Source organism: Solanum pennellii, chromosome 6 (assembly GCF_001406875.1).
Source record: "Solanum pennellii chromosome 6, SPENNV200".
Taxonomy (NCBI): Eukaryota; Viridiplantae; Streptophyta; class Magnoliopsida; order Solanales; family Solanaceae; genus Solanum; species Solanum pennellii.
In genome coordinates, this window is record NC_028642.1 from 1,718,164 (window position 1) to 1,790,252 (window position 72,089).

A 72,089-nucleotide genomic window follows, 5' to 3' on the forward strand; every position below is an offset into this window, starting at 1 on the left:
TATTTATTTAATTTTGATTTTTTATTTGTTATTTTTGATAAATAAAAAATAAGAAAATATTTTTTTATTTATTATACCTTCAATTTATTTAGAGAGTTAAATGTCGTTTGGTAGAATGTATTAACGAATATAATGCAAGCATTGACTTTGTGTATTGATAGTATTTTGTTAGGTAGACATTTTCGTGTTATGTATAACTAATGCAAACATTTTATACTCGATTGTATATTAAAGAGTGTATTATTAATATGAGGGATTTCTAGGTATTACTAATACACACATTAGCTTTACTAAAGACTCAATTACCTCGCGAACTTTTTTTACATTTTTTTAACCATAATTGTGGAGAATTTATTTGTAAAATATTTTTATATAATGCATGTTATTTTTAATACACGAAATCAAACAATGCATAAGAAATAATTTATGTATAACTAATACAATCTATGTAACATTATTTTTATACTCTCTACCAAACGACTCCTTAATGTTTTTTAAAAAGGCAGAACCTCTTTAACGAGTAAATTAATTTTGGAATTCTATCAATTCGTAAGGGTAAATGGTAAACTCACTATGTTAATTATTATTTCCTTAATAAGTATTCAAGTCAAATAGATAGATAAATAAATAGGGACAACGAAAATATTTAATTGACAATATAAATTAATTTGAGAATAAATTTTTATCATCTAATGATAAAATTTTATTTCATGCTTAATTCTAAAATATATATCACATCATATCTCACCCAATTTAAAAATCTCATCTTGGGATAAATTAATCTAGCCATTATAATCATAAGATAATTGACGATATAAGTTATTTTAGGATAAATTTATATCATCTATTAACTGAAATATAAATATCATTTCAATCATAATTCTAAGATATATATAATATCTCATCCAATTTAGAAATCTTATCTCATATATTTTAGGTGGGATAAATCAATGTAGTAATTATAATCTCATCATTATAATCGTAAGATAATTTAGATCACATACTATTAATAATGTACTATCATAACTAAATAATGTGGTGAGATTTTTCTATCTTGATCAAATTTCATATTCAAGCTCTTCAAAAATAAAAAAAAATAATCTGTCGAAAATATCATTTTTAATAACAACTCTACGATACGTGAATTCTAATTTAATCGTATCAATGAACTCTAATATAAGATCCTAAAACCAATGTCGACAATTGCCTGCTAAAAACAAGGCCACACCCACGCTTGAAGGGAATAGCCAACCAAATTGCATTTTCAGTCTTTCAAATTCATCAAGAAAATGAACAACTTGTCTGCCACAAACTTTGAGTGGGCAAATAATTAAAACTATAAAATGTTTTATGAATTAAAATATGGATTATCTATATATAAAAATTAATTAATTATTAATTATTTTTTAGTATTTTATTCCTTTGGTGGTCAATGTAGTGTATTTCTCAAACAAATGAATAGAAGAATCTTGCAAAAGACTTTAAATTAATTGGGAGGAATAACTTCTCTTGATGTTTTATTCTTCTTTTGATGGTAATTTGATGTATCGTATCTGTCTTTTTTTGTTATTAACTTTATATTAGTAGTAATAAAATATTATTTTTATTAGTTTTTTTTTGTCTTATAATTTCTATTATTACTATAAATTGTTTCTTATGTTTGGAGTTTTTATTTTTCAAATGTATGTAATTTAATTCTTACTATTTGTTATGTTCTTTATGAATTTTTTAAAAACTGTTTTAATATATATTACTTGAATCAAAAGTCTTTCGAAAGCAATATCTAATTATCTATATACCTTTATTTGACTCTCTTTATCTCTTTAATTTCCTTTCCGCTTTGAATGAGAATTTTTCTGGTCATGTAGATTGAAACAAACGAAAAATAGTTAGAAGCGTGGAAAATAAAAAACGTTTAGTAATAATTGAGTAATTTATGAGTTATCGTTCGCTATCTTATTTTTTATCAGAAAATTCTCTTCCCTCAAGTCCCAATAAACAAGATGAGATCATCACATCTCTTATTTTTTTAGTAACAAAATTGTTTGTTTTTTTTGCATTTATAGAGCATATACAAATAGATCATGTCTAACCATCAAAACTTGTGTATGGTGAAATCATAAGTTAATTTTACTATTACTAATTAAAGATTTTAAATTGAGCTCTGAATATAAAGTTATTTTAATTAAAAAAAATATATTTGAACTCTTGATAAGAAACCCTAAAACAAGGGGGAATATCATGTCTAGGTCTAGTCAAAATAATTAATTAGTGTGAAACTTCCTTGTGCAATGAATTGTCATCGTAGGAGATATGATTCTCTTCATAAAGATATGTGGGGTATATATGCTACACAAAAATAAATATAAGCTTTTTTTCAAAGAAAATATTATTGACACGAATTATTGAGGTTTTAACCAAACTAAGCCATTATATAAAGTCATTCACTAAAATAATATGTTTTTCTAAAATTTTATAAAACTAGTATAAACGTATTCCACAATAACGCTTTAGGATATATTTTATTTTTTAAAAGTTGATGGCGTCAGATTGATATACGTTACTCACAGTAACGTTTTAAAAGTAAAATGTTACTTACAGTAACGTATATCAACCTAATGCTGTTAGTTTTTAAAAAATAAAATATACTCTAAAACGTTACCGTGAAATACGTTTATACTGGTTTTGTAAAATTTTAGAAAAATGTATTACTTTGGTAAATTGTTTTATATAATGATTTAGTTTGGTTAAAAATTCTAAATTATTAGATGCATGTTTGAATTATCAATAAATTTTAGCTATTTTTCAGATAGTGAAATATACAAGAGTTATAATATTATTATCGTAAAGACAGATTTTGAATCTCACGTCGATTAAATGAGATGTTGATGTGGAGCTTATAAATCTTGAACTCTCATACTTCAATAATTAGCTTTTATGGTATGACTCTTAGAAAGGTATATAATTTTTTTTTTGTTCATGACACATTTTTTGAAATGTAAAAATTATTTCTCTTGCTCTTTTAAATTTCTAATTCTTTAAATTTTCTTTGTCAGGTCAAATAATTTTTAAAAAAAACTTGTCTCGAAGTTCATTTTATTTGGTGAAACAATTATCTAGACAAAAATAATGAAATTTCAGTCAATTATTTATAGATTTTGCTCGAAAAGAAAAAGTACATTAGTTAAAATTAATAATCGTTGCATCTAAATAAAATATAAAAGTCCCTCCGTCTCAATTTGGCAATTTATGTCTGACTTGTTAGAATTTAAGAGTCAAATAATTAAAATTTGATCATGAATTTGAGAGAGAAATTCTTAAGTTTTTTAAAAATAAAATTTACATATTTGAAAATCAAAATAAAAATAACTATAGGTCATACTAATTGATAATTCAAAATAATTAAAGGATATATAAAAGCATTTCGATAAAAAAAACTTATTTTTTGCTCTCTTCATTTTAAAAATAATTTTAGACCTAAGATGTTTGAAACTTCCTCTCCTAGTGATGACTTGTGTATCAATCAGTACTTCTCATTCGTATCTTGTGATGTGATATTAAACTTGCACGACATATACTTTAAGTCCTACTAATAATCTGAAGACTTTAGACTCAAGTTTGTCTTCAATCTGCAATTTATCGTTAACTTTATTGCGTGTTTTATCGATCGATATTATATCATCTACAAATAATATATACTATGGCACGCTTGAATATGTTGTGTCAATATATCTATCGATCACCGACAAATAAAAATAGACCAATCCCTAGTAGAACCCTAACTCAATTGGGAGTATTTCGAGTCTCCTTTCGCTGTCTTATTTGAGTCTTGTCTCAAATATACGTGTCATTACTCACTTTAATATAAATCACAAGTATTTCTCTTTTTATTTTTCGTTATTGCTCTAACAATCTCCTCAAAAGGGGAATAGTTTCTATTAATAATCTTCCCGATATGAATTCAAATAGATTCTTAAATTTAATCACATTCTTTCTCATCCTCATCTTAATCAACCTTCTTAACTATTTAATAGTATGACTTAGTACACTTTTGTTCTTGCACAACATGTTATTGCACTTCATCTCTATTCTTTAAGGATTTTAATCATCTTCAAAATGACATCAAACAATTCAGTTAATCATTTTAAATTCACTTTGATTATGCTCTTATAAAATTATGTAGGAATCTCTGTTTGACCTAGTTGCTCTTCTCATCTAATCTTATCAATTATCTCCAACCTTGCAATTATTTCAGGCAAGTATCACACCAAGCTTCTATACTTTTTTATTTTTTTATCGTAAAAATATAACTTTAATCGTAATGGTGTACTATTACAACTTAATTCTCTCTTCTTGCAATACCTCTACGAGAATGAGAGTTTAAACACAAATTTTTATATATTGATAAATTTTATGAGACATAATTTACATTCGATGATTGTCTGTGCGAACATCAAATATCAATAAAAAAAATATATATCTCTAACTTTTGAATTTTGTGCATAACTATATGTTAGAATACAATACAAGTATTTCTATTTCACCATGATTTACCATAAATATGTCTTTATTTATTTATTTTTATTATTGTGTCATTATATAAAAGAAAGTCACGTAATTTATGATCGACCGAATAGACTTAATATTATTGATTGAACCAATAATGATGCTATAAGAATGGTTGAATTTAGCATGAAAATATAATAATTAGATTGTCAATTAACTGCTTTTCATATCTAACATTTATACACTTTCAACTTTTTTATTAGTATGAAAAAAAAATATAGCAATATTTTTTGAATAAGTAATATCATAATCAGATTTCAATTTGTGTTTCTCTCTGTTATTGTATTATTTATTATTAAAAACGGAAAATGATCGAAAATACCCTTGAAGTATTGGAAATGATATAAAATTACCCTTCATCCACCTATTGACTCCAAAATGCCCTTTTCGTCCATCTATTGACTCCAAAATACCCTTCTCATCCACCTTTGGGTTCAAAATTGACCACTTATTTAACGGTTTTAATATTAATTGTTTATATATTTTTTAATATACTTGGCGTACATATTGTTATAATTTAATTTATTAATATAATTTTTAAATCAACCCACTACCCACTCATTACTAACTAAACCCCACCCAATTAATAAACCAATTATAATATTAAAATCGCCATAAACACTACTAAAACACGATGAAATTATAGATTCCTGAAAATGACATCCAAAATTATTCGAGTCCGAATCGAAGCCCGGTTAAATTTAAGTTGAGCCGTTTATTTAGGAGGATACTTTCAATAGGATCCTCTTTCAACTTTGAATACGAAATTTATGATTAAAGGTAAAGAAGTAGTATATCCCGAATTAATTCATGCACTTTTTTAAAATATAATTTTATAAATATTTATGATTTGTTTTAAAACCTTTTTAATATATTATTTTTAAAAAAGTTATCTATGAAGTAACATCACATAATTGAGATGAAAAAATAATTAAGATGAACATAGTTAGACTTTTATGTTTATCGGTAATTTTTATTTAGACACTTGAATGTATGATAATTTACTTCTATAGATACTTTCGCCTCAAATTTTTAAAAACACTCATTGACAGTAGCTTTCCTATTCTTGCATTAGTAATGTGACGTGTTTATTAATTTTGTGGAATTTAATTAGTAATGAGCGGGTAGTGGATTGATTTATAAATTATACTAATAAGTTAAATTTTAAAAAATAGTAGAGTATCACATATTTAAAAAAAATGTATAAATAGTTCAAATTTAAAAACCTTTAAATAAGATGTCAATTTTGATCCTAAAGGTGAATGACAAGGGTATATTGGAGTCAATAGGTGGGTGGAAAGGATATTTTTAAGCCAATAGATAGATGAAATGTAATTTTGTACCATTTCTAATACTTTAAAGGTATTTTATGCCCTTTTCCGTTTAAAAAATAGTAAAATTAATTATTTTAAAATATATTTAAATTTTTTTTGTATAATCGCGCGAAGCACAAATAAAAAATACTAATTTTAAATAAAATAAGTAATTTCAGATGTAATTCATTAAAACTTTAATATGACAACTTCAAAAACGTAAACATACCATCATGATTTAGATAGAGATTCCAAAAACATTATTATAAGTATAAAAACATACACTTGAATCGAAATTTTTTTAATTTCCAAAAACTCCAAACTTTTAAGAATCCCATTCATCAACCATATACACCAAGCCATACTGTGTATAATTTATTTAAGATCGGTTAGTAGCAATACTAATATTAGTAATACGTGAATTAATTATAAAAAATTATGTTAAATATAATTATTTGACGTATTATTTATTTATATATTGATTATTTCGCAAAATATATAAATTATACTTTTGAATTATAAATTTAAAAAATATGCATTATTATAGGTAGGATTTAGTTATTTGTTGTTATATATCTATTCATGTATGGATTATTTCATTTTATTCTCTTAGTTATGTTTTCAAATTATGAATTAAATATCGTAATTAGTTGTGTACATAGTTCTTATGACTAACTATCAAATATAATATTATTTATACAATTTAAACTTTAATTCATGTATTATGATATTTAAACTGACTAGCTACTAAACGATTTTATCGTCTGAAGAATAAGAATTTTTATTTTGATATGTTATAAATAGCAATAATAAAGAAAACAGACAGTTGTATTTGGACTTCCTAGAGTTGAACGGATCACACGATCCGTTCAAGCAACTCATTTTAATCCAAGCAATGTCTTTTATAGAAAGTAAATAAACTCAATTTATTTTAATCTATCTATTCACTCTAATTTCGTCCATTTAACACCCCTAAGTTCATCTACACAAGAGTCAATGTAATGTTAAAAACTAGTAAATCACCTAACCATATTATTTCGTCCATTTCTATTTATATGTCATAATTATAGATTTCACGTTCTTTAAGAAACCAAGTAAGTTTACTATTATACACTTGTGATATTCTTGAAGTAAAATTTTCACTTAAATTAATTTATTTTAATTAATTAAATTGACCAAAAGAACATAAATTAATCATTTAGTTTTTCTATACGAATTAAATTCAAACTTTCAATACTAATATTTTCTCTACCCCTAATTACTTGTCCATTTTTCTTTTTTTTGATTGTCCCTAATTATTGTTTATTTTGACAAATCAAGAAAAAACAAATTATTTTACCTATTATACCTACAATTAATTACTTTGAAAAAATAGAACTTCTTAAAAAATTTAAGTTTTAATCCGTTTACTTCATAATTAATAAAAAATAAAATGATAAATTCACTATGTCATTAATTTTTTATTAATAAGTGCATCAATTTTAAAGTGGAATAACTAGAGATATAGGGAGAAACTTTAAGAGTAAATAAAAAAATACTATCATTTATGTATTAATTCTATAAAATAATAAATTCTTAATTACTTGTCCATTTTTAAACCATCACATTCTTTTTCGACATAATAAATTTATCATTTTACCCTTATTAATTATAAAGTGGATGAAATAAAAATTTAAGATTTTTAAAAATTTTTACCACCTTCTTTAAGTAATTAATCGAGGATATAATATGTAATAATTTTTTATCTGTCAAAACAGACAAATAACTATAAAAAATAAACAAATAATTAAAGATTATCTATTTTTAATAACGACAACATCTTAGAGTATATAGTAGGGAAGTGTTGAACCTAAAAGATGAATGGTCAATTACACTTTGCTTATTTTTCTTCCGTATTAAGGGGGAGTTTTATGTGTATATAAATGCACATTCTCTGCCTCTTTTTATATCATCTTCTTTTCTCTTCATCTTAAAAAAGGAAATAAAATTCTTCAATATTTTTCCTTTCTAATAGATCTATATATATATATCTTCTTATATCACTTTCATTATTTTCTTCTTAGATAATATAACCAAAATCCCACTTCATTTTCACTTTTTTCCTTTTTTTTAAAAAAAAATTATCGTGGTGTTCGAATTAATTTACATATAGAAATTTTAGTATGGAAATAGATAGAAAGGAATCCCCTCTTTTTTAGTTCATCTCATGATTTTTCATTGGTCATGAGACCTTTAGGTCACACTCTTTCCTTTATGTATTTTTTAAAAATATAATTATGATGTTCGAATTAGTTTATATCCTTCGAATTTGATAAATTACATGATTTTTTGTTACAAGAATTTGGATTTTTTGTGGGGTTTTATTGATCATTAAGTCATATTTGTGTATTTATTTTTTTTCTTCATACTTTTTGTTAATTTCTTGTGATTTTTCATTGATTGTTAAGTTACTTTCTTTTGGATTTTTTTATCTTCTCTTCATTCTTCATAGTTTTAATTTTATTTTTTTTTTGATTTTGTGAGATTTGAATTCAGATCTTTAGTGATTTTTCATCGATTGTTAAGTCACACTCTTGAATGTTCTATCTTAATTTTATGCTTAGGTTTTTTTTTTTCATCCAAGAAAATTTTGTGTTTGTATTAGGGTTTGCAGGATGATCAAGATCAGGTAAATGTTACTTTTTAAGAAAAATTATTGTTTTTTTTATACACACATATATATATTCTCTGATGATGAAACCTTTTATTACTGTTTGATGTTTGACATAATTTGTGAAATTAAACGTTTTTTTTCCTATATAATTTTTTTTTTAAATTATTTTTTTTTATATGTATATAAATGCCTTTGCTTTACCTTAAAAGGGGGGAAAACGTCTGTCTTGTAACTGAATGATTATGCTTCTGTTTTTTTTTAAATATGTTTAATATGTTGTCATTAATATAGTGTTAATTATCTTCTTTGTTTTTGCAATTTTAGTTCTTTTTTTAATGTTGTTTTCCTCTTTTATCTTCCTTGTGTTATAATTTTTTTTGTATCGTCTCAATTTTATTGAATCTTCCTAAAGTGATGTTTACTTGTGTTAGGTAGGAATAAGGATTAGGTATCTCTTCAACTTCTTCGAATCGATTTTTGAGATTACACTGGTTATATAGTCATTTATTTTACTATGGTGAGAATTTTTCAGCTATTTGAATTAGGGTTCTTGCTAGCATATTATTTATAGTAGAACTAGGTAACACTATAATTTGATTTTTATTTGTAAATAACATTTGTTAAGAGGGACATAACATTTTGTCCTTTTAGGTTTTGATTCAAGATCTATTTGGACACAACATGATTTTTTTTTCTTCTAACTTTGTGTTTCAAACTTTATTTGGCTATACAATATTTGTAGTTAATTTTTCATTCCAAACTTAAAATTGAGTTTTTGAGATTTGGAAAAAAATGATTCTAAACTTTTTTTTCTCTCAAAATTCATACAAAAAGTAGGATTAGTAACATGAATTATAAAAATCTATGTTATGCATATCAAGTATCTATGAGTTGCCTTTTTTAAGATTCTAATTTTGTGATTTAGATGTAATGTGGAAGATGGTATAAGAGAGCTTCCTTTAGTCCACTCATAGGTAGACGAAGGATTTGAATTATCTCCCGACTCATTCATTCAAACGCAATAGAAAGTATGTAATCTTATACTATTGTGAATGTGTGAATGATGCGGGAGATAAATTCTCTCCTTTTTATCTGTGCTTGGACTGAAGGGAGCTCCCTTTTACCTTCTTTCTTCGGTTTCTTTTAGTCGAATCGATTTCTTATGAATTAGTTGTTTGGGGCAATTCTTGCAAGTATCTCAACTATTTTACGAGTACCTGCTATGTTCCAAATCTTTTTTTTTTAATGTTGTGATATAGTTTGGTGGTTATATATCCTAGGAAAGATTTGGTGGAAAAATTCAAGAAAAGCAATTTCTTTGGAATTTTTGAGTGGTTTCACCTTTTGTGCCCTAAAATTTCAAATTATTTTCTTTTTAGCAAATTCTTGAAGCCCAAATTTGATGTAAATGGTTAATTTTGTTGGAAAATTTGCTTGGCATAGTCTCATTTCACACTTTCTTTCTTTTTAGTTGCCACCATATGTGTGAATAATCTCCTTACTAGTAGTGTCTTTGTTATTTATTGTATATTTGTTATGTGTTATTGTGTTGAGGGGTCTATTAGAAATCAATACTTCTTTATTTCACTAGGGTATGGATAATGTGTGGATACATTTTATCTTTTTCAAAACTTTATTGTAAAATTAAACCAAGTATATAGTGTGATATGTGTTATCTACACTTAAAATATGTGTAGATGTGTTTTAATTTTCAAATTTCTTTGTGTTTACTCGTTTAGTTGCTATTGTTGAGAAGAAAATTGAGAGATATGATCAAACATCTCACATGTATTAGCACAGAGGCGAATCAAATATTTAAACTCGTTTGGTTCAATAATTATATTTTTGACATTAATCTCATTATTTTCATGAAGTTGTTGATCTTATATATGATGTACCACATTTTCCCTCCAATTATTCATTGTATGAGAAATTCTTGTCTTCTCTTCATGTTTTACTCATATAATGTAACACTTTGGGAGTTTGTTTCGAATAGAAGCGTATTCAGAATTTAGAGTCTGTTAATATTGTAATGAAAGTGATTTTGTTAAGCTATAAGTGTTTTTTTTGTGTAAGTGGCTGAAATGGCAGAAAAAAGTGTTAATTGAAATTTGTATAGTCTTAATTAAAGTATTTTATTTTCATTAAATTGAGGCAGATGCAATAATTCAATTGATTATATGGTAGATTTTCTCTTAATGTGTTAATCATCTTTGGAAAATGTTGATTAGCTAACTAGGGTTTAGGGTTTATCAAGTTGTAGTATTGCTATCGGAATTTTGTTCGTTCATTTTTACTTATTCACTATTATTATTTTTAATATATACACCAAGATCAATTATAGTTATCTGTTTTTTTATTAATTAATTACTTATTTTTCAAATTTATCAAGTTTTTCATAAATTAGTATGAATATTGTGATAAATATATATGTTATTATTGACAAGTGAAAGAGAATTATTTTTTTCTATTGTTAAATTTCTAAAAATTTATTTGAAAAAGTAATATATTTTGTATACAGCTGTTTATCGATTAATTAATTCAAGTTTGTTGATATTCGTGAAGCTTTGTTCACTGAATATAAACTGTGTAAGTGGTTTCTTTATTATTAAAATTATATTAATAGTTAATTTATGTGTGCCACCCATGCCTTTTTTTTAATTAAATAAATTAAACATAATCATCAGTATCAGTGTTTTATTAATCTGCCGCCTATCTAAACCAATTAGATTTCCCTTTTTCCCTTCAACCTCGAATTGTGTTCACTATTGTCTCCTTTTCCTATTTTAAACCCTACACTATGTTTTTTTTTTCCGGAAAAATCTTTTTGGTCAGAAAATTTAATCATAATGAAATTTTTTTATATAATTTTACTTTTTAAAAATATTTTTAATTTTTTTTATTTTTAATATCTTTTATTAAAAATTGAAAAAAGATTGATTTATTTTAAAATAAAAAAATTAGGTTAAAAAAAAATTCTAACTGAATTTTCTGATCATTTAGTACTTTTTTAGATAGTTTATTGTATTTTAATATATTGTATCATTTTAATATACGTATAACGTTTAGATTCTATTTTTTTATCGCTACTATTAATATGATGCATCGAAAAATTTATAAGATACGAGTGGGGGATGTTTAATATCGATTATTACAATATTATTCGGGGAGTCAATAAGCTAATTCATGTAGATATATATTTTACAGGTTGTTCACCTATTAGAATTATTATGAAATAATAAGTAAAAATTAAATGAGAAAAAAGTTTAAAATAACGATGAGATAATACTAAATCGATTATTAGGTAATAGTATGAGAAGAGAAAGAGATCATACCAAATTTGATTTTTACACAAAATAAGGTTTTTTATTGTTGTGGGACGATAAATTTAAAAATAGGCTGAAATAAAGTTTGGACAAGAATTAATTTAAATATTATATTTAAATTAATAAAACAATACAATCGAATATATACCAATCATCCTTTTTAAACCCTATGTGTTTGGATGGTTGATATGGTCTTATAATGTATCGTATTATATTACTATATCGTGTTGCTTTAATAAATATACCATTTGAATAGGTTATTAAGTATCGCTATTTTAATATGAGACATTTTGAAGAATGAACATAAAAAATATAAAATATGAGGTAAAACTATTATAAAAAAGTAAAGTAATATATAAAATAAGATTATTAAATAACACTATGAAAAGAAAAGAGAAGATAACAAGATCATACCAAATTAATAAAAACTTTCATGATTATGTGACGATAATTTTTTTAAAAACTCGATAATAAAATTTAAATAAAAATAGCAATGAACATTATATTTAATAATACAACATTAAATATAACAACTATCCAAACATTGCTTCACTTCTTTTTTGGAGCATGTTTCGAAATTCGACTTAAAATTTATTAAAAACAATTTTTTTCCTCCGAAAATAAGGTTAAATTACATTTTATTTTAAACAAAACATAAAGGAAAAAGTCCATATAGGGTAAATTCAAGATTAATAAATTTAATTGATCTTTAGCCAATTATTCTTAAATTAAATTGAATAAAAAAATTCTAAAATTTGTACTTGTGCTTGTGTGTAAAGTACCTGCATGTAGATTCTGATTAATGGTTTTATTTAAATAAAAACTATTAAAGAAAACAGTTCATTGTGTAATTCAAGAATTGGAAGTACAATTTTTGGTTATAATTTCGAGTAATTTGTATTATTTTAAGAACAAAAGCTTAAACCTAGTGCATTGATTTACTAATTCCCTGTTTTATTTTCTTGCTTTTGAGAAAAAGGTTTTTATTGTGCCAAATTGTGTTTCTTGCTTTTTTTATTTTTAGTTGGATTTTTAGTAATTAATTTTTTTTTTGTGTTGACGACATAATACGTGTCATTGACCTTTCTATGTTTGACACGTTTATAATTTGAATTTAATATATTAGTAAAGTTTAATTTAAGCTAATAAGATGTTAGTCACGTGCTTGTAATATGTATAATCTTACATTTGAAAATTTTGTGGTGTGAAGGTAAAAAGATTGTTTTGAATAATAATTTTTTAAATAATTAAAAGCATTAAGTAATAAATCAAAGGAAAAAATATATATTTTTAGATATTGATTGTAATTTATAACTATTTGACAGAATGGGTAACTTTCTAGTGTCAAGTAGTTGAAAAATGGTATCCTCAAGAGAATCGAAAATTCATTGTAATTTGATTTCAACTTTCTAGTTTAATATGGGTATGTACGAGTTTTCGATGAAAATCATTCTTAAATTATAACCCTAATTTAAAGTACATTTTTAAAGTATTATTCTTTACTAAAAATATCCTTCAAATATTGTAAAGCGAATAATTTCATCCTTTTATTTTAATTTATCAGAAAATATTTGATAATAAAAATATTATTAGTTAAATTTGTTTCTTTTCAATTGAATATGACAGAAGTGGCGTTTGTTGGAAACTTCCGCTTCTAATAATGTAGAAAAAAACTCAAATACGAGACATAATCTATATTTTGATCACTTCAATATCAGATTGATCCAAAAAATTTATTGATCTAAATATAGTTTGACTATGAAAAAGGTAAAGATAATTAAGCTCCAGCTTCTTTCCGTTACTAAATAAGAAAAATAGTACCTTCCAGACGCTTTTTTATTTTCGTAAGCAATAATGTCTAAGATTTTAAATATTTTTACCGGGAACTTCATATATAGCAAGTAATTAAATTATGCAGGAAAACTTTTATTTATAGTCACGTGACTGCTCATGTTTTTGTAGGATCCCTAAATTTTTTAATGAAATTTAACATAAGGATGAAAATTGCTCACTTTTAAATACTTAAAGGATGTTTTCTGCTAAGACTGATACTTGAAGGATGTAGTTTAAGTTTGTAGTATAGTTGAAAAATGTTTTTGGCCAACTAACGTTTGGTCATACAATTTTAATTTTTTTTTAAAAAAAAATTATGTGAAGTTTATCATGCATTTGTTCATTGATTTTGGAAGAAATATTTGATTTTTCTTTAAAAAAATATAAGATTTATATTCATAATTTATACGAATTATTTAAAATACTGCTTAAATTTATATTATCATTCTATAATAAAAATGTTTCACAAAAAGTTATGATAATGAGCATAATTAATATGAATTTTAAAAAAAAGAAGGAAAATACTATTGATTTGTATATGAAAGCTACTACTAGTACTTATAATTGAAATATTAACTCTGGAGAGTAAGCTTCGATAAAATTTGTATATAATATATATGTATATATCCATATTGTTTTTGTACGACAAACTATGAATGAAGTTTAGTCAAAAACTATGAAGAAGATTTTCATTCGATGACAACACTATTTTATGTTGAATCAGTTTCTTTCTTAATCGAAAATTTTAAATCCACCACAAATTAATTAGTTACCATACAATAAAACTAATTAATCACAATATGATGAAATTAATTAGTCACGATACGATGAAAGCTGTAAGCTATTTGTTCTAAAAAGAAGTTCGAAAATAAAGAACAAGGAAAATTAATTCTATACATTTTCAAATCTTGTTCCAATATTTAATTCCAATAATAGTAAAATTATTTATACTTGACAATTACTATAACCTAGAGACTCTTTCTTTCGATTCAACGGGACACAGAAGCACAATGTAGTATCGAGAAAAATACATTTACATAATAAAACTAGTCGAGTGTGAACTTCCTCGTTATGTCAATAATAACGAGATCTATACTCTTCAAGTCGATAAAATTTTCTAAAGTGAAATTCTGCATCCCAAAGGAAAGAACCAAAAGTAACAGCCTCCAACACAAACCTCTTTAGACTCACGAATGACGTTGAAACTTCCTCATGTTGATTCTCATCGCCAAAAAGAGCTGAGTAATGCTTCTCCATCAGAATCATCGTCACGTTGAATTTTGGTTTTCTACACATTTTCATCGTTTGATTATCAAATTTCTCAACATAAGACTTCAAATTGTCATACTTCTTCCCCTCGATGAGTGATCCTATGGGAACACTCTTTTGTTTCAAGTGACATGAAATTGAGAGGTTGTTAGAAGTTGTATCAAAACTCTTTTCCAAATGGTATCTCAACGAAGCGGACTTTAAGAAGTATCCATACAACATCGAAGAACCATACACATAACGAATATAGTCCTTTTTTATCTGAGTGACTCCCAAATTATCTTTCACATTCGACTTGTTCTTGTGTTCCCATCGTATTTCCTTAACCATTTCAAGTACTTCATCGCTATGAATCGACTCGAGTTCCAAGTTCTTGCATGGCGATATCTCGAGCCTTCCATTGTACATGCAATTCGAAAGCTTAGGAACCAAATGCACCCCAATTTCAGAGAACTTGTAGACTATGAACATGTACATAACATCCTCTACAACTTTTTGACATTCCACTTTTTTCATCTCATAGATTTTCCTGTCATTTCAAAATATGCGATTTAAGAAAGAGCGATACTAACCTATACCGACATTAGTTAATTGTCATTGGATCTAGTGTCACCATAGGCTTTAGGGACATTTACAAAGAGGATTAAATGTCGTTATGTAGTGGAATTAGCTTTTTTTTTTTACTACAACAAAAACAACTTTTAGCGATAATAAATAAACATATTAATAAAGAGGGCTAAAGTCTTTACAGTCATTAATTAGGTGTCATTAGATGGAATGTCGCTACAGGTTTTAGGGACATATACAAAGTGCGTTAATTGCCTCTAAAAGTATATATTTAGCGACAATTAAAAACTTATTGCCACTAACGTTTACATCATTAAACTATTAAAAAGTTTGCTTGAAGTCAATTTTACTTGAAAATTAACTCTTGTTAGAACCTCTAAGTTAAGGTTGAGTTGACCTACAGCGACATGTAATTCCACGTATTAAGTCGAACTCACTCTTATGATAATACATGGACACTACTTGTGCCTATGTTACTAGCACCTGATAGTGTAAAAAATTCTATTGAACGTTTACGATTTATAAGTTAAATCTGATAAAAGTAAGACTAAGGTGACCTACACAACAACAAACAATTATACATATATAGTGACGTTAGTGCATATAACTGAAACTCTTATTGAAATACGAACCTGTGAAGAATAACTTCATCGGTTTCAACGCTATAAACACATCGAAGTAATGCTTCTTTCCTCATACATTCCAATTTTTCCAATTCTTTCTCCATAAATTCGTAAAACAATGCTTTGTCATTCTGCAAATACTCACTCAACAATCTCCCTGTGTCTGTTGTTGGCATTAATGGAGGAGCCATTAATTCATTAAACACACTATTATTATTGTCATTACAACAACTAGATACTATCGACAATGGATTTGACGATGAATTTTTCTTTTTATTGCTATTAAAAAGAGTATTACTCTGTAAATTTCGTAAATTGAATGAAGAAAATCGTCGAAATTGAGGTAGTGAAATATTGGAATATGAACAAACACAATCCATTAACGAAATTTGATTATGAAAAAAAAGAGGAAAATATTAATAATGGTGAAATTGAAAGTAATATTATTATGTTTCGTACTAGTAAGTAGAAGAATCCTAATATGTTTCAAATTTATGAAAATTTAGTAGTAGAAAGAATTCTTAACCAACTCAAATTATGAAAATTTTAAAAATATTATACTAATACGTTTTTTCCTAATTTTACGTAGTAGTGTTGTTAAAATTTGGAAGTTTATTTATTTAATTTAATTATAAATTTTGGAGTAATTTTTTTCTCCTAAGAGTATCCTTATTATATCTTTTGGTTACCATTAACCTTTGTTATAATTGTCTCAATGCTATTTATTTTTATTTATTCATTAAACCTATATATTAATTACTTAATTAAATGGGAGAACTTGTATAAATTCAATAGTTTAGATGTTAATTGCTTCAGTCTAGTTTGCAATATTATAAATCTTATCAGTGCATTCAGATGCGTGTATTTCGAGATAAGCAATATATGCAATTTGTTCTACATACATTGTATTAAAGTGAATTTGCATATATTTGGATACATACCAAATCTCGTTCGTCACTCTCCTATCTTTCATACAAGATAAGGAGTAGTATCTAGTGTGATTCATATGTATCTGAGGTTCGATAGCCTCTCTCTTTATTTTATTGTATCTGACAGCAAAAATACATATATCTTCTTAAATATATGAAGTTAATTAATAGTGAAATACATAATTATTTAAAAGAATAGATAAAATTTGCATATATAGTATGAAGTATGCTTGATTATTATCGTCTTCTATGTTTTTCTTTGCACTAAAATAGTCGTTCACCTTTTACCTTTTAAAAATAGATGTCATGTTTAAAAAAAAAATTGTCACTTTAAGAAAAGACTCATTCATGTCATCCGTTAAAATTTTTACTCATTTCGTTTAAGAAAAGACTCATTCATGCCATTTTTTTAAACTCCAATTTTGCAAAACCTTCTTTACACTCCAAACAACTTTTAACATTTTTCAATCGAAATTTTGAATCAAATGTATTGTTTTAGATCAAGCCATTATACTTTTATTTAAGATTAGATAATAGCAAAATTCTTTTATACATCAAGAAAACTGCAGTAAACTTTTGACAACTACTATATACATACTATAACCTAGAAGCTCTTTGTTTCTGTGTCCCGTTAGATTAACGGGACACAGAAGCACAATGTATTACATGGTGAAACTAGTGGAGTGTGAACTTCCTCGTTATGTCAAATGTAAATGATATCAAAACTCTTCGAGTTGATAAAATTTCCTAACGTGATCTTCTGCGTCCCAAAGGAAAGTACCAAATGCAAGCGCCTCCAACACAAACCTCTTCAGACTCGCGAACGAGGTTGAGACTTCCTCACTACTCTCATTGCCAAAAAGTGCAGAACAATGCTTCTCAATCAGACTCTTTGCCTCTTTGAATTTTGGTTTTGAACACATTATCATTATTTCATCGTCAAGATTTGTAACATAAGACCTAAAATTGTCATACTTCTTCCCCTCGTTAAGTGACACTGGATCAACTGATGTTGATTCTGTGTCACTTAAGGGAACACCTTTTTGTTTTAAAAGCCATGACCTCGGAAATGAGATGTTGCTATAAGTTTTAACAAAACTCTGTTCCAAATGGTACCTTAACGAGGTTGACTTGAAGAAGTATCCATACAAAATTGAAGCACCATAGACATGACGGATTTGATCCTTTTGGACTTGAGTTAGACCCCAACTATCTTTCACATTCGACTTGCTCATGTCTTCCCATCCTATTTCCTTGACCATTTCGAGTACTTCAACACTATGAATAGACTTGAGTTCATAGTCCCTACGGGGAAATATCTCGAGCCTTCCATTGCATATACAATTGGAGAGCTTAGGAACCATATGCACTCCTATCTGAGAGAACTTGTTGACTATGAACATGTACATAATATCCTCTACAGTGTTACGACACTCCAACTTTATCTTCTCAGAAATTCTCCTGTTATTTCAAAATATTCAAATATTAGTAAACATTTCATTATATTCATATGCATAACATCCTACTATCATAATGCAGAAATAAACATTCATTTATCCACAATATGATATAATTAGTCACATAACTTAGTCATTTTAATTCACGATTAGCAATCTTTGTTACTGTCTCTAAAATATGGACATTAAATCTAATGACAATTAACTAATGTTGATAAAGACTTTCAACACTCTTTATTGACGTGCATATTTATTGTTGGTAAAAGCTGCTTTTGTTTTCTGTTTGTTATGTTTTGGAAGCTCTAGCAACTATACTCCAAATTTATCAGATGAATATTCTTTAGATACACCCAATAAAACAAAATATTTCGAGAACATAAACATAAAATTCAAGAGCAAGATAGTGGCGGAGCCACAATTTTTATTAAAGAATGTCAAATATAAAGTAAAAATATATATAAGGATAGAACACACAACCTCAAACAACTCCTTAACCACGTACACTAAACCTTCAACATGTATCAAGACGTGTCAATACTTATATATTATATTTATTAAACCAAATTTGACCTAAGAAAATTTTTAAACGGGTGTCTCTGCCCCTGGAGTAAATTTAAGTCACTACAAAAAAACCGTAAATTACATGGGTATTTACCTATGGATTAGTATGAAAATTCGTAGAAAACTTATTTTACTGCAAATTTTCATACTAATCCCTAGGTAAACGGGCGGCCCCTAGATTAAATTTAAGTAAACTACAAAAAAACTGTGAATTACATGGGGATTTTCCTATGAATTAGTATGAAAATTTGTAGGAAACTTATTTTACTGCAAATTTTTATACTAATCTCTAAAAAAATCCCAATATAATTAACAATTTTCTTGCAGTGAGTTAACCTACAACGACAACATATTAATCCTAAGCTAACAGACACAACAATGAAGGAAACACAATTAAATTTGACTTGTGACTACAAAAAGTCTACAACATAAGTTTCTAACCAAGAAACATTCCGTGCATATAACTTAAACTCTTATTGAATAACAATTTTTTTGCGGGGAGTTGACCTACAACGACAACATATTAATCCTAAGCTAACAGACACAACAATGAAGGAAACACAATTAAATTAGACTTGTGACTACAAAAAGTCTACAACATAAGTTTCTAACCAAGAAACGTTCCGTGCATATAACTTAAACTCTTATTGAATAACAATTTTTTTGCGGTGAGTTGACCTACAACGACAACATATTAATCCTAAGCTAACAGACACAACAATGAAGGAAACACAATTAAATTAGACTTGTGACTACAAAAAGTCTACAACATAAGTTTCTAACCAAGAAACGTTCCGTGCATATAACTTAAACTCTTATTGAATAACAATTTTTTTGCGGGGAGTTGACCTACAACGACAACATATTAATCCTAAGCTAACAGACACAACAATGAAGGAAACACAATTAAATTAGACTTGTGACTACAAAAAGTCTACAACATAAGTTTCTAACCAAGAAACGTTCCGTGCATATAACTTAAACTCTTATTGAATAACAATTTTTTTGCGGGGAGTTGACCTACAACGACAACATATTAATCCTAAGCTAACAGACACAACAATGAAGGAAACACAATTAAATTAGACTTGTGACTACAAAAAGTCTACAACATAAGTTTCTAACCAAGAAACGTTCCGTGCATATAACTTAAACTCTTATTGAATAACAATTTTTTTGCGGGGAGTTGACCTACAACGACAACATATTAATCCTAAGCTAACAGACACAACAATGAAGGAAACACAATTAAATTAGACTTGTGACTACAAAAAGTCTACAACATAAGTTTCTAACCAAGAAACGTTCCGTGCATATAACTTAAACTCTTATTGAATAACAATTTTTTTGCGGGGAGTTGACCTACAACGACAACATATTAATCCTAAGCTAACAGACACAACAATGAAGGAAACACAATTAAATTAGACTTGTGACTACAAAAAGTCTACAACATAAGTTTCTAACCAAGAAACGTTCCGTGCATATAACTTAAACTCTTATTGAATAACAATTTTTTTGCGGGGAGTTGACCTACAACGACAACATATTAATCCTAAGCTAACAGACACAACAATGAAGGAAACACAATTAAATTAGACTTGTGACTACAAAAAGTCTACAACATAAGTTTCTAACCAAGAAACGTTCCGTGCATATAACTTAAACTCTTATTGAATAACAATTTTTTTGCGGGGAGTTGACCTACAACGACAACATATTAATCCTAAGCTAACAGACACAACAATGAAGGAAACACAATTAAATTAGACTTGTGACTACAAAAAGTCTACAACATAAGTTTCTAACCAAGAAACGTTCCGTGCATATAACTTAAACTCTTATTGAATAACAATTTTTTTGCGGGGAGTTGACCTACAACGACAACATATTAATCCTAAGCTAACAGACACAACAATGAAGGAAACACAATTAAATTAGACTTGTGACTACAAAAAGTCTACAACATAAGTTTCTAACCAAGAAACGTTCCGTGCATATAACTTAAACTCTTATTGAATAACAATTTTTTTGCGGGGAGTTGACCTACAACGACAACATATTAATCCTAAGCTAACAGACACAACAATGAAGGAAACACAATTAAATTAGACTTGTGACTACAAAAAGTCTACAACATAAGTTTCTAACCAAGAAACGTTCCGTGCATATAACTTAAACTCTTATTGAATAACAATTTTTTTGCGGGGAGTTGACCTACAACGACAACATATTAATCCTAAGCTAACAGACACAACAATGAAGGAAACACAATTAAATTAGACTTGTGACTACAAAAAGTCTACAACATAAGTTTCTAACCAAGAAACGTTCCGTGCATATAACTTAAACTCTTATTGAATAACAATTTTTTTGCGGTGAGTTGACCTACAACGACAACATATTAATCCTAAGCTAACAGACACAACAATGAAGGAAACACAATTAAATTAGACTTGTGACTACAAAAAGTCTACAACATAAGTTTCTAACCAAGAAACGTTCCGTGCATATAACTTAAACTCTTATTGAATAACAATTTTTTTGCGGGGAGTTGACCTACAACGACAACATATTAATCCTAAGCTAACAGACACAACAATGAAGGAAACACAATTAAATTAGACTTGTGACTACAAAAAGTCTACAACATAAGTTTCTAACCAAGAAACGTTCCGTGCATATAACTTAAACTCTTATTGAATAACAATTTTTTTGCGGGGAGTTGACCTACAACGACAACATATTAATCCTAAGCTAACAGACACAACAATGAAGGAAACACAATTAAATTAGACTTGTGACTACAAAAAGTCTACAACATAAGTTTCTAACCAAGAAACGTTCCGTGCATATAACTTAAACTCTTATTGAATAACAATTTTTTTGCGGGGAGTTGACCTACAACGACAACATATTAATCCTAAGCTAACAGACACAACAATGAAGGAAACACAATTAAATTAGACTTGTGACTACAAAAAGTCTACAACATAAGTTTCTAACCAAGAAACGTTCCGTGCATATAACTTAAACTCTTATTGAATAACAATTTTTTTGCGGGGAGTTGACCTACAACGACAACATATTAATCCTAAGCTAACAGACACAACAATGAAGGAAACACAATTAAATTAGACTTGTGACTACAAAAAGTCTACAACATAAGTTTCTAACCAAGAAACGTTCCGTGCATATAACTTAAACTCTTATTGAATAACAATTTTTTTGCGGTGAGTTGACCTACAACGACAACATATTAATCCTAAACTAACAGACACAACAATGAAGGAAACACAATCAAATTAGACTTATGACTATAAAAAGTCTACAACATAAGTTTCTAACCAAGAAACGTCAGTGCATATAACTTAAAACTCTTATTAAATAAGAATTATCTTGCAGTGAGTTGACCTACAACGACAACATATTAATCCTAAGCTAACAGACACAACAATGAAGGAAACACAATTAAATTAAACTTATGACTACAAAAAATTCTACAACATAAAGTTTATAACCAAGAAGCGTCAGTGCATATAACTTAAAACTCTTATTGAAATTAAAAATACGAACCTATGAAGAATAGCTTCATCAGTGCCTACGCTAAAAACGCTTCTAAGTAATGCATCATTCTTCATACAATCCAATCTCTCTAATTCTTTATCCACAAATCCGTTAAACAATGCTTTGTCATTCTGCATAAACACACTCAACAATCTCCCTGTTTCTGTCGTTGGCACTAATGGAGCTGTTAATCCGTTAAACATGCATTTTTCATCGTTATTATTATGATTATTTCTACAAATAACCATTAATGGCAATGGATTTTTCTTAAACAGAGTACTACTCTGTAAATTGAACGAAGAAAATCGTCGAAATTGAGGCAGTGAAATTTTGGAGTATGAACAAACACAATCCATTGAAAATTTTAGTTATGAAAACAGGGGAAAATATTGAATTGTGTGAAAATTTGGTGAAATTTAAAGTAATTTTATTATGAGAGGATGAGAAGCTTAATTTTAATAGAACAAGAATACTAATTCGTTTCAAATTATGGAAATTTAGTTAGTAGAATCATTAACCAACTCAAATTTATGAAATTTTTTTTACAAATATTATAATTGATACTTTTTTCCTAATTTACGTAGTAGTGTGCAAATTTGGAAGCTTATTTATCTAGTTTTATTATAAATATTCATAAATATCCTTCTTTTACTTTCTTTTTGTTTTTTTGCTCGAGAATAAGTTTAACCAATTAGAAATAGTTTAGAAATATCTTTATTTTACCTTTTAGTCCAAAAATATATTAACCTTTTTTATATAATTGTCTCAATGCTAAGCATGTTTTATTTTTTTTATTTATTCATTAAACCTATATATTAATTGCTTATTTAAATAGAAAAAACTTATATTAATTCACTAGTTTAGGTGTTAATTACTTAATAAACTATAATTTATAATATTATGATTTTATCAAAAAATTTGGTGCGTCCAGATACATATACTCGGAATAAATGAGATCAAAATTAAGTGTAATTTGTTTTAGATACATTGAATCCAAGTAGATTCACGTGTATCTGGATACATAATTAATCGTGTTTGTCTTTCTCTGGTTTTTCTGAATACATGTGAATCACACTAGATACAAGTTTCTATAACAAACTAAGGTTTATATTGATCATAAAACAACTTACAAGCTCATCAAAAAATCAAAAAGAAAGATAGAAAAGGAAGATTCCAGACCGCTATTACAAAATAGCTAACTAAAAGAAATTAATATAACTCATAGGATAACCCTAATGAGATAATTCATCCTATATTTATAGACATCTTTAGTGCACATGCTCATTCCTTTAACTCTGGTCCCAAATGTAATTTAATAGTATATCAATTGAGTCCTGTATCGCGGCTAGATTCTTAACAATATCGTGTAATTCGCGTGTATATGTGATACATGGTTATCTCGCTCGACTTTTTCCCTATTTGAATGTATCTAGATATCAAAAAGTCATAGTGATTGAAATTTGGTACAATGAAGAGCTAAGCTATTTATTTTGGTTCCTTTTAATTCTCTTAAGTTATAACTAATTTCTTGCTTTATGATTCAATGCAAAAATCAAGTGTAGCCTCTTATATTTGATTTGACTCGTTGATGTCTTCTATATTTTTCTTTGCACTAAAACACATTAATCAAAATTATAGAAACCTTAACTAAATATTATTAGCCTTTTTAACCTTTTAAAATAGACCTAACGTTAAACAAAATTGTAATTATTTTTGTAATATTTAAAAGTTTAAAACTTCAATAAATCTTTCTTTACTTTGAACTATAAAGTCCTAAATTAAACATTTCAATATTTTCAAATTTTACCTTATTCAAATTATGGGTTTGTGCAAAATTCATGTGATCTAGAGAATCTTATTAATTGACTTTAAAGCCCAAGGCATTAGCAAGAAAAAAATAATATTGGTTTATGATTCATTATTGGCGTTGATTATTCAATTTAAATTGCACTTACAAATGATTTTTAAAAAATCAAATCATATTATCTTTTTTAAAAAAATTATATTACTTTGGAATCAACTAAAACTTATTTTACAAAATATGGATCATATTATAATTATAAATATTATATAACTAACAAAGCTAAAAAAAATTGTAGAATATACTCAATTACTTTAAATTCAACTATTGCTACAAATAGTTGTGTTATATTATTATGCTCATATGTAATGTACTTAAGTCATTTCTTTAGAGTGTATTTTTCTGTGTCAATATCAATATAATTTTGACTTATGAGATTAATTATGTTTTGTTCGATACATTTAATTTCACTGATAAATCGTTGTTATTAATATAATTTTATCTAAGATTTTATATTGCTTCTTAAAATTTTGTACTTAGTATAATGTTCACACAAAAAATTATATTATATACTTACTGTGTAAAACATTTACACTTAACTAGTATTATTTTAGAAGTATATAAAATTTCTTATAAATGTCTATTGAACTCTTTCCCGATTGTTGAAATATTTTACAATAAATAAAATTGTCATTTACAATATTTCTATCATATACACACGATGCATCATAAACGATAAAATATATCTTTTGTTTATTATAAAGTATTTCGATGTATATAATACAGAACATGATATATTTCTACCATATAAGATAGAAAGCAAAATAAAATCAAGTTAGGCAAAACTAGGAATTTTGCAATCATAACGTGACCTAACATTTGGCATAAAAATGCCAACATTTTATTTTTTTGATATCTAATAACTCAAATGTATTTTTAAGGAAATGTTGAGATAAAATAATAACCTACATTTATTTTTGTTATCTAATAGCTCAAATATATTATTTTCTAAATATTTGTCATTGTATTGCCAAACATTGAGATCCTTTATCTTCTTGTTACAACTAGAAAATTTAATTCATGACCTAGTAATTTTTATTAGTTTGTATTAATATTTTAAAATATGTGGTAAGAGAAAAAATATTTTAAATATGATACATCATAAAAGATTGAAAGTAAAACAAAATCACATTAGGAAAAATTAGAAATTTTGTCCACCATAATGTGGCCTAAAATTGGGTATAGTTTACCGAATTACATTCTATGGGTATAGTTTAGTTATTTTAGGTATCTTTAATTTTGTATATAATATTTTTTTTGTTTTTTATTTATACGATTTTATTTTTAAAAGTGATTTGTAATTGAAGCGTTAAATATGCTAACAATAAATTTAAATAATGCCACAATTTTAGGAAAACGTCCCTTTTTTAAGCTAAACGTTCAAATGCAAATTTTTTTTTTCAAAAAAAAAAAGGAATTATACAGAATTTGAAACAAAATATAATTTTATTTTTTGTGCTGTTTATGAAACTGAAGTTCAGCAATTTCTTTTATTATTTTTTTGCAATCGAATACAGGTAAGTTTTTCTTGGATGAAAATTCATGTTTATTATTGCAATAACTATACAATGTTCAATTGGATTTATAAATTTTGATTTATGTGTGTTCGTTATTGTGGTGTCGTTTTTTTTTTAAAAAAACTGATTTCAAAATATGATTTTTTTAAGCTGAAATTTCGTAATATACAATTAGATACTTTTTGTTGAAGCAGTATATATACAAAAAAAAGTCAATTTTAAAAGAAGTCATGTATAGATTAATTTCTGTATATATATACGAACTTACCTTTTTTGTATATTGATATGTGTACATGAATATATTAGTTAAACATGGCATTATATACAAGTGTCTAAATGATTTTTTATATACTCCAATAATATATAAACTTAATATATACTAACTTCAATAATTTGTATATAACTACTAAAATATACAAATTACAGTCACATATGAAATTTTCTCATCTATATAACTAAATCCAATTACTTTGTGTATATATGTATATAAAAAAAATAATGAGCCTTTAATATACAATCCGCTACTACCACTATTAAAAAAGTCATGGACAGATCAATTTTTGTATATGTATATAAACTTAATATATACTAATTTCAATAATTTGTATATAACTAATAAAATATACAAATTATAATCATATATGAAGTTTTTCCATCTGTTTAACTAAGTCCAATTACTTTTTGTATATATATACAAAAAACAAAAATAACAATGAGCCTTTAATATACAAAGCTGCTACAACCACTATTAAGACTTAATATATTATTCATTATACATAACTTAAAGTATGTATAAAGTAATCAAATCCACAAACACATATAATAATTAAACAAATATATAAATATATAACTAAACATGTGTGTACTAAACATGCAATATACTATATACAATACTTAAATAATAATTTTTTGTATATTGACATCTAAGTAACCAAAAAATTGTATCTAAATTTGTGTTTTAAGACACTACCTCATGATTATGATGTTCTTCAGATCCGTCAACTTCATATGCATTTTCCTCTGCATCAATGTTTACAGCTTTCCTCTTTCTTCCTCCTTGTACAATTTTAAGTCCTCTAGCTTTGGCATTGTTAATAACTTCTTGAACTGCCGTAGGGCCGTTTTTTTTCTTTGATCTCAACTCTTCCATTGTTTGTTCATGTTGAACTTGTTTTGATTTTCCCAAAGACCCTACATCAACCCCAAAATCTTGAGTTAACCCCATTGACAACTAAAATTAAGGAGTACTTACGAAATTGAATTCAACTTCGGGAGGAAGTAATTTAATTTTGGACAAATTTGAAATTCAAATCGGATAGAAATATTAAATGTAGGAGAAAAAGTTGGAATTGAATAGGAGAGAGAATATTGTTTTGTGTAAAATTATATACAAAATTTAAAAAAAAAGTTTTTATACTATTGGTTATATAATAGGTGGTGGACCCCATTAATTATAGCAAAAAAAAAAACTATAATTATATAAAGTAAATAAATTAAACTATACCCCTATTATATAATTACTTATCAATGTTTGTCATTCCATATAATTTTTCCAAAAGAAAAATCACATTTTATTTTTTGGTATCTAATAAGTCGAATATTTTTTAAAAGAATTTTGTAATGGCATTATAACATGTGTTTTATTAGTTTAAAATAATGAAGTAACTTTTAAAAAAAACTTAATTCAAAGTTTCAGTTCAATTCTTTCAACTTCGCAAAAATACTGATTTTGATACAGAAGTCGTCACTTAATTTGTTAAAGAAAAATAAGAGGACTTTGAGGCCTTAAGCACAAGATATTGTCTTTGTTTTCCTTCTTGACGATCTAGTGAATCAGACAGACTTGAATGTACCACACGAGCATTAAGGTTGTGGGTGCTCTGAAGTGAAACTATAAAAAATGTGTTAACAATGAGATTCGAACCTTGGTACAACAATATTAAAAGAGTCTTAAGTACCCATCCTAGAACCATTAGGCCAACTATATGATTTATTCATTGGGTGCTCTAGGTTAATTTTATACAAATACCTATCAATTTCTACATAGATATACATATTTCGTAACAAAGTTAATGGGTGCTCGAGCATCCGACGGACACCATGTGGGTCCCCCCTGTACACGAGCAATGATCAGATGAGAAAATGGTTTGAAATATTGTGTTCTAATGAGTTTAAGGATTTAGTTACTAAACTGCTAAGTATAAGGGTTCAATTAACAAACGAAATATAGGGTCTCCCGAGTCATTCCACTAGTTTTCTTAAAAAAATTTAGGATTAATTACCTGAATATACAACTTAAGTTTAGATATTCTCCATATTTCCCTTATTTTTTTAAAAAATACTAAAATCCTATTTTTTAATAAATCTAATCTAACAGACACATTATTAAATTAGAATCCTAATAAATCCTAACCAATTAAATCTTACCCCTAATTTTACTCTTTATTTTCCCCAAATAAAGAACCCATTTACACCACTCCCAAAATTAATGCATCAATTTCTCAACTGTTCATCTTCTCAATTTTGAAAATCAAAATTTGTGCTCTCCATCCGTCAGCCTTCGTCTAATCTGTCCGCCATTTTTGTCTACTCTGTCAGCCTTTGAAAATCAAAATTGTGCTCTCCGTCCGTCCGCCTTCGTCTAATCTGTCCGCCATTTTTGTCTACTCTGTCCGCCTTTGAAAATCAAAATCGCCAATTTCGTCTACTCTGTCCGCCTTTTTCGTCCAATATTCTTGAAAGGTATTGGGTTCTTCTTCGATTCTCTCTTTTCATTCTTCTATTTTTCTAATATTTCATGTATCATCCGTCATTTAGTATTGGGATTACTCAAATAATCACTTCAAACTCTAAACAAATCTATATTTTTGAAGACCCGAAATTGGTTGAAAACAAGTCTAAGAGCTTGCATAATCTTCAAACAATGGATAAGCAAAGTTCGAAGAAGCATAAAACACAAAAAGAGGCACATGCAAAGACACCCAAGAAGAGGGGTAGAAAGCTTGCAATGGCCATATCCAGACCTCCACTGCCATTGGTACGTATTTCGATTATTTTTTTTTTTGTAATTTTTTTTTGTCACATGCAATGACTTTCTGTATTATCAGAAAAAATATTTTTATATTTTTTAGATTATTTATTTGATACAGAAAATACTATTCTTTTTGTACATTTTGTTTATTAAGTATGACTAATGTATAAATAAGTTGAAAATCAAAAAAAATTTATGTAAATCAAAACCCAGTTGCCCCTCTTCTTGGTTGTCACCTCGTTTTGGGGTTTATGCTTATTAGATCTTTAATAAGCATATAATGTTAATTTCCTGTATCAATTATCACATATAGCATATAATGTTATTTTCCAATTTATCATATATAGTATATTTGATCATGTTGTTGTCTAAAGTGTATGTAAATTTAAATTTCAAATTATAGAGAATATGTAAACTTAAGTTTAAATTTCAAATTATAGAATTATATGTATGTTTGAATCAACATAATTATCATTTTGACTGGTTTGCATTGTGTTGTTACAATTATGTATCAAGCACAATTTATGTTTCATGTATCATGTTAAAGTTTGTCGTTTATATAAAGTATCAAGTAGACAGACTTATAAGTGTAGTTACCTTTATGTATCAAGTACAACTTTGCATTTTTTGTATCATGTAAGCTATAAAGTGTCTGTTAAGTATCATTTTGACTGACTTATGATATGTTGTTAGAACAGATTGGGCAGCATTGGATGCATATAAAGACAAGAAAACTGGAGAACTTTTGGGTCCACAACATTCGTTTAATGTGGAGTTTGCTCAAGACAACATGCAACAAATAAGTGATAGCCTGTGAGTATTGTTTATTATTTTGTTTTATTTTTTGTATCTAATTCATCCTTATAATTAATCTTATTGTTTTTGTAGTGATTGCGGACTGTTCGTAGCTGTATATGCAGAATTTCTGAGTGACAAAATCAACATGTCATGTAATAGTTTTGAGAGTAGCTATCTTCGCAAAAGATATGCGATACTTTTATTGAAGTATGGTCTCGACAAGGTGAATGTTGGATATGTTAGCAACAGTGATGACCCTCCAAGAATGAAGAATGTATTAAGCCCATTATCTGAAGATGAAATTGTTAATGTAGGCTAGTTAGTTTTCAATGTTTGATTTTTTTTTTGTTTTTTGGAGTTAAACAAGATGTTTGAAGTATTTATTAACATAACAACACATATTGTTAAATTATGAAAGTGTTTTGATTTTTAAAATTGTTTATTCTATTACTTTAATTTTATTTTTATTACCGTTATGAATTCAAGAATTATGTATACTGCTAGTGGGACATTAATGTCATTATTGTATCAAAACTATAATAATAATTACATTAATGTAATTATTATCATAAAAAAACACTTATTATATATACGCAAATATATTGCATGATACAAAAAAAGAAAATTATATACGGAATTATATTTTGTATATGATACATGAAATATCAAAATATATAATATCACAAACAGTGATACTAGTTATTACACTTGATACACGCCAATTTTCTTTTAAAAAAAAATTAATATCTTTTGTACAAATAAGATATATTCAGTACAATGATTTATATATATTACGAACAATTATTTGCCCTTCAAAATATGAATTTTTTTTAAGTATCTACACACATGATACTATATTACTAAATTAAATTAAATTAGAACTGACAATAATTTGGGTGAAATATCCGCAATTAATATTGATTAAAGTAAGTTTGAATAAGGATTATAAAATAAAGTATTTGATACATAAATATAATGTAAAATTTAAATAGAGTTTAACAAAAAAAAAAGAATTAGAGAACACATTGCCAAATGATCAAATAAATTTATTGAATCAGAATCTATGTGTAACAGAGGAACCAAATGCTACACTATTACATTTATTAAAGGAACTCCTGAAACATATTCATTATGAATCTTATGGAAAGAAAGTACATGTTCTTCTATTGTGACCTTCTTGTCCACATCGTCCATAACAATTTGTGTTCCCGCTTAGATTCATATATGAAATATTTTCCCCAACCACTATTGCTGAGATTAGATTCATATATGAAATATTTTCCCCAACCACTATCCCATCACTTTTGTATTGATTGTATGTAACCTCACTCTCTATTCATTACGAAAACGGATACAAAATTACCTTCAAGGAAATTTTGAATATCGTTTCTGCCAAAAAAAAGGGAAGATCACTAATGAAAAATTATAATTTAATTTAGAGTTTTATATTGGATAAAACTGATTTTGAAACACACAAGTTAATGCCTTTTTTTTATGGGATTAATAATTGTAGCATATTAAAAGTAGAAATTAATTCAAATTTCAGTTTTTAATCCCCCAAATCACTCAACAAACGGATAAAATGGCATAATATATAATGTATCCGACTGTTTTATTATGTATCAGAAACTTCTTAAAAATAAGGGATTTTTTGTAAATTGAAAAAGAGTAGGGATAGGAGGTAATTTATGTTTTACACTATGTGATTTACATAATTTTTACAAAAATTTAACAAACAAAAAACTAATTTTTTGGCCCAAAAACTATTTGGAGCCCAAAATTAGTTAAGGCCCAAATTGAAACTAGGGTTTTTAGTTATTTTCATCACTACAAGGAGGGGAGCAGAGTGAAGGGGAGTAAGGTCGGCTTAAGCTCTCAGCAATCATGGGTAATTATCTCAAAATTTTCTGCCATTTTTGCTGTTTCTGCAGATTTATTTGATATAATTATGTTTGTATATTTTCTTTTTTTTAACTATATGAAAAAAAATATGATGAATTTGATAATATTATGTGTTTTGTTTACGTATGTTGTAAAGGTATCTCAAGAGATTCTATGCACAAGAGACGTGCCACTGGTGGCAAGCAGAAAACTTGGAGGAAGAAGCGAAAGTCAGTTTTTCGTTTTTCTTTTGTTCAAAATTTATAATGTTAAATTTGCCCCCTATCTCGTTATATATTATGTGTATATATATATATATATGTGTATTCGAGGTCTATCGAAAACATTCTCTCTATCTCACATATTTAGTTAAGGTTTGCGTATATCCTAGCCTCCCGAGACTCACTTGTGGATTATGCGGTGTATGTTGTTGTTGTATAGGTTTGTGTTCCATTGAATATGCTGAAGTTACCTAGTTTTAGAATTGAGTCGTGGTTGATTGGTGCGATCCGAATTAGTCTAATGTTGGAACATAGTTGATTTGAGTGGTGTGTGTGTGTTTATTAGCTTGTCTTCTGTTAATGAAATGCCAAAATTTATAATGTTTCATTCATTACTGAACTTTTTTAATTGCCATGGAAAAGCAATGCAAAACAAAGACTTGCTTACTTGTGAATTGATGCTTTAGATAATAAACAACATAGCTAATGTAATCCCACTGTTGGGGTAAGGGAGGATAGAGTATACGTAGACCTTACCCCTACCTCGGGAGCTAGAGAGGTGGTTCCAGTAGGGAAAAAATATTCCCTTGTTAAATAATTAGTAGCAGTCTTGTCATTCACAAGTTTTAGTTTCATCTATGTCGTTCTGAGGCCATTTTCCTTTCCATTTTGAAAAAGATATTATATTAAGATGAATATTGTGCTTTTGTACTTTGCTTCTTGCTTAAAGCTCTTACCTTGTGGCTTTTGTGAGCTTTTTTTGTTTTTAGCAACACTATGTGTCGCTGTGAATTCATTTGATTGTGAGGCTGTTCAGTCTGTTGTCTTGAAGTGTGATAAATGACTGGTCAAGTTTCGTTGAGCTTCATAGATGTTCTCCTATTGAATCGATGACATTAAACTTAACAAGATTCTTGGGGTTGGTTAATTGCTCTCTTGTTTAAAAATGGAATTTGATTTTATTCTTTTCCTTTGTAACTAAAGAATACCTCTGGACAATTAGGCTATATCTTTGATGATTCGACTTAGTTACTAATATCAAATCAGAGTGGTACTAGTAGCTTACTGTGTTTTCCTTTCTGAGTGCAAGACAAAATGGCTTTTGTGGAGGTACAATGTGTGGAAAAGTAAATTTATTTAAGAAGATGATGTTGTTGTAAAAAAGTTTAAAAAAAAAAATGATGTTGTAAACCTATTACGTACACCAAGATTTGGGGCTGCACATGTTGAGTTTGTTCCAATTTCCTTATCTTCTTTTTATTCTGTAAAGGTACGAGCTTGGACGTCAACCAGCTAATACCAAGATTTCCAGTAACAAGACAGTCAGACGAATTCGTGTGCGTGGTGGTAATGTGAAGTGGAGGGCACTGAGGTTGGATACTGGAAACTATTCATGGGGTAGTGAGGCAGTCACACGCAAGACTCGTATCCTTGATGTGGTTTACAATGCCTCGAACAATGAGCTTGTCCGTACACAAACTCTTGTGAAGAGTGCAATTGTTCAAGTTGATGCAGCACCATTTAAACAGTGGTACCTCCAGCACTATGGTATTGACATTGGTAGGAAAAAGAAGGGGGCCGCTAAGAAGGAAACTACAACCGAGGTACCTCAAAATAGTCACACCGTTCTACACTTCTACATAAAGTTATTTATTGCAAGGATCTGTAGATTGCTAACGAGTGTCACTCTAAATTTGTTTTTTCTCCTCTTTTTCTCTGTATGTGAATATTAGCTAGTGACTCCATTCAATGATTTGTTAAGTGATGCGCGAGAAGTGTGTGATATATTTACTAGTGTATATACTGATACTTTTCTTATGTCAACATTCAAGGAGGGAGATGCTGCTGAGGAAGCTAAGAAGAGCAACCATGTAGTCCGGAAAATTGAGAAACGTCAGAAGGATCGTACACTTGATAGTCACCTTGAAGAGCAATTCAGCTCTGGTAGGCTATATGCCTGCATCTCATCCCGCCCTGGTCAATGTGGCCGAGCTGATGGGTAAGTTTAGGTTCAGTAATCCCTCTCCCCGCCCCAAATCTAATTTTGGATTTCGCTACAATAAGCTGATTTGGCTCAACTGAAACCGACAGGTACATTTTGGAAGGGAAAGAGTTGGAATTCTATATGAAGAAACTTCAAAAGAAGAAAGGCAAGGCATCTGGTGCTTCTGCTTAAGTGATTCTTTCGGTATGTCCAGACTAGTTTGTGTTAATCAAGCTTCAATTTTTGAGAGTTTGTATACACTACCTTTTACCATAAGTTCAGAGTGATGACTGGTCTTCATTATTAGCATTTTTTTGTAGTTTGAAATTTTACTGCAGTTTTGTCCTACATTTCAGCGTGTAGTCATATATAATCACAGGCAGAAAATACTATATTATATGGATTTTAAATTTACCATTTTGAAGAAGCTTGGCCAGTTAACAAGTAGATTTGAATGGCAAAAACCTTTGGGCAGAAAGGAAATTGCTTACAACGATAGAAGAGTTCGTATGATCGTTTGATTTGTGGATAAAGTTATTTTTGAGATTGTATGTCCGGGACCATGCTAAAATATTCTTATCCTTAAAAATGAAAAATATAAATTCCGTATTAAGGTCCTTAAATTTGTCTATTCGGATTATCTTAATAGCTTAATTGAATAATGGCGTTAAACTATTAAAATGTAATAAAAAATGATTTAATAAATAGTATTTTTCTAGCTTTTCAAAATGTAAAGAATAACTTAGTTCTAATCAATATCTTCTTAATATATAATCAATTCGTATTATCTTTCTCTATAACGTAGTTTTCAACTTTTTCTAATAATTATTTCTTTTATATTAAAAGTTTATCTTTTGTATAATTAGTATTCATTCAACTTTTCCAACCCAAAATAAACACATTTATAACCTATTATTGCATTAGAAAATGTAAGCCCTTCAAATTTGGGAGTTTAAACACCTCTACGCTAATTAATTGACTATCTAAATTTTTATTTTATTAATTAAAATTTGATTCTTCACCTCGTAATCTTTTTTCGTGAATCCACCTAATAATGGGTGGAATTTCTAGATAGGAGAAACGTGTAAAAAATGTTTGTGAACCCACAAATGCCAGCAAACTTTCTTCTAACACAAGGAAAGACATAACACAATAACCATTCATTTAAATACATCCAAAAATTTCTACATCATTTCATCTGTCAGTTTTTTATAGGTCACTCCAAAACTCTACATCATCTCATCTACCAAGTGTTCTAAATAAGGCCAAAATCGAATCGAAACCGATAAGTCAAATCGATAAAAAAATTATTAGTTTATAGTATTGGGTTATTGGTTTAGTAGTTTTAATAACAGTTTTGATTTTTTTTGTTATCGGGTTATCGGTTCTTAACGGTTTAAAGTTTTTTCTTAACGGATTAACCGATAACCTGATAGTAAATTAAATATTTATATTTATACCATTTTGTATATAAAGTCCTCGACTTAGAGTTTAATTTCCTACTTTTATTTTTTATTGTCTCAAACACTTGATTATTCTACGATGTAAAAGTATTTGCTTTTAAGCAAGATGTAACTTGTGAACTCAAGTGCATAGTTTATTTGGTTTGTCACCTTGTTTCTAAGTGATTTTCAATATTCTTTTTTTTGGGTCAAATCTTAACGGTTAAACCGATAACGGTCAAAAACCGATAAACCAATAACCGATAAGTCAATATCTTAATAGTTCTATAACGGTTTAGCATCACTATAAACCGATAACCAATAAGCCAACCCGATAAACTTCAAAACTGAACCGAACCGACCGATACACAGCCCTAGTTCTAAAGATAACACGTAATTTTATTAATTTTTTTTACGATTTAATCGAATTTAATAATTTAAAGAAAAAATAATTTTGCTTTTAAGCATTCTTTTTAATTGGATGGTCATTACATATATTTTATAACATATTAATATTATATATTAATATTATATTAATAAATATAATATTTAGATTGATTGGATTATCTTTTGTCGTAGTATAATGTTGCACAAATAACGTAATTAATTTCTTTTTAAGGCAAATGATTGAATATCAAAGATCTAAATAAAATATAAATTAATGTATATATAATTTAAACTAGTTCTATTTTTCATGTTGAGACATACGATGAGTCTTATATTATTTTAATCTATTTTATAAAAAGAAAATATCATTAATTTTTTATATTCTTCAAATTATGATAAATTAAAATAAAATACACACAGAAAAAGAAGAAGGAAGAATAGAGTATTTTTTTTTAAAGTTTATACACACTTGTATCTTCTTCTCTTTTTTTGTTTTAATTAAATATTTCATATTTGCATTAGGAGTCTAATTAAAACTAATTTTGTGCCAAAAAGTTTCAATATTAGAAAGCAAAGTGTTTCTAAACTGAGAGGCAAGGTTAAAATTTGATATTTATAGGTTCACATTTCTATTTCTTTTAAGGTTGTGTCTAAAAGTCCAAAGTAATTATCATTTTTAAAAAATCATGACATAATTAGACTTATTTTGCTCTTAATAATTTTTTTTTTTTGGAAGTAATAAGCATTGACTATTAATATAGAAAATCTAAGCGAAAAATATACGTACATACTCCAATATTGAGATTCATTAGATTAACTTTTTTATTTATTTATTGCAAAGAGATCAACCTTCCTTTTATCTTTTTCATATGAGACGTTATAGTTTTTCAGCCTTTTCCTGAGTAGAGAGATTAATATTTTTAAACGATAAAAGATAGTCAAAGAACATATTCTTTCTTAAAATATGAAAACGAAAAATGTGACAAGTAAAATAATTTTGAAAAAATATAAAAATTTTAATCAAAGTTATTAAATTCAACTAAATACATATTCTATAATATAACTCCGCCCTTATTATTCTTTATAAAGATTACTTTCTATAACTATGATTTAAACATCAGCTTATCAATTAATTTATGAAGATATACTTATCATTCTAAATATAATTTTCAAATACGTTATAACGTAACAACTAATATGATTCGGAGGAAGTATTATCAATTTTACTCTTTCCCTTAACTTCCCATTTTCCAAAGGGTCAACCTATTAATAGTCTTGTCCATGAACTTTAATAAAACCAAAAAATGAGTACAAATTAAATCCCTTTTCAACTTCTTTTGTCCTCACGTGACAATCACGTGCATGACAAATGCTTCACATGGCTTAATTATACGTGGACCAATAAGGGAACACCACGTCTCAGGTATGTACGACAAGAATAATCTTATCGGCACTTTTGGATATGCCCCCTACAACTTTAAATATTACCAATTTTACCCCTACCCTTTACTGGCATACAACTCAGTATATCCTTTTTCAGGTGTCAGTTCACTTCCCCTTTTTAATTTATACTTATCTGATAAAATAATGCTCCCTTCGTTTAAAAATGACTGGTCTAACTACGATATATATGTATCTCGTAGTTTTAATTCGATTTGACATATTGATAAATTTATCTTTTAATCACGTGATCTTAAGTATAACAAGTGAAAAAATGTTATCAAAAAAGAAAAGAAGCATTTTATTTTAAAGAAACAGACTAAAAAAAAAGTAAGTCATTCTTTTTAAACAGAGGGAGTATAATATTTAGTTATATGTAAATCTATAATATTAAATATCTTATGAATTTTTGATCCATCTGAATATATTCACCTACATGTATCTCGAAATAAATGATCAAAATTAAGAGTAATTTATTTTAGATTTTGATCCAAGTGATAGAATGTATCTATGTATATGTAAGCAAATTTTGCTTGACTCTATTTGATCTTGTTCGTCGTTCTCATGTCTCACTCGTATATTTGGTATTCTAGATAGATATATATAATGTGATTTTTATATATTTGAGATAAATAAACAACTCTCACTTGTGAATTGAATATTTCAAATATGAATCTCACTAGACATGTATATAACGTGTATCTAATGTGACTCACATAAATATTCGACTTGAATCTGATATAAATCATTAAATTGTGAGACGATATATAATTATTCCAAATTATTAAAAAAGTTTATAAATATAATAAAAATATTTATGTAATTAAATAATTCCTTTCAAAAAAAAAAAGATAAATCGAAACCAAGAAAATATCCCCCTAGATTAATACTCCATGAAAGTTATAATAAGGATAATGATAACAATATGTGAATTATTGCTAAACTAATGGAGTACTTTTGAATATTCGAGGTGGTGAGGCTTTGTTTCTTTAGAGTTATTTATGCAATAATGTAAAGATTATAGTGTAAAAATTATTATAAAATAGATAATTGTATCTGAATTGTTATTATTATAAAACCACACGTTTTATTTTTATAATCTAGGTGCTGATGATGGTTTGGTTTATGAATATTTATATTTATGCAACAACTATGATACACAATAATTACAAAATAGATAATGATACATAAATTATTATAAGACCATATTTGTTTTCTTAATATTCTATGTGCTTAGGTTGGTTTTTGTTCTTAAACTTATTTATGCAAAAATAAATGCTAGAATAAATAATTAATTGTACTTCTTTTATTGTCAAACACTAATATATTTACTTTATTTGTGTACTTATAAAAAAAGATAATCTCTCTATATTTTAAAATAAAAATAAAATTCGAATATCATACGCTTCATTTTTTTGTCCCTATTATACTATCGATTATACAATATCTTACCAACCAAAATGTCCTATTATGTATAATTAAATAATGCAAAGGATTTATTTTATGTAATAAAAGATCAAATCTTATACTAATTATGTAAATATTTATGTTTCCAATATTTATTCCAAAGTTTGTTCTTTATTCTATCAATATATGAAATAATATGAACTCTTATTGTCTCAAACATAAAATCATTGAGTATACTCTACTACTAAATTACACATCTAATTTTTTAATACAATTTCCATATTAGCTTCTTATTTTATTTTATTACATCTTTTTAGTTATAATTATTAGTATGAAAATATAACTCTTCCAAGAAAGCATATTCCTTATTCCAGCAATATACTCGGTATAATTTCACAAGTGAAATAAACTTTAATGCATAATTATATAAATATAAAAGAAGAGATTTGTAATAATATTAACCAACATAAAAATAGACAAATGACGTCATTATAAAAACTCGATTTAGATTTCTTTACGGATAAAAATAAAAATATTTTCATTTATTAAAAAGCAAAAATCTATTTGGTTCCATAGATAAAAATAGTAAAATCCTTTTTTTTTTTTTTAAGGCGTAGCTACTTTCGAATATTCGGTAATAAGTTATAACCCCACAAACTTCTCCACTCTATATATAACCAAACCTTCTATCATATTTTATCTTAAATTAAAAAGTTTTAAATAATTTTAATTAATATATTTTCTGAAGAAAAAAAAATGTCTGGAAATGGCAGAATGAAGAGAGTAACTGACCCGTTAAACGATAAAGTGAAGGCTCGAATCGTCGGCGCCGATCTCCGGGAACTTGGTTACATCAGCAGCGGCAGTGAACACAGCGCCGATGCTGATACCGACGTCGTTTCACCTAGCTTTTCAGGTCTCGTTTTTGGTTTCCCTGATGATTTGGATCAAAATCAGTCATCGGAGAATGATAACTCCGATACTGAGTTTGATGAGTCGTCAGTTGATAACGTACCGGAAATGATTTTTCAAAGCGATACAGATTTGTTTAGGAATGTGTTGTGTTCTCATGTATTTAAAGCGTTAGAAGTTTATTCGTGTTTGAAATTGAATAAATCGGTACTCAGAAGGAATGTGATGCTGTGTTTGAGAGATTTTGGTTATAATGCTGCTGTATGTAAAGCGAAATGGGAGAGTTCCGGTGGACTTACCGCCGGTAACTATGAGTTCATCGATGTTGTTCGATCGGACGCTGTTAACTGTCAAACTCGTTACTTCGTCGATTTAGATTTCGCCGCGGAATTTGAGATCGCGAGACCGACGAACTCCTACGAACGGTTATCGCAGTCGCTACCGAAAGTTTTCGTCGGAAAAAGCGAAGAATTAAAGCAGATGTTGAGAACAATGAGCGACGCCGCTAGACGATCGTTGAAAAGCAGAGATCTACACCTTCCTCCATGGAGGAAACACCGTTTCATGCAAAACAAATGGCTCGGTCCGTACAAACGGACGTCGAATATCACTCCATCGACGAACACTCCGGCGTTTTTATTACCTCCATCAAATCAGGCATACATCGTGAAGTGCCGATCTGTTGGTTTCGACACCGCCGTTCACGGCGGTCTCTGGTTACCGGCGGCAACCCGGACTAGATGACTTCTGATAATTATTATTTTTAATTTTTTTTAAAAAAGAGTTGTCGTTTTGTGTTTAACAAAAGCGTCGTCGTTTTGTGTACCATGTGAAAAAAGAGATAAAATGATTAATCCAAACATGGTGTAAAAAGTGTAACGCGGCAAATACCCATTGTGTGATTTTGTTTATTTTTATTAAGCAAAATATTCACGTGGCATATTAGGACCGTTGATGATCAAATTTGATTTAATCTAACGGTTATTATAATTTTTGATATAATCATTATGATAGTGATGTATATTAATGGACTAATGGGCCCAAAATGTACTATAAATTATCTTATCCATGGGATTAGATAAAAATAAACCCCACAAAGAAAATATTGATATGAGGTTGACGTGGCATATTTTTTTTGAGTATTTTGTTCTAATGCACGACTTCTAATGTGATCCTTCTAAATAATTAAAAAAAAAATAAATGAAGGTTTTAAAATAGACAAATTTGTATATAACAGGTGATTTCATAATTTTATACAGTAGAATACGACAATAAAAACAGGTATACTGTATTTAATATGAATTAGTTGTATTTGGTTTTTCAATAAATACCATAGGATGGATGAATACAAATTCAGAATTTTTATTATACGATTTAAAAAATTTAAAATATAGTATTTAAAATTTAAACTTGAAATCTGAGAGTGAATATTAAATCCGCCAAAACACGACTTTTACTACTCTATAAATACATTTAACATAACAAAATATCTTATATATATCGAGTAATTTCTTATCGAAGAAGCTCGAAATAACACTCTTATCCCACGTAGATTTCGTCCTTGCTTGCATAATTTCCAAAAATTAAATTCAAAAAGGATGAATAAATGCAAATCTTTTGCTACCTCAGGTAGATAAAAAAATTGTTTTCAAAAAATTATCAATTGTATTATATTGTACTGTTACTTAAAATGTATTGTATTGTATTGTTATATTTCGTTGTTATGTTACAATGAAAATTTCATTTTATGAAACAATCAATTTGGTCTTCTTATTGTTACTTAATTTTTTTTTCTAATTATATCCTTATTTAGTAGTTCATAATATTATTTTACCCTGTACCCCATATTATTTAATTCCAATCAAATCTTCTATCCTAGAATAGTTAAGGTAATTTTAATTACAATACGGTATGATACAGTCAAACCAAACAATAAAAATGTTATTAAACAATAATAAACAATACAATCAAGTCAAATATTTTACAATACAGTACAATATAATACCTTGTGAAACAATGAGTAATAATGATCCAGACATAGTGTAAGAAACAATAAATAGAAGGATAATTTTACTATATTACCCTTTGAATATAGTAAATACAATATCTTGAAAAATGTTATAGGAAAATGCCTATAATTAATGATAAGGATAAATTAGGAACTAAGTATAAAATTATCTACTTAATTTATAAATTAGACAAATATTATTGAACATCTATTTTTAATATAGTGAACACGTATTATTGAAACAGAAAAAGTAATAATACAAATTATTCTCGATTTTTAGTATAGTGAATAATTTGGGCCGGGCAATAGAAGTGATTATAGGCACACGTTTCATTTCTATTCAAATTGATTCTAAATATACATAAAATGAATTGGAGTTTAATTTTAACATATTTTTTAGTCATATGAATATTTTTCTTTTATTACGAACGTATCAAAAGAATATCCTTTGATATATAACGCTCCTATTTTAATTTTATTTTTCACTAATAGTGCCAAAAGCCAAATGATTAGAAAAGGTTCATATATATATAATCTAGGGAAAATGCACAAGTACCCCCTCAACCTATGTCCGAAATCCCAGAGACACACTTATATTATACTAAGGTCCTATTACCCCCTGAACTTATTTTATAAGTAATTTTCTACCCTTTTTTAGCCTACGTGGCACTAGTTTTTTTAAAAAAAGTCAATCATCGTTGGGCCCACAAGATAGTGCCACGTAGGCCGAAAAGAGTAAAAAATTATTAATAAAATAAGTTTAGGGGGGTAATAGGACCTTAGTATAGTATAAGTGTGTCTCTGAGATTTCAGGCATAGGTTGAGGGGATACTTGGGCATTATCCCTATAATCTATAATTATAGGTTAGACACTATTTAATTAGGTTACTAATTAATGTGTGTCATAGGAATATCTTTGATAATTGATAAAGGTTATTGTGTAAATAGTTATATATACTTTAACTGTATTTAAATGTAGAATTACAACCTTTGTGGATTTGGATGATCGAGTTATAGATTAGACAATTTTTATTGGTACGTAAAACGAAATAAGTAAGAGTATTTTATGAAATTTCGTAGAACTATTTCATCACATATTCTATATAAGATAATAATTCTATCATTAGTATAATTGATTGGATTAAAAAAAGTTGAAATTAATTCTTTACCAATAAATTAATGCAAAATATTTTGAAAAATCCTACACTAAATAAATACCAAATAATTTAAGGGAAAACACAAAATTTTCCAATTTAAGACAAAACCATACCCCCTCCATCTCAAAAATATTTTTCATATTTACTAAAACATCTTATTATTCAAAATACTCATCATAGAAATCAAGATAAAATCAACTACTTTTTCTTTTTTAATTTTACCTTTTATATTGATTATATACATACATTTAATAAGATGTACGTGATACAATATTTTAAGAGGATAAAATAATTAAAATATTTTCTTTATTAATGCTTTTTAAGAGGCATATGAATAAAAGAAGTCGATAATTATTTTGAGAAACAAGAAAGTATTTATTCTTTGTTTGAACCATTCCTTTTAGGAAAATTTTGGTTTTCCATCATTTGGTGTTCAGAGCCTACGTTGAAGCATCGACTCAACTCAAATCAAAGCATTCTAAGATCCATTCAGACTTTCAGAGTAACACTTCTAATAAATTTAAGGGGAAAAACACAAATATATCTCCAAACTATCGTAAATGGTATACAGATAACCTACATTATACTTGTGGGACAATGATACTCCTACCGTCCAAAACTAGAGTGTATATGCCCATTCTAACGGAAGATTAAATAGGGACATAGCACAATCTTATCAATCGATCTGAAGTCGGATAGGTGGATAATGAATAGGATTATGACACGTGTATGCCCGTTAGTATAAAGGGTACATATGCTCTAGTTTTTGGACAACAAAAACACTTATGTTCCCAAAAGTATGACGAAGGGTATCTGCTTATCGGTTACAATAGTTTGAGAATATGTTTATCCTTTTTTCCCAAATAAAATTTTATATTTCTAACTCAAATCTAAAATCTCTGATTAAGGATGGATATGTTGGCTACAATTACTAGTTAGGTTAATGTCATTTCAAAATGACAGCCAGATGGACATACTCCTAATTAATTTTATAAAAGAGTGGTACTGGTGAAGAATAATTGGATAATGTTTTTTAATCTTTTCAATAGAATAGATATCTTGATAAGGCTATGCCTACTTGTCCTTTGAGAGGAGTTGTTGGCTAAATTCATTTGGCTGACCTTTTCTTGTAGGGTTAAGCCTATTACATAGTAAGTCCAAGTCACCTTTTCATGGTCATATTCTAATGCTTTTTTTAAAAAATAATTATATCACTTCGATATTTACTGATCTGACTAATTCATATTCATGTTAAGTAACAAGTATTATTAGAGAATAAAGTATTGCTCTTAGTTAGTATTTAATAATCTATATCCAATGAGATAATCACAATATTTTCTTAATTCTCAGAATTTGAATCAAAACGAATCAAGACGTCTATTTAAGGATAAGCAAATCCCAAGACATTCGAAAAGTTTTGTGATCACATTTACCCTACTCTCACCTATAGGTGATTAGGAGCGGAGCTAGCCTTCTACCTATCATTTGATAAACTCCAATAGTTTTAATGTATATTTTATATTTGTCTTAATTATAAAGTTATCTTTTTTTCTAAATATTAAATTTCTAAATACAAAATCTTAGTTTCACTTATATATCAATGATAATGAATTTGTTTTATGATTAAGTGATTTTTTTAGTTTATTTAATTATTTGATTTTTAAAATTTATTAACTCAACTAATTCAGATTAATCCTAAATACTTCAACTAAAAATAATTTAATAAAATCTCTTCTAAAAAAAATTTCCCTATTACCAAAAGTCAATTTTCAGATCTCTAATTAAAAAGAATTAGTCATACCATCACACTCATTGATTAAATAAAATGATTTTTTCACTTTAAATATTTTAGTACAAGATTTTATGGAGATAAAGATGGAATAGGTTTCTCATGTGAGAAAAGTTTGTGGATAGGATCATACAAAAAGCTTGCATGTGCCAAAAGTATTATTTTTCACATTTCAATTTACGCGATGATATTTAATTAAATTCATAATTTTAAAAGGAAAAGCATTTTAAAATACAACATATAGTATATAATATATAATCTAAAACAAGTTATCAATAAATTTGCTGTTAAAACTTGTCTGATTAAAAAAATAAACTTAAATTATAATTGTATATAAAAATATTATTTTTTTGGGACGAACTATCAAATCATTGCTACTTAAATTTAGATTTTTTCTATGGATACGAATCCATATAATTAAATTATCCAATTTTATTATTTTAATATAGTTTGAACAGAAATCATTACATATATTTGTATTGGTTACTGATTCAAATCAAACAAACATACAGTGACCTAGTCAAAAAATAGTAAAGAAAATAAATTTTGTGCCAAAGAGATATTCTTTATGTATATCATACTGTCAAACCTTCGTTATAAGGGAAAAACGACTTACCGCGAACTATCGCAAATGATATGTAAAAATTCTTCGTTATATTTTTGGAATATTAGTGTCATGTCGTCAAAAACTAAAACATATATGTCCTTCACACTAACAGAAGACTAAATAGAAATACGTGAATAAATATCGAATCGGTGGATAAAATTATGACATGTGCATGTCCATTAGTATAAAAGACATATATGCTCTAATTTTTCGACGGCACGGATACCAATGTCGCAAAAATATGACGAATAATACATACGTAACAACTTACGATAGTTTTGAAAATGTAGTTGTCCTTTTTCCTACTTTAACAATCATGTTTTTCCGAAATCGATCACTTTAATTATGTTATATGATATAGTATATTTTCTATTGCAAGATATTGCTAGGATAGTTAAAACTATCGAAACAAACAATATTATATCATACATAATTAGAGGTGTCAAGTAGATGAATGGAGCAAATTTTTGGACACCCAAAGTATCATAGATATGAAGAAGAACAAAGATTGCTCATATACACTCACTAGAAGTTCACAAGCTAATTTACAACAAATGCAGCTCATTTCATCAGTCCTGCAGCAACTGAATCAGAAAACAAATGGAACAACAGGTCGAAAATACATCTCGTATGCTCATGTTTTCACAATAGTTTACAACAGAGGCAAATTCAAAATCTAGAGTCGGTGAATTCAGAATCAGTGATTGTTGCATGATATGTACACGTCTTTTCTTTTTTTGCATGTGTGTATGCATACCTCGATCTGAACGACAGAACATGTACATCCCTAGTTTACAATGAGACTTGATCCTTGCCCCTTACTATCTTCAATGTTGTTCGAAATTGATAAGTTTTCTCTAATACCATCTGCAAGTTTCTGAGCCTCGTCTGACTTCAGCGGACATCTACTTAAGGTCTGTAAAACAATCAACTTTATCAACTGCTATCAGAACAACCGTAAATGAGGAATGTAAAGGGAAATTAGCACCTCAGAAGTCCAGAGGCAATCGCTTGCTTTACGAGGAATTATATGAATATGGGTCTGAACTTGCCATGAAAAAATAAATCATCATAAGTATAAGCATTCTTAAGTAGAATACTAGCTATTAAAGCAAAAGCACACAAAAGAAGCTGTTTGGATCAATAATAGTATCAAACTATTGTTTGCAAGTTTTGGGATCATACGTGATATATAACCTGGCCAGCTGCTGCCCCGTTGTTAACTAACAAGTTGAATGAATCTGCAAATTTTAAACTTTCGTGAGTCAGACCGTGATTTTACATCAAAATTGGGGGAGAGGTGAGGGGAGAGAGCAAACATAATTGGCATCATTTGGATGCCTGCTTAAAGCGCAAAAAAGCTCTAAGGTCCGTTGGGGCAATAAACGCAAAGTGTAAACAAATAGTGGGCTAATAAGAAAGGTGTAAATGGAGAAAAAAAATATGAATACGTATGTATGGTCCAAGACTAATAATCATAAACATAAATAACAAATATTTGGACTAAGAAATTGAAAAAGATTGCAATAAAGTAAATATCAATGATTTAGTATCGCCTCTTCCGGTCTTAAGAGTCTTTAACGACATTAAAGCATATGCTAAGCAAAGTGAAGCATTCAACATGTTTTGCACCTTGTTTCAGGCTCAAACGAGCCTTTGACAACACCAATTACTGTTGCCATCCTTATTCATTTAATGATAAGTGGAGTTCCAGCAGCAAAGTTCTGCAGAATGTACTCCCACACCAACATCTCCGTCTTCAAATTTTCCACTATTCCTTCTGGCCATTTTTTGGGTTTTCCACCCCTAAAGCCAGAGGCGTAGCCAGAATTTTTAATAAGGGGTTCAAAATCTGTAGAAATAGATAGCCGAAAGGGGTTTGACATCCACTATATATACATATAAACTTATTTTAACCATATATAAATAATATAATTTTCCGCCGAAAGGCCCCTTCAAATAAGGTAGCTACACCCCTGCCTAAAGCTTAGTTTGGTAGCTATAGTTTTTGTTGACCTTTGTTCGTCTCAAAAATTAGAATGCGAAAGTGGAAAAGGAAAACAGACATTAAGGATATTGGAGATATGGGTTACAGTTTAATTAGGCTAAACACTGACTAATAGAAGTTTTCTTGCTTTGAAAAAACTAAACATCAAAATCTCTCAACAAATGTGATATACTGTCCAAGTGACCATTCTCAAAAAGGTTCTATAAGACACATTATAGTAAAGTATACCCGTGACAAATTGAAACTTGGTAAAGTTTGTGTAGGAATTCAAACAATTCGAATTCAAGAAGAAACCAACGAACTAAGTAATTCGTGGAATTTTTGGGACCACAGAAAAACATGTCATTTTAATCTCTTCTTCGAGTTCTTTGAATCCTCTTCTCCTATATTCCTTTCATTTCTTCCTCTCAAGATACTGAAGCCATCTTCTCCGATAAAGTCACAACATGTGTTAAATAAAAGCTTGGTGAAATACATATGCAGCTCACTAAAGTTGGCAACAATTTTCACTTGAATACCTCAAATGAGGTTTGTACCCATTAGATACTTCGGCTTCTGTTAATGTGTACCGATTAAACTATCCATGACCAGTCAGTAGAAAAAACACAATGTTTGAACTTCACGCACAAGGACAAGGCAAAAGTAGCGAATCAGACAACGCCACCCAACTTTTGGTGGCTTTTGACAACACAAAAGAACTATACTATACTATTATTATGTTTATTCAGAACTCCCACCGTCATAGGCCCCTATGAGGTCTTCCTGGAGAATCTTTTTGCCATCAATTTGGCCATCAAAGTGCAGTGATGGATTTTAACAAAAAATCCAATTTTTCAAATTTGGTTTTTTATTTGGTGCCGCATCAAAAAGTTCTCTTGAAGGTTATCAACTGAAAGTTTTAATGAAACCACCATATCTTTGGAGTCCTCTGTTGCCGATTACCTGTCCTCCCAATTCAGTGACTGACATAGTGCTAGCCATTAAATTATATTTGGTATGGTTTGACAGTTCGAATTAAAAAGTATAAGCTTTTGCAATTTGAAAATTCGTGCATGTGGCAGCAGTGGGAGAGAAGATGAAGAGGAATTGTGGATATAATGGTGTGCTGGGAAGAGAAGATGAATGAAAATGGTAGATACACGGTGGAGTGATGACAGTGAGAGAAAATAAAGTGGTGGAGGTGGTGGCAGGGAGAGGGAATATATTGGATATGGTGGTGGAGGAAGCTAGTAGAGAGAATGAGGAAGGACAAATGCTGGAACAATTCACGTGCTGTACTACGATTAAGATTCACCTCATGTGCAATATCAGCAAGTTGTGTCTAATAGGATAATTTGAATGGAGTTCAGGTGTTCTATAGGGACAAGCTTTAGTTGAGGTATCCAAGTGAAACTCGTCACCAAGTTTATGGAGCCACATATTTGTTTCACTTAAAAGCTTTAGGTTAGCCATCTGTCCTCTACCAAGGTGACAGTTAGACTATGGAGGGGAAGTTAACTTAACACTACCTGACAGTGCTTAGTGCCGAAGCACAAATTCAGTGTTGCTTGTGCTACAACCAGGACAGTCCCTACCCCTAACCATTTCAATCATCTATGTACTATTTTCTGCAAGACAGCCAAAAATAGGTGAATCGATACATATCCTCCACAGTTTAAAGCTTAAGAATTTTTTGTTAAGTTACTTGATGCTTAACTATTGATGTCGACAATCCGTAGCTGGGGGATTACCCAACAGGAAGAAAATCAATTTTCATGGTGAGCATTTTGTGAATGCCTTCTCTCCTCTGCTTCCACAACCATTACCTCAAGGTTCTCTACTTCGTGAATGCCTTCTCTCCTCTGCTTCCACAACCATTACCTCAAGGTTCTCTACTTCTCACACTTATTCAAACTCAAGATATTTTCCCACATAACACTAAGGGGGAAAAGAGCTTCTATGTTTTGTAATATTGCAGTATTACCCATCAGAAGCATATAGCTTATACACAAGGGTTCACTATCCAGCCTAATTGCACCATTTTAGAAAAAGAACCGCTCCTATTTTTGTTAATTGCCTGGTTACCATTATAAACAGCAAAACACAAAGGACTTGAGAGAGATGTCACAAGAACAGAATTACTAGCAGCACAATTAACACAGTTATAGAAACAAACATATGTTTCCCTGAAGGGAAATAAAGAGGAAAAAGAAAATCAATATACATATGGTATAAAGCAAAACAGTCATGATTTGTCATCAAGAAAAAAATTAACATACCACAACCAGTGGCTTTCATGACTGCACTGCTAATCAAGGGCAATTTTGAACTCATGGCAGCCACAACCTGCAATTAAATGCAAAAATAAATAAATTAAAATTCATCAGAAAACTTGTAGACTTCCGTATGTTTCTAAGGGATAAAGCAGAATCCTAACTATGTTGTGAAAGCAGGCGAGCAGCTGGGCCGTTTAATTAAAGCTACCCAAAAGGAAATAACATCTTTCATCAGAGTATGACAATGTAAAAATCTTATAACAAAAGAACATAACTCTGAATGGTTACTTTGGCCAATGACTAAAAGATTTTCAGAGAAAGCAGAAAAAATAAGACGCATGCTAGTTTTTAGGTATGAAATGGTAAGCACATCCAACTCATCAGGTATACTAATACAATGTGCTGTCCAAATTCAAGGGCAGAAAAAACTCAAATCAACAGTTAGGCTGCTACAGATATGTTATTTGAACTAATTTTTTCTTCATAACAGGTGAAAGGTAGCGGTCACGACGGCTATGACAACAGCTTCTGAGTACTTGTATGAAGAGCTCGAGAACAAAAGCAGGGATATGAAGTTGTTAAGGCTTGTCAGGCAAGAAAAGGAGTGTTCAAGACCTGGGCCAAGTGATATTCATCAAGGACGAGAATGGCAAAGTGTTGGTAGAAGAGACGCACATTAGACAGAGGTGACATACATATTTCCATAAATTATTGAACGAAGGGGGGATAAGGATATCGTATTGGGGGAGTGCAAACATTCCGAGAGTCCTAGAGTTTTGAGTGTTGTAGGTGAATAAAGGTTGCAGAGGTTGAGGGGGTTGTTCGTAAGATGAGAAGAGGAAAAGCAACTGGGCCAGATGAATCCTGGTGGATTTTTGGAAGTACACAGGCGATGCAGGTATAAAGTGGCTGACCGGGTTGTTTAATGTCATTTTTAGGACATTCTAAAATTCCAGAAGAGTGGAGGTGAAGTACAATGGTCCCATTGTACAAGAAAAAGGGTGATCGTCACAATTGCAACATTTAGAGAGGTATTAATCTACTAAGTTATACTATAGAAGTTTAGGGGAGGATGGTGGAGACAAGGATAAGGAGGGGAATGTCTATCTCCGAGAACTAATTTGGATTCATGTCGAGGCGGTCGACTGCAGAAATCATTCATCTTGTAAGGAAAATGTTAATGCAATATAGGGATAGAAGAAAGACCTACACATGGTGTTACCAAGAAAAGGCGTACAATAAAGTCCCTCGGGAGGTCCTTTAGAGATGTACGGAGTCTAGAGGTGTACCTATGACTTACATTAGGGTTATTAAGGATATGTACGATGAAGCCAAGACCTGAGCTAAAACAGTTGGAGAGGACTCAAACCACTTTCAGGATGTGAAGAGGTGGCACCAGGGATCAGCCCATAGGATGAGCAATTGACGTGACATATTCAAGGGTTAGTGTTGTGGTGTATGCTATTCACAGATAACATAGTATTGATTGACAAGACACGTAATGGAGCTAATGATAAGCTAGAAGTTTGGAGACAAAGCCTAGAGTCTAAAACTTTCATTAAGTAGGACTAATACAAAGTACCTAAAGTGTAAGTTCAATGATGTAATGCATGAGGCAGAGGTGGAAGTAAAGATCGATGCACAAGTCATATCCAAAAGAAGAAGTTTCAAGTAGACAGGGAGATTGATGAGGATGTCACAGATCATATTGAAGCGATGTGGCTGAAATATGCTCATTTTCAGGGTATTGTGCGCTAAGAATGTGTTAGCAAAGCTTAACAGTATGTTCCACAGAGCGATAGCCAGACCAACTTTGGTGATTGAGGTAGAGCGTCGGCCAATCAAGTACACTCACATCCAAAGCTAGCCTCCTCTACACTTCTCTGTACTAGTAGGATCATTTAGTATTCACATAGCTTCTTATTCTTTGTTGCACATTTGCTTTGTATCTTTCTATTTGTTTTCTCCTTGCTTCGAATTCTTTTTTTTCTTCTCTTTTGAGCCGAGGGTCTTTCGGAAACAGATTCTCTGCCACCACAAAGGTAGGGTGAGGTTTGTATACATCCTACCCTCCCCAAACCCTATTTGTAGCTCACATGTCACAATCCAAAAATGGATGCGATGACACTCATCTTATCCCACCAAGACAATTCAGCCTAAACCCAATAATTTTGATAAAGTGCGGACGTAAAACAAAAGTCCAATAACAATTACTAATACGAAAAACAAGTCAACTTAATTCAATCCCCAAAACTTGGTTGTCACGTGCACAAGCCTCTAATGTAAATACTAGAATTGAAATAATCTCAAATGACATTGTCACAAAATCATAAACAGGAGAAACAAGGTCTACTGAGATGACAACAGCTACCTTAAAATCTCCACAAAAAGCCTCAGCAATAAAGAAAATAAAAGGTATCATGAAGATTCGAGCTCATAACTTGCAAAAATTTGTAGAAGCAAGGGTGATTACCAAACCACACAATAACCAACAAGCAAACATCTAAACTCAAGTTAAGGGAACTCCTTACACCTTATCTGAACCTCTACAACCCGCATAAAACCATCCTACAACACTCTAACAGATTCCATATTGTCAGTAACAAATCAATATTAGCACTCACAAGATCAAGTTCATCAATGATGAAAATATGCAATGTCAAGTATAGTGATGCATGTCAGACCTAATGATACACACCCGTCGTCTCTCAGTCCGGGACCCATGGAGGACATATATATCCACGCATCTGTCGTGACGTGCGATACGACCCTCGATATATAGTATCCATTTCGGCGCACGATCCATTCCTTGAAATATAGTATCCATCGCTCGGCGCGTGATACGTCCCTCGAAATGGTACATCCTCTTATCACAACCATGTCTCAGAACCAATGCAAATGACATGTTCAAACAAATAATGAGGAGGTAACCATTTTAATAATAAGACACAATTCACAACCGTGATATAACATCAACAAATAAGCCTTCAAATCATTCTCAAACATCACACACCAACAATTAACCACATCACCTTTTTATTACCCTTTTTCCATCGTTAGAATTGTTCAACATGAACAAGTCAACTCACCACCAATTCTCATTACTCCCAAACACATATTACAAAAAGTACACGAATTCCATACACTTAACAAGGGTTTAGAAATCCACTTGCCTCAGATAACCGAACAATCACTCCGGGACTTGAGCCTTTGCTTTTCGTTGAGCTTCCAAATCGATGCAATATATTCAAATACATATTCACAATAAGATTTCGAAACTAACAACATCCATATTACTATAGGTTCAGCCTGAAATGAAGGATTAGGTTGGGGCCCCACAACCCCTTTAGGAAGTACTCTGTCGCAATAGGTGATCGGGATCTCCACAAGTATAGCAAAATCTCTAACCCGGGAACTGCGGTGCGGACCCTAAAAACCCACTATAATTATCTCGCCTTATAGGTCGCTAGTGGGAACCGGGACCCGCGCTATAAGAACCCCAAGGTATATGACCACCCTTGGATGTCCGCATAGATGCAGGAACAGGTCCCCGATGCTGAAAGAAACCACTCCCTTTGTGTAACCCCCTACCTCCAGATGAGGCACCATGAAACTGACCTTATGTACAGGCCCTTTTAGGGTCCCCAAACTCCTCTCTCTCCATCAATTCCACCTCTTTGACGACGCTCACAATGGAATGGAAAGAAGCCCCCTCTCGAGATGCCCCAAACACAGTCGATTTGATAGAGAAAGTCAGCCCCCTCACGAATCTACGGATCCTTTCTGTCTCTTCTGGAATAATAGCCAAAGCATACCTAGACAGCTGGCAAAAAGGGTCTCATATTCTATAACGAATAAGTTGTCTTGTCTCAGATTCTTAAACGACTGTCCTCTCTCACGCTCCAAGGGATAATACGGTCATGAAAGGCATGGGAAAACTTCTCCCAAGTCAATGGAGGAGATCCAAATGGCATAGCCCCCGAATAAGTTCTCCACCACTCTCTTGTTGGCCCACGGAACTGGAGTGTAGCATATCAAACACCATGTGACTCAACTAATCCAACAACCTCTAGCAACTCTCAACATGTAATCAGAAACTCATGAGCGTCCTCACTCTTCCCACCTTGAAACTGAGGACGCTCATGAGTTTCTGACTATATGCCAAGAGTTACTAGAGGTTGTTGGATTAGTTGAGTCACATGGGGTTCGATATGCTACACTCTAGCTTCGTGGGTCAGCAAGAGAATGGTGGAGACTTATTCGGGGGCTTTGCCAGTTGGATCTCCTCCAGTGACTTGGGAGAAGTTTTCTAGTGCCTTTCATGACCATTTTATCGCTTGGAGCGTAAGAGAGGAGAGTCGTTTGAGGTTTGAGAATTTGAGACAAGACAACTTATCTGTTATAGAATATGAGGCATGTTTTTGCCAGTTGTCTAGGCATGCTTTGGCTATTATTCCAGTCGAGAACTAGGCAAGCTTTGGCTATTATTCCATACGAGACAGAGAGGATCCGTAGATTCGTGAGGGGGATAACTCTCTATCAAATCAGCTGTGTTTCGAGCATCTCCAAAGGGGGCTTCTTTTCAGTCCATTGTGACCGCCGCCAAAGAGGCGGAATTGATGGAGAGAGAGGAGTTTGGGGACCTTAAAAGGGTCCGTACATCAGGTCAGTTTCATGGTGCCTCATCTGGAGGCAGGGAGTTACACAGAGGGAGTGGTTCCTTTCAACAACATTAGGGACCCGTTCACACATCTATGCCGACATTCGAGGGTGGTCAGATACCTCTGGGTTCTTATGGCGCGGGTCCCGGTTCAAAACAGCGACCTATAGGGCGAGGCAATTATAGTATGTTTTCAGGGTCCGCACAGCAGTTCCCGGGTCAGAGATTTTGTTATACTTGTGGAGACCCCGATCACCTGATGCGACAGTGTACTTCCCAAAGGGGTCGTGGAGGGCCCCAACCTAATTCTTCATTTCAGGCTAAACCTATAGTAATATGAATGTTGTTAGTTTAGAAATCTTATTGTGAATATGGACTTGAATAGATTGCATTGATTTGGAAGTTCAACGAAAAAAAATGGCTCAAGTCCCGAAGTGATTGTTCGATTATATGAGGTAAGTGGATTTCTAAACCCTTATTAAGTGTATGGGATTCGCGTACTTCCTTGTAATATGTGTTTGGGAGTAATAGGAATTGGTGATGGGTTGGCTTGTTCATGTTGAATAATTCTAATGATGGAAAAAGGATTATAAAAAGGTGATGTGATTAATTGTTGATGTGTGATGTTTGAGAATGATTTGCAGGCTTGTTACTTATTAGTTGATGTATCACAGTTTCATTATTGTGAATTGTGTCTTGTTATTAAAATGGTTACCTCCTCATTATTTGTTTGAACATGTAATTTGCATTGCATCTGAGACATGGTTGTGATAAGTATTATGTGATAAGAGAATATACCATTTCAAAGAACGCATCGCGCGCCGCGATGGATACTATATTTTAAGGGATGTATCGCGCGCCGCGATGGATACTATATATTGAGGATCATATCACACGCCACGACAGATGTATGGATAGATATGTCCCTATGGGTCCTAGACTGAGAGACAGCGAGTGTGTATCATTAGGTCAGACATGTATCACTATACTTGACATTGTATTGCACAATTTTATCATTGATGAACTTGATCTTGTGTTTTGCTGATGTTGTGAATGTTTTTCTCTGAAACTTGTGACTATTGAATATTGAGTTGTTATTGAGAATATGTAATCTATTAGAGTGTGTTTGTTGAGTTGTGTGCTTTGTAAACTGTGAATTGTTAGGTTGCGATGGTTTTATGCAGGTTGTAGTGTAGAGGTTCGGATAGGGTGTAAGGAGTTCCCGTATTTTGTTCCCTTAGCTTGTGCTTAGAGGTTTGCTTGTTGGGTACCGTGTGGTTTGGTACTCACCCTTGCTTCTACAAATTTTGTAGGTTACAAGCCCGGATCTTCGTGATACCTTCTATTCTGAGGCTTTTTGTGGAGATTTTGAGGTAGTTTTTGTTATCTCAGCAGACCTTCTTACTCTTGTTTATGATTTTGTTTTTACTTGAAAGACAATGTCAATTGAGACTTGCCTATATTATTTCAATTCTAGTATTTTAATTAGAGGCTTGTGCACGTGACAACCAGATTTTGGGGATTGAATTAAGTTAACTTGTTTTTCGTATTAGTAATTGTTATTGGACTTTTGTTTTTACTTCCACACTTTATCAAAATTATTGGTTTTAGGCTGTGTCATCACATCCATTTTTGGGTTGTGACATCATACTAGGTATGATTGTTGTTGTACTAGGACTTATTAATATACCCGTGAAAGCGTGAAGAAGTCCAGTCAACATGACAAGATGGTTGTATTTCAAAAGACTTCTCACATATGAAACATTATTAAGAATGTATTGCTCAATGATGCAGCAGATTGTAGTGGAACAATGGAAGCATCTCAACATGGACAATGAAGGGGAAAAGATTCGTATCAATTTGGCTCATGCATTGAGCAGGGTACATGATGAAAAATGCCCTTTCAAATCAGTCCATCCATTTATTGTTTCAGCTTCAGATCTTGATCCTGGTTAATTGGTTCTTTGTTAACTCAAAGAATCACATCAGTACATGGGCTAAAGGAAAAGAAAAATTTGGGTATGCAGGAGAAAGGGAAGACGTAACAACAGTCTGCACAATCCAATTAAGCAAAACATTAAGGTATATGACTTTTGAAGAGAGCAACTTACTGATGATGGAGTTTCTTGCAAAGAAGTAAAATGAGACTTTGGGATGACAAGCGAGTGCCTGCAAAAGTTATGGACATTATTGGACTAGATATATTGATAAAAAAGATAACAAGGCTAATCACATTTTTTCAGCTATATTAATTTGGTAAAACTAAGATGAATAACAAACTATAGATTTCAATATATTAGCTCCAGGAACATGAAACTTGCTTCTCAGTGGAAGTTCCTTAGATAACTCGACTTAGCTGTTGTTTGACCCATGTGAGTAAATTATCTTTAATTAGGATACGAGCAAAACTAGAAATCCGCACACCTATGGTCGAATTTATGTAGTTCAAACTTGGTTGTTGTAAATTCTTCTCTCTTTTTCCTTTCATATTTGAGCAAAATAGACTGAACTCTTCCATTTATCAGGAAAAAAGAGTAAAATGGTTCAAGAATGTGCAACATATTCCCTTTTTGTTCATAAACTGAATGCATAAGGAATTTTCCTTGAATTACCATTCTATTACTAATTTCCTATCATGGTCCAAATGTGGCAGGTTAGGTTTTCAGCAAACACACCAAAAAGAATCAACTCAGATGACATAATGCATATGCTGGGCTAAACGGATCTTCCAATGTCAAGATAGCAAGAAATACATTCAAAAGATGCCAAAATAGATAATGGTCGGAAGAAGATACCTTACCCAAAACACAATGGGTTTGCATCCAAAATGCAGAGGCATACATCATCCTCATAGACCTGTAGTTAAATCAAACTGCACCAAGAATTACAAAAATAGCACAAAGCAGAGGCATTGTTCCACATCATTTACCCCTTCTATCTCCACCCTTTGAATATCACAAGAGTATAGAAAATTTTCTCTTCAGGCAAAGAAAAATAAACAGAGGAAAATGCATTGTAAAAAGGACACGATAGAAATATCTTTGTAGTAAATAGCTTTTCATTTCATCTATCTTTCGACAACTTGTTTGCAAGTACACAATGTATAAGAAGCAAGACTGAGAAGAGCATGTAACAATTTCAACTCCTTTTAAGGATATTACGGTATCTGGGCCAGCTTGCACACTCCTGAGCTAAAGAGCGGGTTACACATTCCTCAACCAACCTAAGGGTACCTGATACATAACTGTGCTAGATGGGAAAAAGTCACCTAATATAACCTTTACTGGAACTCGAATCTTGGTTCCAAGGTCGTCACTCCAACTCTTTTGATTGTTTGGTCATCCCACTGGGGTATCCAATTAAATTATTTCTCATGAGTCAATCAGTAGCTATCGTTGTAATTACTTATCTCACAAAAAGTCTGCAACTTTTTATCACAATAAATTTTGTCCTTAGACTCAGTCTATATCAAGCTTTCATTATCACAATCAACAAGTTGGGAGCTTATGAACATTTTGTGCTTTACAATTGTTGATACTTAAAGTAATACAAGATTTCAAAACCAGAGTTAGTAACTCTGCAGAATATCTAGTTTGTGAAACTTGGCTTTGCCTATCAAGTTGCTTCCTTTAAATGATACCTCTTGCTGCAGTAAAAATGACCCTTGAAAGCAACAAATCCTAAAACTAAAGTAATAAAAAGAGGACTATCCAAGATCATATAAGGAGACAACAACTTGTGCCATTCACCAACATGGATACTCCAAGAACACCTCTCCCCCCACCCCCCCACCCCTGCCCCATGCTCAGGAAGATGAACATCTCCATTGTAAATAACATAGCATGGTGCACAACTTGGTAAATACAACAATAGGACAGGTTCAACATGAATGCCATATAAAGAAAGCAGATACTTGGCTTAGCATAATCCTAAAAGCTAGCTTAGGAAGTGAAAGATTGTCCAAAACCATATAAAGCCATAACAACTCATTCCATCAACCAATGTAGGTTACTCTATCACTTGCCCGCACCTACGGGGTAGATAACTCCAACAACTCTGAAACTTGAAGCATAGCTTATTCATTAACTAATAAGTTCCACTTATTCTTTTATAAACCTGTTCTTTGTTTTCTCTCAAATAATCGCGGTGTCCGGGCCAACTTGCACATAACTCAACTAATTCCACGAGTTACCTGCTACTTCCCACCAATTCAGGTACAGGGTAAACTCTGCTCACTAAGGCTTGTACAGCTTATATAAACCTGTTCTTTTGGCATCTCATACTAATTTAGTTAAGACATCCATCAGTAGAATGCCTAATTTAGAAACAATCATGTTAGTAATATACCTAAAATGAGTGTACTGTACCCAAAAGGGGATCATCATGTACCAGTGTTTACAGACCATTCAAATATACTCTTCCAAACCCATAAGTTAAATACGAATCACATACCAAAATCACCTCAAACCAAACATTCTACTTTCTAATTGGTGTAGTAGTCATTAAGAATTCACAGAATTGAAGGTGGAATTTGTTTCAAAGACTGTTCTTTTACTCAAAAGGGTTCCATTAAAACAGCTGAAAAACTATAAAAATCGACCCAATTCGATTATAGAAACTAATTGAAAACAAATACAAATTGACCCAAGTGAGTAAACCGGATGTTTAACAAATGTGATAATAAGGACTGTACCTTTAAAGCAGGTGCTTCACCTCGAACAATCATACAGAAAACACACCCATTTTCATGATTTTCACCATCGGTGGAGCTGCAATTGAATGCCGAGACTTGAAGAGACGAGCAATGAGTACGAAAATGGGAAGAGATAAGAGAAAGACGACGAAGCGCAGTTGCAGTTGAAGTTGCCTCCATTAAATTAATTTGAAGAGAAAAAACAAGAATATTTGGTAGAAATGGAACTGTATAGCCATTGATTTTTCTCTCTAGTTAGGGGAAAATCGAGGAAGAAGACAAACAAAGGAAGGCCACAAGAGGGGCCCTACTAGTGGTTGGTTCCGCCTTATCCACGCTTTCTAAGGTTGGGATGTACACACTCTTGTCCATTCCTAACGGAGACGGAGCCAGAATTTTATGTTAATGAGTTCTAATTTTAAAAATAAAAATAAAAACAAACAATGATCTTAATATAAACTAAGAATTGTCGAGTTAACTAATAAATATAAAATTTAATTCAGTAAAAACAAAAAAGAAGAAAAATAAAAAGGTAAAGATAAAAATATACTTCGAAGACTAGATGTTGAACAACAGCAATTAGATCAACCATAAAAATTAGAACCCTAACTTTTGGAGGAAAAAAAGTTGAATTAAACTTTTTGAATGTAAACTAAAATCAATAGTAAGAGATTGTAGTTTCATAGTATGATACAAATACTATTTTCCTTCTCTTTTTTTTTTCCATTTAACATTTTTTGCTTTTTAAAAAAATTATAGAAATCCACCTAGGTTTTTAATTAATTCTTACCGATTGTTTATTTTTTAAAAAAAAATTAATAATTTTTGCTTTTTAAAAGAAAATTATATAAACCCACGTTTTTAATTAATTCTTATCGATTTTTTATTTTTTATAAAAAATTAATTGCAACACAAATATTATTTCCTTACTGATATTCTATTTTTATGCACTTTTATACAAATACACGTTTAGAAATTAATCCAAAAATCTATATGCGCCTATCGAGAATCAAACCTACGCCCTGCAGGAGGCGAATGACATAGTTGGGTGCCCAGCGACATGGGCCAAACGCTTCAATGTGTATGGGTTTGGAGGGAATATATATATTGTATTTCATATTTTAATACAAATATAGGATCTACAGAAAAGCTGGTGGATTTCGTCAAACCCACTTCCGCTACAGTAGCTCCGCCTCTGATTTCCTAACTACAATTTTTCCTTATGAAAATGGTTGCGATAAAGGGATAAGTACTCATATGTTCTTAATAAAAAGAGATTTTACGTTCGAGTTACTTTTGGAGTCGTTTTTGTTAGGGAGCAATTTACCCTATACCAGGGTGAATTTAAATTTAGTCGAGCTCTAATATAGGTATTGAACACCAAATGGGAAATCAAGAAAAAAAATACAATTTCGTTAACCGATGGGTTCCGCTCAGTCCTAGATTTTGAAGTTAAAACTTAAAATTGTATCTTTTGCAATTGGATATTGTGGTTGTAGGGATGTTCGTGGTTCGGTTTGGATCGATTATTGATTAAAACCAAAACAAAATCAATTTAGTCGGATTTTAAATTTCTAATACTAAACCTAATGAAAAAAATAACTATTCGTTTGGTTGTTGTCGGTTTGATTCGAATTTTTTTTGATATTTTCATTTTAGAAGTATAAAATTATTTTTTTTAAGAGCATATGCATCTCGATAGACACATACACTTAATACATGAACAATCTACGAAAAAGTTATTGTGGATTCAATTAAAGAATGTTAGAGTTATTATTGCATAAATAAAGTAATTCAATTAAGAGAAAGTTTGACTATCTAATATGACATAAGGTAAGTAAAGATGAAAGTAATAGATTTTTCATGGACTTGGTCTTATGATTTTAATAGTTGGGCCAAAATCTAAGTATTGGGTTTGAGAAAATGGTAAAGTTTAATATATAAATACAGAAATGACAGAAATTCTACCATTAAGATCTCTTATTACCATTATCCTCTATTAATTTTACAAATCCCCAAAATTTCTCATTTTCACTCATCAGATTAATGTATCAACGCATCAAATTAATGTATCTCGCGCATCAGATTAGTGTATCATGTATAAAATGTACATCAAATTAGAGTATCATATATAAAATATAATGTATCTTACTTAACGATTAATATATCCGCGCATCAGATTAATGTATCAATGCTTATATTATTGTAACAGTTTGAGGGTTTTTGTAATTATAAACTTATAAGGGACAAATGATAATTTTACCTTAAAAGTATTGTGATTTCTGTCTTTTGTCCTATAAATAATTGTAAAATTTGTATATATAATTTCTCCATTCTGTTTGGTGTTTTTACGGTTTTTTCTTAGTAAAATCAAAATCAAATTAAATAGTATTGGTTTTCAAAATTTAAAACTGAACATAATCAAATCACATCAGTTATCAATTTTTTAAAATCAAATTAATTAAAATTGCAGTTCGATTTGATTTTTTAACCATAACCATGAACAACCCTGGTGATTAGATTGACATGATTTTTTTTCTTTAAAACAAAAGAAAATATTTGTAGATTGATTATTAAAATTTAATTAATTTTCATAATTAAATAGATATTTAAAGATTCAATTAAAAAAAATATTTGAAGATAAATTTTTAAAATCTTATTCAAAACTTATAGTCAATTGCTAGCTTAGATTGATTTATTATGTATGATCAAATTACACAATTCTAATCGTTTCAAACATTTTAATCTTTTTCTATTTTAATATTAATTATTTATTTTAACTTTTATTTTATTAGTGATAATTCAATTCAGCGCCTTTTTAGTATTCTCCATCTACTTTTCCAAGCTACAAAAAGTCATTCAATAAAGTAAATACTTGAGTGGGTTGCATAGTTACTTTTGCCATAAATAATTAGATTATTTTATTAAAATAAAAACATATTAAGACATCTTATAAACACATGAACATCATTTAGCTTTAATTGACTATATTCAAACACTACTCTAGACATTAACAATTGATATTTATTCCTAGTTGTCATAGTGTCAAATGTTCCATCATATCAATACACAACCGCCAGAGATTACACAATGCATAGTTTTTAGAGGATCAAACACACATCTGCAGACACGAAGTTGACTAAGTGATCGAGGAGTTCAAAATTTATCATGAGATTTCAATATTAAATCTTTGACACTATTTTTTTTTCGAATTCTTTAATAGAAATCCTAAATCCGCTATTACTTGCGGGGTTTTCGAAGAATCTGAATAACACAGGATATTCCATAAACATGTAAGCTAGCGTTTGGCCATAAATATTCAAATATTTTTGGCAAATATTATTTGGATGAAAATTTACGTGAAATTTCACCATGTGTTTGGCCATAGAATTTGTGAAACATATTTCATTTTTTTAAGAAATATGATTTATACCTATAAGTTTTTAAAACTATCAAAACTAACCATAAATTTGTCTTACATAGCAAAATAGAAATCTCGATTTCCAATTTTCTCAAAAAACTCATTCCTAACTTCTATTAATCGTGGACCACTGATGGCATAACCTTTAAATCAGGACATCCTCGCATCATCATGCAAGACACTTATAAGGATTGATGTTTCTTCATCAGTCCATTTATCAACCGCTGAACCACGTGACTTATTCATTTTTTTACGTTTCTACAATACAACATCAACATGACAACACAACATATGCATCACTTTATTTTTTTTGGAGTGCACAAAATCTGAAAGCATGTCTTTACTAAAAATAAAAGACGTACGAACACGATTGAAAGTATATTACCCTGTTAACCGGAAAAGGTGAAATCATAGAGTTCTCGTCGGAAATCTCAAAACCAACTTTAGGAATAATGGGCATTACAAAACTTAACAAACAAGACCGAAAAATTAGTTGTGCCAGTCTAATGAAAAAATAAAACACAAGGAGAAAAGATTCTTATCATTCGTAACTCTTAAACCTAGACAAGAGAACATATTCATACAAATCAATTCAAGCAAGTTCAATGTAAACGAAATTCACTATAAGAAAAAATATGTAGATTTTTACAAATAACCTTCAACTTGTTTCTCTACAGAGGACTGCCACAGAGCTTATACTATGATTGTTCAACTAATTTTTTGGATATAAAGGTCCATATACGTATATGCTCTATATAATAGAAAAGTGTATTAATTGAGTTAGTTGGCAGATGGGGAGCTAATTGAATTGGTTGGTGTTAATAAATCGGTTATTTTTGTAAAATATATAAGTTAGGTGTAAAAATTGAATTTGTAAAACTTTCCAAATAATGAAATTTTCCCAAATACTAGAAAAAACTAGTATTTGGGAATTTGAAATATTTGCCAAAAAAATTTGCCAAATAATGAAAAAGTGTATGGACAAACAAAATTTGCCAAGTTCTTTCCCAAGTTTTACTTGTAAAATCTATGGCCAAACGGGCAAATAGTTAAAATGTTGTTATCAAGTCACTCTAAAGACTAAAATATTGCTGTTTTGATAAATTTTTCCATTTAAAAAATTAACAAATTTTTTTATGTAAAATAAAAGATGGAATAAGTAAAATATGAATAACTACAACAAAATTTCAAAAGCTCTAAAATTTTTTTTATGTAAAATAAAAGATAAAATAATTAAAACATAAATACGAAATACATTTACCTAATATGAAATGTCAAAAGCTCTAAATGAGAAGAAATAAAAATAGAAATTAACAAATATTGTTGCCTAGGCTCGAACCCCAGACCATATATTTATATGGCAGACCTAATATTTGTTTTTTTTTTTGTAATAATAAGATAATATTAACAATCGAACACTATTATTCGAAAGGGAAAAGGGACTAAAAATATTTCAACTTTGACCGAATTGCTGTTACGATATCAAACTCTATGGAAGACCTTTTACGCCCTGAACTGTTTAATAGTGTATTTTAAAGGTATATATATGCCCGCATGAACATATCACTATTTATAATATATGCAATATTTTTTATGTCCACGTGTGCACAAAATGAAAATATGTATAAATATGGGTCAAACTATTTTTAATCCAATCCATTGGTTATCTAGTTCATTTTTCAAAATATATTTTTTGGGGTAAGAAAGATGAAATGGGGGAGAGTATTACATTGTGGAGATTTAATCTACACACGGTGAAAATTTATATGAAAAATCAATTAAGCTACTAAGATTCTCTTATACGAATATTGGACAAAGGATGAGAAATCAAAAGAGAAAGAAAAACATAGTTCTTGGAATTAAAGGTATTATTATTATCGTATATATTCACAAACTACAATATTACTACTCCAAGCATTTGTATTTTTTGCTTTTCTGAGTAAAAGATTATTCAAATTTAAGAAGCAAAAAGATTTTGGGTGTGTTTTGTATGAACAAAATATTTTCGTGAAAATATTTTCTAATTTTATCATGTTTGGTTGAGTCAAATGTTTTCCAAATCAACTCATTTTCCTCAAATTTAAAGAAAATGACTTTCCTTCTAAACTTAAGGAAATGATTTTCCAAAAATCTCTTCCAACCTCCGCCCAACCCACCCCACCCTAGCAGCCCCAACCCACCCCCTACCAACACTCCACACACCCTACCAGCCCCCAACTAAAAAATTATTTTTTACTCTAATAAAAAATAAAAGATATCAAAAACATATTTCACTTAAAAATCAAACACTAAAATATATTTCCGGAAAATATTGTCTACTCACCAACCAAACATTAAAAAGTAATCAAATATATACTTATTTCAAGTTAAACATTTTCTACGAACATTTTCCATGAAAAACATTTTCCTTCATACCAAACACAACCTTAAAGTGAGTTTCTATTGCTATAAGTTACTATCTACAAAAAGATGATTAACTTTTTTTTATGTTGGATTCATGCAACAAAAACAACTCTTAAAATGAGATAATCCTAAACCTAGATATAACATTATTCACAGGATTTTTTTTTTTGGCCAAGAAATTTCACCTAAGAAAGCAAACTTTAAAATAAATCTCCTTGACCCATATATAATAAAAGGATAGGAGAGGTTGTACCATTATTTCTAAAGAATATTTATAAATTTTATGATTCTGTAAATTGTGTTGATATGTGTACATTAAATTCATTAATAAACTATGATATTTCAAAGAAAGACCATATTGGAAAGAAAGGTTGTCCTTAAAAAGGATTTTTTTTTTGGAATTTTGATTATTTTTGCATGATTGAGATGTTTCATCACAAAGGAAGGTTCATTCATAAATATAATCAAACACATAAAAAACACATTTAGATTTAAAGAGAGTCTGTGGCGTAATTCCTTAATTATTTATTCTTCTTAGTCAATTCCCGTAGTGAGATCAACATCCATCTTAGTTATGACTTATTTCCTCTGAATTCTTCACAACTCTCTTCCCTTTTGTAGAGGTGAATCCAGAATCTTCAATTTATGGTGTTATGAAATTCTAAAAAGGTAAATCGTTTGATTTTGAATAGGTAACCTTTTGTAGAATCCAAATCTATAAACTCTAGATTTGGGATCTGCCTCTTTATAAACATAATCTTTCATTGCAGGGAAGAAAGTTGTGAAGTCTTAAGAAGAAATAACTAAGATGGATGTTGATGTTGCTATGGGAATTCACATGGAAGAAGAAATAATTACATAAATCCTCAACAAGCTCTCTTTCGATACAAATGTGTTATGAAGTTCTTGATGACACTGATCAATGAACCTAAATTTATAATGAAGCATCTCAATCATGCCAAGAATAATAAAAAGTCTCAAAAAAAATGTTTTCTTAATGACAACCTTTCCTTCCAATATGGTCTTTTAGAATTGCTTTCAAAAATTCATGCACACATCACTGAAAATAAAATAAAAATAGTTCAAGTTAAACAAAATAATTGAACTTCGTGATAAAAATATGAAGAGTGTATAGTCTTAAGCTTAGGATTAGCGTTTAAACATTGATGTTGCATAATATTAATTACATTACTATACGCTTGGATTGTAAAGTCTAGTATCAATTTAACTAATGAAATCATGACCATATAAGTGAAAAAACCATCTCAAGTAGAAAAAGCAAAAGGAGTAAACAAAAAGAATTGTATGATTATTATACGTAATATTATTTTTTAATCTTTTCATGATACTCCCTATATTCCTAAGAAGTGTAATCTGTGAGTCAATGCATACCTATTAAGAAAATGTTTAAGAACATAATATAAATCATAATTTCCATTAGTATCCTTGTGACTAAATTTGCCAAGTTCTTTCCCAAGTTTTACTTGTAAAATCTATGGCCAAACGGGCCCTAAATACTGTAGAAGAATAAAATAGCAAAAAGAAGATTGCCAAAAATTGGATAGAAATAGTAACATATGGATATTTGCAGTCAAGTTAACACAAGCATTGATAACAAACAAGATACTCTCAGTACTAAAAACTTGAGTGTAGCTGCAGGAGTACTTCTTGACTATATGTCTCTATTTACAAAGCCATTCCCAAGTAAAGAGAAAAAGATATTTACAATTACATAGTTGTCATATATTTTCTTTTGGTATTTACCAAATTGAAACTTTACAGAGCAAGTAAGCAAGATCTAGTTCAAGTAACTTCTTTAAAAAGCAGAATCTTGATCTTGAGTTTTTTCTTTTTCTTGTTTGTCCATCTCTTGGCTCTCTAACTAAGACTCATTTGTCCAAATTCTGCAGAAATTGGTTGGATTAGTACACTAGAAGTTGCAGCAGCAGCAGCATGAACAAGAGCAGCCCTACCGAATCTCGATAGTTTAGGCTTTCCATGAACATTCCCCTTGCTAGAATTTCTTACTCCGCCACTTTGTGAAGACGTGACCAGTTTTAAGGCATTCAAGTTTTTGGTGCCTTTGACGCCATTTATGTGATGAGCAGACGATGAAACTGCAAAAAAAAGGAAGGAAAAGAAAACACATGGTTTGTGAGAACACGAAAAATTGAACCTTTTTTCTTTTTTTTTTCACAAACCATTTTTTCGTAGCAGAAGTACTTTCCAGTGTGAGATGAAGTGGTGGCTCGGTGAAGGCGACACTTGAATGAGCCAGGGTGGGTGGCGGGTGCACATAAGCAAATCATCTTTGACGTTGATGACGAAACTGATAAGAAGAACAAAACACATGGTTTGTGAGAACACGAAATTACTATCCTTTATTCTTCATACATAGCAGAAGTATTTACCGGTTCTCGGGTGAGCTGAAGCGGTGGCTCGGTGAAGACGACATTTGAATGAGTCAGGGTGGGTTGGGGGTGCACATACACAAAACTTCATTGATGCTGCAGCACTACTAGTAGCTTTAGAGCTGATTCTTTCTTTTTTCTTGTTCGTCTCTTTAACTAGTATGAGACTTGATTTCAATCCCTTCTCCATCATATTATGACTGGCAAATGCACCAACAATGTGAAACAGATTCAATTCTTGATGTTTATCATCTAACATTAAAAATAAAAACAAATGGCATAGTACATTCTCAAGAAGAGGTGAATTCAAGATCTTAAATCACTTGCACTTAAGAATGACACTTCTCAGATGAACTTCTCATTTTGTGTTTAATGACATGCTCTTACAGGCATTTAGACAAGTCTAATTTACTTCCCGTATGTGCCTACAGTTCTTTTTCTTTCTTTTAAAGCTTCGTATCAAGTCAAATACTGTCATACATTAAATGTAACAGAATGAGTAGAATTTGGTGACACTGAATGCAAAAAACAAGATAAATATACATTCTTAGAAAATATTCAACTTAAATAGTTCAAACATAGATCAATTCAAATACCACAGCCACTAATCACAAAACCAGGTTCTGGTTAAAAACAGGGACTAATAATCTAATATTCAAATTTACAAACAAATGGAAAGTTTACGACACTAGTCCCTTTTCAAGTTGTTCCAAAAAGATTGACTAATTCGCAAAAAACTTTTCAGTTTAAACTTCTCATTTTGCGCATAATGACATTGCTCTTATAGGCATATAAATATCAAATTTAAGAGTACAAGTCTAATGGGGCTTAAATGTTCTCTTTCTTTCTTTTAGACTACATGTCAAATCAAATTCCGCCATATAAAATGAAACAGAATGAGTAGTAGTGATGTAGACACAAACTTAAATAAAAAGGAGAACAAAAACAAGAAGAAGTAGTGATGTAGACACAAACTTCCAACAATTAAAGCAGAGCACAAAGAAGAAGCCAAAAATGAGCCAACAAAAACACAAATGCTACTCAAATAGTAATCCACTCTCATCTTCAAGGAAGAAATACAATCAATACACAAAAAGACAGATTTTTTAGGGGAAAAGAAACGACTGAACCAACAACATATCTAATATAATTCCACAAGTGAGTTTTGTGGAAGGTGGTGCGCACATAATCTTACTCCTACCCTATACTGTGAAGGTAGATACTATTTCGGTAATGTTTGGATTGAAGTGATAATAATAACAACAACAACAACAAACCCCGCATAATCCCACAAGTTGATCAAGCGAGGGTGTTTCTACAATGTGAAGGTAGAGAGGATGTTTCTAATAATGATTAGATTGAAGCTATAACAACAAAAGCAACATGACGTGAACATAGTCTTATTCCTACCCTAAATTGCGTAGGTCGAGAGTGTTTCCGAAAATGTTTGTATTGAAGCAACAACAAAGACAACAAACCCCGTGTAATCCCACGAGTTGATCAAACGAGGGTGGTGTTTAAGCAGCCTTACCCCTACCCTATGAAAGGTCTGAGGTTGTTTTCTATAACCCGTCACATCAAATTTGGCCCATCAAGAGAACTTTTAATAAAACAGATAAATGAAAAGAAAATGTTACCAAGATTTTGAAGAGGGTGATGAAGGAGGATGTGGGTCATCGAGAATCGGAATCACAGTGAAATCGAACACTCCCATTTTGCAAATCAGCTTAAACTCATCCAAAACCTCAACACTTGAACTTTTTTTCAAATTAAAAGGAACCCAAATCAGCTTCTTCTTCTCAGCGATTCTGAATACAGAGAGAGATAGAAACATAAGGGGAAGATATATACAACTTAGGAAAACAAATTATGGTAAGCAAACTAAAAAAGGAAAAATCGTAATTAGCCACAGAAAATGGTAACTCAAATATAAGAGAAGCCAAAATGAACCGACTAAAACAAAACAACACAAAATTCAAGAACATAGGGACTGAACCGTCACTGATCCATAGAGAGAACTTTAATCAAACAGATAACAGGCAATCACAGTGAAATTGAACACTCCCATTTTAGCAAATCAACTAATTAAACTCATCAGAAACTTCACCACTTGAAAGTCTTTGAAATTAAAAAGGAACCCCAAACAGCAGTTTCGTTTCTACGATTCCGAATACAGAGAGAGGGAGCAGATAAACACATACACACCCAAATTTCCTATCAATAAAACGAAGCAGAGAAGAAGACAAACTTCTAGAACAGAGTGACTGAACCGTTACTGATAAAAGTAGGATGAAACACGTGGGTCGTCATCTACAATCAAAATTACCAAATAAACTCATCAGAAACTAAACCCAAATCACCTTCGTCTCTACGTTTCTGAATACAGAGAGCGATAGGGTTACTGAACCGTCACTGATCAATTCTCCTCATGAACAAAACTTTAACCAAAGAGAAAATTACCAAGATTTTGAAGAGGATGATGAAGGAAAATGCCAGTCGTCATCTACAATCAAATTAAACACTCCCATTACAGCAAATCAACCAATAAAACTCATCAGAAACTTCAACACTTTGATCTTTTTTTTTTCTTCAAATCTTCGAAACCCAAATCTAACAACTTCGTCTCTGCAATTGTAAAAATTCAGATAAATGGGAAGAAAAGGAAACGCTAAGTATATATTGCATTATCGGATCTTATGTAACTAACTCTTGTCACCATTGCATTTCATTTTTTTGGCTTTTGACAAAGGATGGCGTGTATACCATTTTATTGTTATTGATATACTCTCGATTTAAGTTTTAAAAAGAAACTTTTATAAATATTTATTATAATAAATTTAATTATGTCAATAGCTATAGTTTATATATTTACAATTTGTAATTATGACTTAAGTTGTCTCGTCTAATATAATTTATGGATTCATATAATTTGGAGGTTTATATATTTAGCGAGTATATTTGTATAACTTAGTTATTATCAAAATAATAAATTTATAAAATTACAAATATCAGTAAACACTTATACAAATTATAATATACAATTTTGAATTATGCGCTTGTGAATATACAAATAGAGTAAGTATATACGGAATCTGTATTTATAGATTTAGAAATTTTTTAAAATATCATTTGTATACCTTGTTTGCTAATTACTATCATCTAGTTAAATTTATGCTATTAGAATCGAATTAAACAAATTCTAGATTTAATCAAATCAGATCAATTATACACGCAAATATGAAGAATTGAGAAAACTATAAATGTGAATTATAATTTTCTTAAATTAAAGTTATAATACCTAATATATGTTAAATGTCTGGTATTCTGCATAATATTCCTATTAAGAACCTCTAGTCTAATAACTATCATCTAGTTGTTTCACTATAAGGAGTCGTTTGATCGGGCTCATTAATAATGCATAATTACTTATATATTGTGTGATTTGGTGAATTAAAAATTGAATTTATTATACTAAAACATTCATGTATAAAGATATTCATCACAACTATAAAAAAAAATGTAAAATTTTTCTAAAGAGTAATGAAGTTTTTACCTATACTAATATATGCATTAAATCTCTTATATTACTAATATCTAAAATTTCATCATACTAATAATATACATCTTGATACACAATCAAATATCTAATTAATAAGAAAGATATATCAAACAAAACATTAAAATACACTACGCATTATTTTTATTAATACGCACTATCAAAAAACACATAATATCCAAAATATTTAATTTTCTGACCCACAAGTATCCTCGTAAAGTATCCGCAAAAAAGGTATTTATTCGTATACTTTATTGGACGCGTGTCCACGTAGATGTAAAGCATCAATTTTACACACTTTTCCTTCAAACATTAACCATTTTTAAATTTCATCAATAACATTTTCGATTTTATATTGTTTTAATCTACACGCGTTTTAAATAGGGAAAAAAATAAATTTAAATTTCACTGCATCAGTCTTCTATTAATTAGGAATAGTTCAAATAAGAGAATAACGGTTTTTGCTAAAATAGTTGAAAGTATAAATATATTAATTAGGAATAGTTCGAATTAGAGAATAACAGTTTTTGCTAAAATAGTTGAAAGTTTAAATGTATATTTGAAAGCTAAATATAATACGAAGATCAAAAATATAATGTTTGAAACACGGACACGTTATCATTTGAAAATAATATACCATTTGATACATTGAAGATATATCGACAAATTTATCTTATTATTCAAGTAGTACTTGCCTCTAAGAAAAGAAGCAAAAATAGCATGCTATGCATTACTTTATAAATATTGTGGCTAACGAGGCAACGGGACATTTCGATTAGACAAAAAATAAAGCAATTGATCTAACAAGAAGGAGCAATAATTTAAAGCAGATTTCATCATCTACTAGAAAGGAAGGTAATGTCAGATTAACTACAGACAAAAGTTCTCACTGTTCAAAATCAACAATGGACATCAAATACCCCAAAAAAGTTTAAACCCCATAACACACCTAGCTAGAGTGTTTTCATCATCGGTATACAAAACCGGAATTTAATTGAAAGCAGTAAAACACAAAAGAAACTCAACAAGAGTGTTAATGGACTTCAGCAATTACTCGGATTCTTTCACTGGTGTGCAGATCAACCAGACATTGCCATAAGGATCAATCAGCTTTGACCCTGTACGAGCACCATCACCATTACCATCTCCTACTCTAATCTCAGCAATTGCGCCAGCAGTGATAGCGTTGGCCTCAGCAGAAATTACATTCTCAGTCTCCAAGCAGAAAACAGATCCAGTTGTAGCAGTCTTCAAACTGAACAATAAGCAGCAATACTATCAGCTTGACGAACGAAACGAAACAAAAATCATCACGCAATAGCAACCTCTCAGCCACATAAACAAGTAAGAAAACAACGATACATCACAATGATAAGGCCTTTGATTATAACATGTGTTTCTTCATATTTAAACAAGGTAATACGTGCACGTCCAAGAGCATATCATCTCAGATCTGCAGCCTGAAGCCACAACGACCGTAACAAACTGAATACGCATAGAAAATAGACGTAAATACAGATCAAATGAAGCTGCCAACAATCATATAATACATTTAACATCCATAACCATGCAAAAT

At 29.9% G+C, this 72,089-nt stretch overlaps 7 protein-coding genes and 1 long non-coding RNA gene across 11 annotated transcripts in view; 3 read left to right on the forward strand and 5 right to left on the reverse strand.

The window, feature by feature from the left end:
- Positions 1-14,765: 14,765 nt before the first annotated feature.
- LOC107021942 (UV-B-induced protein At3g17800, chloroplastic-like) lies at positions 14,766-16,341 on the reverse strand. Its single transcript, XM_015222655.1, has 2 exons — positions 16,160-16,341; positions 14,766-15,489 (listed from the first exon to the last, which is right to left on the reverse strand). Exons 1-2 carry the CDS (start codon positions 16,339-16,341, stop codon positions 14,766-14,768), a joined length of 906 nt encoding a protein of 301 aa, XP_015078141.1.
- A 1,269-nt stretch (positions 16,342-17,610) lies between these two features.
- LOC107021943 (UV-B-induced protein At3g17800, chloroplastic-like) lies at positions 17,611-23,095 on the reverse strand. Its single transcript, XM_027917457.1, has 2 exons — positions 22,674-23,095; positions 17,611-18,540 (listed from the first exon to the last, which is right to left on the reverse strand). The coding sequence occupies exons 1-2, from the start codon at positions 23,018-23,020 to the stop codon at positions 17,799-17,801; spliced, it is 1,089 nt and encodes a 362-aa protein (XP_027773258.1). The 5' UTR covers positions 23,021-23,095; the 3' UTR covers positions 17,611-17,798.
- A 5,868-nt stretch (positions 23,096-28,963) lies between these two features.
- LOC114077491 lies at positions 28,964-30,306 on the forward strand. 2 transcript variants are annotated; one of them, XR_003578730.1, is made up of 3 exons: positions 28,964-29,079; positions 29,772-29,886; positions 29,962-30,306. It is a non-coding gene; the product is annotated as an uncharacterized LOC114077491 (long non-coding RNA). The 2 variants fall into 2 exon arrangements; XR_003578731.1 differs by having other exon boundaries at positions 29,994-30,306.
- A 1,337-nt stretch (positions 30,307-31,643) lies between these two features.
- Positions 31,644-34,404, forward strand: LOC107023858 (40S ribosomal protein S8-2). The gene is made up of 5 exons (XM_015224675.2): positions 31,644-31,759; positions 31,910-31,982; positions 33,244-33,577; positions 33,806-33,972; positions 34,065-34,404. Exons 1-5 carry the CDS (start codon positions 31,756-31,758, stop codon positions 34,147-34,149), a joined length of 663 nt encoding a protein of 220 aa, XP_015080161.1. The 5' UTR covers positions 31,644-31,755; the 3' UTR covers positions 34,150-34,404.
- Positions 34,405-39,242: 4,838 nt separating this feature from the next.
- LOC107021775 lies at positions 39,243-40,576 on the forward strand. The gene has a single exon (XM_015222483.2). It carries the CDS (start codon positions 39,390-39,392, stop codon positions 40,287-40,289), a length of 900 nt encoding a protein of 299 aa, XP_015077969.1. The 5' UTR covers positions 39,243-39,389; the 3' UTR covers positions 40,290-40,576.
- Positions 40,577-45,589: 5,013 nt separating this feature from the next.
- Positions 45,590-59,042, reverse strand: LOC107020982 (adenylylsulfatase HINT3). Its single transcript, XM_015221545.2, has 7 exons — positions 58,723-59,042; positions 56,830-56,885; positions 56,141-56,198; positions 49,373-49,439; positions 46,292-46,347; positions 46,095-46,148; positions 45,590-46,022 (listed from the first exon to the last, which is right to left on the reverse strand). Exons 1-7 carry the CDS (start codon positions 58,900-58,902, stop codon positions 45,894-45,896), a joined length of 600 nt encoding a protein of 199 aa, XP_015077031.1. The 5' UTR covers positions 58,903-59,042; the 3' UTR covers positions 45,590-45,893.
- Positions 59,043-66,110: 7,068 nt separating this feature from the next.
- On the reverse strand, positions 66,111-69,705 carry LOC107022737. Of its 3 annotated transcripts, XM_027917640.1 has the most exons (6): positions 69,418-69,705; positions 68,595-68,765; positions 66,958-67,157; positions 66,774-66,875; positions 66,520-66,663; positions 66,111-66,450 (listed from the first exon to the last, which is right to left on the reverse strand). In XM_027917640.1, the coding sequence occupies exons 2-6, from the start codon at positions 68,669-68,671 to the stop codon at positions 66,425-66,427; spliced, it is 549 nt and encodes a 182-aa protein (XP_027773441.1). In that variant the 5' UTR covers positions 68,672-68,765; positions 69,418-69,705; the 3' UTR covers positions 66,111-66,424. The 3 variants fall into 3 exon arrangements, with proteins under 3 accessions (XP_027773441.1, XP_015078815.1, XP_027773440.1); XM_015223329.2 differs by having other exon boundaries at positions 66,155-66,663; XM_027917639.1 differs by having other exon boundaries at positions 66,155-66,663; positions 69,318-69,423.
- Positions 69,706-71,330: 1,625 nt separating this feature from the next.
- Positions 71,331-72,089, reverse strand: part of LOC107021565 (uncharacterized protein At5g48480) — a 1,567-nt gene continuing 808 nt past the window's right edge. Inside the window, exon 2 of the mRNA XM_015222251.1 lies at positions 71,331-71,768. Coding sequence (XP_015077737.1) covers positions 71,564-71,768 — 205 coding nt within the window. The 3' untranslated portion in view covers positions 71,331-71,563. The remainder of the gene's footprint in view (positions 71,769-72,089) is intronic.

Bases quoted from the DNA above. Each gene is read 5' to 3' on its own strand.
- LOC107021775 (XM_015222483.2), top strand. From the start codon at position 39,390: ATGTCTGGAAATGGCAGAATGAAGAGAGTAACTGACCCGTTAAACGAT.
- LOC107022737 (XM_015223329.2), bottom strand. From the start codon at position 68,671: ATGGGAGTGTTCGATTTCACTGTGATTCCGATTCTCGATGACCCACAT. The intron at 67,158-68,594 runs GTAACATTTTCT...TGCATTTGCCAG, and splicing joins TCACCCTCTTCAAAATCTTG to TCATAATATGATGGAGAAGG. The intron at 66,664-66,773 runs GAAAGTACTTCT...TTTTTTTTGCAG, and splicing joins CACCACTTCATCTCACACTG to TTTCATCGTCTGCTCATCAC.
- LOC107023858 (XM_015224675.2), top strand. The intron at 33,578-33,805 runs GTACCTCAAAAT...TCAACATTCAAG, and splicing joins AGAAGGAAACTACAACCGAG to GAGGGAGATGCTGCTGAGGA. The intron at 33,973-34,064 runs GTAAGTTTAGGT...TGAAACCGACAG, and splicing joins CAATGTGGCCGAGCTGATGG to GTACATTTTGGAAGGGAAAG.
- LOC107021943 (XM_027917457.1), bottom strand. From the start codon at position 23,020: ATGGATTGTGTTTGTTCATACTCCAAAATTTCACTGCCTCAATTTCGA. The intron at 18,541-22,673 runs GTTCGTATTTTT...TTGAAATAACAG, and splicing joins GATGAAGCTATTCTTCATAG to GAGAATTTCTGAGAAGATAA.
- LOC107021942 (XM_015222655.1), bottom strand. From the start codon at position 16,341: ATGGCTCCTCCATTAATGCCAACAACAGACACAGGGAGATTGTTGAGT. The intron at 15,490-16,159 runs GTTCGTATTTCA...TTGAAATGACAG, and splicing joins GATGAAGTTATTCTTCACAG to GAAAATCTATGAGATGAAAA.
- LOC107020982 (XM_015221545.2), bottom strand. From the start codon at position 58,902: ATGGAGGCAACTTCAACTGCAACTGCGCTTCGTCGTCTTTCTCTTATC. The intron at 56,886-58,722 runs GTACAGTCCTTA...ATTTAACTACAG, and splicing joins GTGAAGCACCTGCTTTAAAG to GTCTATGAGGATGATGTATG. The intron at 46,023-46,094 runs GTGCTAATTTCC...ATTGTTTTACAG, and splicing joins ATTGCCTCTGGACTTCTGAG to ACCTTAAGTAGATGTCCGCT.